We start from the raw sequence: 72,089 nt of genomic DNA, 5'->3' as shown, positions 1-72,089 counted from the left end.
ATGTTTTTCTCTTCTGTTCACCCCTCCCTACTTTGGTTCTAGCCCTGGTGCAATTGTTTAAAAAAAAAAAAAAAAAGGAAAAGAAATGCCATAGGCATCTCTTCTCCTCTTGAGTGCCCTCTTCCTGTTCCTTTTCTGGACTTGCTCTCCTTCAATGCCCTGCTTATATTTCTTGCTCTTTCTTCCCGTCATCCAAACTACCTAAGTCTTGCCTCTTATGTCCACAGAGGTGACTCTAAGATGAGAATCTCAGTAACCATAAATGCTGTAAGGAGAGAGGCTATTGAGCAGAGTTGGGGACTGAGAGCATCTCTGGAATCCCTCACAGCAAACCGCATAGGACTGATTTGGGTGACTACTACTGAGCTAGGTTTCTAGGAAAGTTTTTTTTTTTTTTTTGAGGAAGATTAGCCCTGAGCTAACTACTGCCAATCCTCCTCCTTTTATGCTGAGGAAGACTGGCCACAAGCCAACATCCACACCTGTCCTCCTCCACTCCATACATGGGACGCCTACCACACCATGGCTTTTGCCAAGCGGTGCCATGTACACACTTGGGATCTGAACCAGCGAACCCCGGACGCTGAGAAGTAGAAGTTGTGAACTCAACTGCTCAAGATATTTTACATTGGGTTAAGCGCTATGGGGCTGGCCCCCCAAGAAATTCTTTTTAACTAACCTTTTATGGTCAGACACACAAATACCGGACTTCTTGAAAAAAAAATAGGGTTTCAAAGAAACCAGCAGACCCCATCATGTTATTTAATATTTGCTGATCACTAGAAAGGTTTGGAAGGAAATAGAAAATTGATCCTGATCTGTGCATTCACTCTGAACTTATACTGTCTTTTATTTAGCAAGCTCAAAGCAGTGTCAATGTTAATGTATATTACCTTGCTAATCTTGGTATCACAGCTGTGAGGCCACGTCAGTAGTCAAATTTCTCATTTTCCAGATCAATCAATCAACACAAATATTTTTAAAAGCGCGGATTAGTTTGAGCAGCCATGGTCTAAGTCTTGGCCTAAAATACAGATGTGTGAGTGAGCCATGACTCCTGTATTGTGGATACAAGCTGCATGTATAAGAAACAATTCAAGACCACAGCAGCAATTTGTCATATACTAACCTGGATCATATAGATTCTAATGTTAGCATGAGTTCTGAGGTAGATGCATCAATTTTGATTTAATGTTGAACTTTAGACTGTTAGACCCGGGAAGGAATTTAGCATCTCATCTAGTCATTTCATAAGTGATCCAGGATCTGAGACCTAGACCGATGAAGTAAACTAACCACAGTCACAGAAAAATCAGTGGTAGAGTCAGGACAAAGACTCAGGTGGTCTCTGAATGCCAGCCCAGTGTTGTTTACATTCCCCAAAACTTCTCCACCAGTCATGTTCTTAGTGTGCTTCTCTGATGTTGCATTTTATTGGCCATTTGGATCTTATTCTATTAATACATAGGAAAAACCTGCAGTTTCTTTAGTCATTTATGCACCTTACCCAAGAATGATTTCATTATGGACATCCAAAATCTAGGGCCCAATGTTGCGTGACACAGGTCTCTAAGAAACATATTCAGCTGCTCTCAGAATTTATCAGTAATCTCCAGGCTCTGCTCTATGTTCACATAATTAATCAACAATGGATTGAGAGTCAGCAATATTTGTGGGTGAGACTGAGCTGGGTTGGAGGAGACTTGGTCCTTATTTTCCAGGAAAGCTCAATCTATTCGCAATGGGGGTCTTACTATAATAGAGATACAATCCATGATCTCAAATGGTTCCTAGCTTGATTTAGGAGAAAGGAAAAACAGAAAACATAAGCACACATATAAAAGACACACACACAAAACACACACACACATATATGTCATAGTCACACACACACACCATACGTATAACAAAGGCAGACATATACATATCTATAACAAAGAACTGCAATGAGTAAATCCATGAATTTGGTTTTTATATTGTTATTTTAAAAAGTATTATGTGTTTAAGTGAGCCCATATAACCTGGTTAAATGAGGAAGCTAGTTGAACTTGAGTTTCTCCTACATAATGCAAGGTGTGTTGAAATTCAAATATTATTCTCATTTGATGTAGACTCTGATAATTTTGATGAAGACACATCATTTCACTTAAAACAAATGTTCACCTGACAGTAGGGGTATATATTGAATCTGATTCTTGAATTTCCTCTGTATAGATATTATTTAGTGTTTAAGCCTGACCCAGGGATAAGAGTAGGTGTAAGTGCTAATGAAACTGGTCTTTATTGAGTACCTACTATATACCATACTCTTTATAGAAATTATCCTTACAACAACTCTGTGAGATATGTATTATTCCATTATTAACAATGATATAACTGAGACTGAAATGGGACAGGAAACAGACCTGTCTGACTCAACCTCATGCTCCTATCATACATAGTATGTAGGCACTTTGAAATACTTGGTTTAGGTTCTGATGATTGGGAGTAGAGTGGTGGAACTGGAGCTTTCCAAAAATCTTAGGCAAAAATTCCAAACAGTTCAATTATTTTTTAAACTATTTTGATAGATGACAAATATTGTAAATATTGAGTGAGTCTTGAAGGGAGTAACATTTAAGCAAATCCAGAAGCTGCTTTTTAATAAATGTGACCTAAGTCTTTAGTTGTTTCTGATCAAAGAGTGGAATTTTTACCTGATTCACATTCATCAGAAAGAAGTTATTTTGTGGATTTAATCCTCCTTTGGTTGAGTACATGTTAGTACTGGACCTTTATCTAAACCAAGATTTTGGATAAAGATGCGTAAAGAGGGGGCATAAAATAGATATGAACTAAGATTCAGAAATTTCTGATTAATTTCAGGCAATGAGAGTTCTAGTCAAACAATGAAAATTTAGATTTAAAGATGAGTGGGGAGGGGTGTATATTATAGTTTTTGTGAAAAGCACTATAGAGTGTTGACATATTCATCATGAATTCTCCTTTGGTAAATCACTTCCTTTCTTTCTTTTTTTTATTTTGCTTGAGGAAGATTGTCCCTGAGCTAACACCTATGCTTATCTTCCTCTATTTTGTATGTGGGACACCACCACAGCATGGCTTGATGAGTGGTCTGCAGGTCCACATCCCAGATCTGAACCCACAAACCCCAGGCTGCCAAAGCAGAGTGTGCAAACTTAACCACTATGCCACTGGGCTGGCCCTGGTAAAGCACTTTCTTGAGTGGTAATGTCAGAGATGTCAAACCTCCATGAAGAGTACTTGCATTATAACATTTTAAAGCTTTTCTGCATAGGTGATTTTTCAGTAAACCCTCCTTCACCTGTGTTATTCTAGTAAACATAAAGTACAAAGTTAACCTTTTAGAAAGTTCTGATGTTAAGAGAGTGAGGAGACTAGATCAAACAGCAAAGTTACCCCCACTCCTCTCCTCGCAAGGGTATGGTGGGACAACAGTTTTTGATGGAACTTTTTTAACGCAATATTTTTTTTCTTAGTGAGTAGATAATATTATCAGTTGAAATTTGAATGTTACATAGTTCATTAGTAACTTAGGTAAATTACATTCCAATAAAATCTCCATCAAATTCAAGCCAATTAACTTAGACCCTTAATTATACAGAATTGTGGTTGATTATCATTACCTGTTCCTTCCCGAAAAAAGAAGAAAAATAAGTATAATGATGTCATATCAGGTATTTACTGAAACAAAAATATCTCTGTAGGATGTCCTGGGCTCAATACAATTGAAATGCAGTGTCCTACATCTCCTGTGTCTTCTCTGTTCCTAAGGTCCCAGGCAGTAAATACTGAAGCTGAAGTATGATGATGCTTTAAGAGCCTGAAGCAAAAAGGAATGATTCAATTTTATCCTTTAGATTCTAGGTTCTAAAGCAGAGAAGCGTACTGAGATATTATGGAAGGATTTTCCAACAAAAACAAAGGGTGAAATTACAAAGCACTTTTACACGGTATAACAGAATCTTGGCAGGTTAGAACAGTGGACTGAAACCAACAAGATGAAGTATAATAAAGACTAATGAAAAGTTCTATACTCAACTTCCTTCCCCACCTCCACCCTACCTCCTCCCCAAAAGACTCAAGTGAGGAAGCCAAGATTGAAGTGACTGCTTATGAAAAAGCCTAAGAGTTTTAATCGACTGTAGGGGCAAAACCAGTCATTGCTACTGTTGTAACCAAAAAGCTAATGTAATCTGAGACTACATTGTATCTTTTCTGGAATTTTACAGTCCCACTTTATCCGTGCTCAGATCACATATATAACATGGTGTTTTTGGGGGGACATTTTAGGGAGAGTGTTTACAAATGGAGTGTGATAAGCAAAGGTGACCAAGATGGTTAATAGTTTCTATAAGCAATGGCTGAAGGAACTGAGAGTGTCGAACTTGAGTTGAGAGTAGAGGGCATAATAACCCTATTGTAACTTATGAAGTGCTGACATATAGAAGGCAATAGATTTATTTTGTGTGGCTCCAGAGGCTCTCACTATGACCAATGGACTTTAAAAGATAAAAACATTTATGGGTTCTATGAGTCGATTCCTGCACTCTGCAGGGAGTTGTATTAGATGACCTTGCAGATCCTTTCAAGTTACAACATTCAAGCTTCTGAAATGTATCCAGCTGATTATTAATCCTCTCCTCATCTTAAACCTCATTATACAAAATTCATTTGACTAGAAGAGAACAAAATCACACCAAGTCAATTTGGACTGGATTCCCTCACACCAAAAGTAGGCATTTCTACACTTTTCAGGTAACTGTGTTGCTTTATCTTCATCGATTTGATTTTTCTCTATGTCTTTGTCACTCTTTCTTTCTCCCCTAATTTTGAATTAGCTTTTGGGGATGCTATTATTAAAACTCAGTGAGACATAAATTACAATACAGTTATACGATCATCTCCAGTGTTGCGGGCTAACTATGGGGACATAAATCTATGAACTACAGATCACAAAAGTTGACTCCCTCTTTTTCCTGTCTGAAAACTAATGTTTAAGTCCTGGAAGGAGAAACAATAACCTTTGGGTTAATTTGTAAGATATCTTGAGCAATTGAACTGTAATTCTGAGTCCTGAGAAAGTAATTGCTCAAGAAAAAGGACCATTATTTTGCAGTTTTTTGTTTTTTTTGAGGAAGATTAGCCCTGAGCTAACATCTGCTGCCAATCCTCCTATTTTTGCTGAGGAAGAGTGGCCCTGAGCTAACATCCGTGCCCATCTTCCTCTACTTTATATGTAGGATGTCTACCACAGCATGGCTTGCCAAGGGGTGCCATGTCTGCACCCAGGATCGGGGCTGGCGAACCCCAGGCCGCTGAAGTGGAACATGCACACTTAACCACTGCACCACCAGGCTGGCCCCTATGTTGCAGTTTTAAAGGCAGCAGTGGCAGCAGCAGCAGTAGCAGCAGCGTCCTTGACTGAGGTAGACACGGTGACCAGACAAGAGGTTGCTTGACAAAGGGGCATTAGGCCATCCCATGATCTCCATTAGCCCTGCCCTGCCCTGTACAAAAGCACTTCAGGTTAATAGTGTCCCAGCTTAATTGATGGAAGATATGTGTAGTCTACCACTATAAAAATAGTCCAACCTTACTAAGCACATAAAAAGATGTTAAATTTCACTAGTCATCAGGGAAATGAAAATTAAAACCATAGTGAGATACCACTACACAACCACCAGAGTGGCTAAAATTAAATAGATTGACAATACCAAAGCTTTGTGTGTGAAGCAACCAAGACTACCTGTACTTTGCTGGTAAGAGTGTAAAATGTTACAATCACTTTGGAAAACTATTTCTCAGTTCCTTGTTATTAAACATATGCCTACTCTGTGACCTAGCATTTTGACTACGAGGCACTTTCCCCAGGAGAAATTAAAATATATGTCCACAAAAAAGACTTGTTTCGAATATTTAAAACAGCTTTATTTATAATATCCCCAAGATGGAAAAAGCCCAAATGTCCCTCAACAAGAGAGTGGAGGAACAAATTGTGCTATATCTATTCATTGAAATACTACTAAGCAAAAAGCATGAATTACTGACACATGCTAAAGCACAGATCAATATTTTTCAAACCACTGTGTCAGGGTATTATTGACATACAAAATGCTGTACATATTTAATGAATACAATTTGAAGAGTTTAGAGATAAGTAGACATCCATGAAACCATCACCACAATAAGTGCCATAAATTATATCCATTGCCTCTAATAGCTTCCTCCCACCCTCTTTATTTATTTATTTATTGTGATAGGAACACTTAACATAAGATCTACTCTATTATTATATTATTAAATATACAATTCAGTATTGTTAACTACAGGCACTATCATGTACAGTAGATTTCTAGGATTTCTACATCCTGCATAACTGAAACTTTGTACCCTTTGACCAACACCTCCCTGTTTCCCCCTCCCCTGGCTCCTGGTAACCACCATTCTGCTCTCTGCTTCTATGAGTTTGACTTTTTCGTATTCTTCATACAGGTGGGATCATATAATATTTACTCTTTGTATCTGGTTTCTTTCACTTAGCATAATGTCCTATAGGTTCATCCATGTTGTTGCAAATTACAGAATTCTTATTTTAAGGCTGACCAAGAATACACAGTGGAGAAAGGATGTTCTTTTCAATTAATAGATCAATCTTACATATACAAGATTAAGTGAAAGAAACCAGACACAAAAGAGTATATACAGTATAATATCACTTAAATGAATTTCAAAAAGGGACAAAACAATCAAAACAGTGGTTGCCTGGGCTAGGGGTTGTAGGGAGGGATTGACTGGGAAAGGGTAACATAGGAACTTTCTGCTGGGATGATAGAAATATTCCATATCTTGATTTGGGTGTTGTTTACAGGGCTGTATACACTTGTCAAAACTCATTGAATGAGTACCCTTAAGACGTGCATTTCCTATGCATAAATTTTACTTCAATAGAAACAAAGTTAAAAAAATAGGGCAATAATTAGGAAGTAGAAACTTTCACGTAAATCAAAGCAAGAATCATGTGCTTTGCAGCTTGATATGGGGATGCAACTTCATGGCAAATTTCTAGATAGGCCCCAAACCAGATGATCATACCTAAATTTCCTCACCACACAGCAACTCTGGGGTTGCCTCTGAGTTGGCTCCTATGGAAATTAATAGCTGAGAAGAGGACATGTTCTTTAGAGACCTAGAGATCCCTGTATGGTCTGAACATTTGGCTATTGAAACATGCACCCAATCTAAAAGAGGATGTAAAGAATGAAAGAAAGTCTCAGAAGCCAACATTTGAAGGGTAGGGAGAGATCAAAGCCTTCCATGTGGCTTTTCATGGAAGCCATATGTTACAAAGGAAAAAGTATGTCTTTAGAACCAGACAGGCCTTGGTTATAATCCATGCCTTTTCATGTACTCAAGCCTTCATCTGTGAAATGGAGCTCATGCAATTTCCCATAAACAATTTAAGTGAAAATTATAGAAAATAGCTATGAATCATCTAGTTATGTTGGAAACATTTAGTTCAGTGTCTTGTACATGGGTAAATGGGAGCTAACATTAGCATTGTCCCATCCTTTGCTATTGCCTCCAGAATAACCCCATACTTTTACATACCTCTATCCCTGCTCAAACTATCAGCCTCCTCTCAATGGAGATTCTCCTTTACTTTTTAATAGACCAATATATGCCCATAATTCAGGCTCTGACTCTTTTGAACACCTCTTTGAAGAGATCTCCTCTTTCCTTCTGGGCCTACAAATTCCCTCCCAGAACCTTTCCCTATGCCTAGGCCTAAAGATATCTACTTTATATCAATAGAGTGGTGCAAATTAGATGGACTTTGGACACACTTTGGTTCAAATCCTGGCTCTACCGCTTAATAGCTGCATGATTTTTGGAAGATAACCTCACTGAGGATCAGTTTTCTCGTCTATAAAATGAAGATAATGATTGTATTTACCTCACAAGATTAAATTATATTATGTATGTACAAAGCACCAAGAATGGTGTCTGGCTCATAGTAGGTTCCCACTAAGTGGTACCTGTTATTATTAGGATCAAATGTGCTAAGCTGGTCCATCTGTAGGATGGACCCACTTGCTTGCACTTGTCTTCCTTTTAAATATATTATCTGCCTTCCTGTTTCAATTTTATTCTTTGTTGCCTGGTGCCCAGTGTGAACTAATTACTGCATATACACTTAGTCTGTGCTATACTTGTGCCCTTTTGCCTAACTGAGACTTCTGACTTGCCTCAGCTTGAATATCACAGCTGATCTTCTTCTTGTTTAAGTTAACATCCAAAACTATGATAAAGGCTTTTCCTCTTGGTCAATCTGTTCCTTCTGGACTTTGCTCCCTGGCGCTCTGGCTGTAAACTTGTATCTGTGTGTCATGAACCTAACATGACCTTTTTGTGACTTGGCTTAGTTCCCTGAATTCTCTTGGCCTACCTTGTCCTAGCATCACTCTCAATTCAACACCAACATGGACTATTACTTTTCCCTGTGTCTTAGATTCCCAGTTATGTCCTATTCTATTGGGAAAAAAAAGGCTGTGCTCTTATGCACTTGTTCTTTTTAGTGACAGGTATGTTTGATCAATATTCATTTTCTGGTTGCTAAAGAAAAGCCAAAGCTACTGCACTGTCCAAGATAGTAATCACTGCCACATGTAGCTATTTTAATTAAAATTAAAATTAATTACAATTAAATAAAATTAAAAATTCAATTACTCAATTGCACTAGGCATGTTTTAAGAGCTCGATAGCCACATGTGACTAGTGGTTACTACCTTGAAGCTCAGATATGGGTTCTAGACTAGGACATTATAAGATTTGTCTTTAATAATACTATCTTGAAGGTCTGCTGGGGAGAGAATGTGGAATGTCAGATGAATTTTACCTCTGGCCTGATAGTCAAAAGGGGACAAGTATAACATAGTAGTTAAGGGCATGGACTTGAGAGCCAGATGATGTAGGTTAAAAGCATGCCTCTGACATTTACCAGCTATGTGACCTAGGGTGAGTCTCTTAGTTTCTCTGTGCCTATTTCTCTATCAGTAAAGTTTGAGTGGTAGTAGTGCCTGAGTCATAGGCAATCTTATCTGAGGAGTATTATATACATACACGCACGCACAGAATTTAGAATAAAGCCCAGTGCATAGTAAGTCCTATATACATGTTTGTTGTTGCTGTTCTTGTTCTTCTTTTGGAAACTGGATTTTAGGACAATTGTTTACAAGAAATGCGGTTTTTATAAATTATTAGCATCAGAAGCAGAGGTTTAAAAAGCAAAGATTTGAATATCTCTGATATGTTAGAGGAAAGAGCCCAAAATCAGTTTGCATGTCTCATACTTGTGACTCTGTCTGGCTTTCCTGGGGGAGGAGGAAATGGATATATTTTGTTTCCATGCTGAGTTTCAAATCCTGGGGAGAGCTCCCAAGTGAGAGTGGAACAAAACAGCAAGAGAGTCAGAAACGGTCAGAGGGGAGCATCAGGCTAGAAAACTATATTGAAAAATAATCTGTTTAAAGATAGCAGTTGCAGCAGGTTGGGAACACCTACTGAAGGATATATTGAGAAAACAAGCTGAGTTTTAGCAAAGGGGATGAGCTAGGGGTAGTGATGGACAATGAGAAGCTTAAAGAAACATAAAAAAGTACAAAGACATGTTAGAATCCCTTCCTGTTCTCTCTTTCAGTGCTAGCAAGAATGCTTAAAGACAAGAGGCCCATTCCCATGTGGTGATGGTCAAAAATATTTGAGCATCAAAATCTTTCTCTTGCTAGTCTACCTCAGAATTTGGATTAAAGTATTGAGTAATTGTACTCCAAAAGCATTTGGGTAACTCAAGCCCAATCTAGTCCAACTTCTGTTGGCTAGGCTGGAAGACATCCTGGGCAGACATGTTACCCTTGGTTCCCTTTCTAACCTAAAGCCCATCTAATCTAACATTCCCTACCCTCAACAAAAACACCTCAGGCTCAGTCAGTTATTTCCTTGTAGTAGCAATGGTTCTGACCCATAAAAATGCAGATGGACTGTTCTCAGGAAGAAAATCAAATAACACCTGTGTATCCTTGTGTGGCTGCAAACAGTATAGAGTCACTTGGTATATAACTATTTCCACTTAACACTTAAACTGAATCTTAAAAAAACCTCAGTTACAGCAAACAGTCTCTGAAAAATTAGAAAAGCAAGAGAGGAGTATGTATTTAGTGAAACATAAATAACTTGTTATGATGCAAGCATGGAAAGTGGCAGAGAGATTGGGTTGATTCAAAAAAGATGACCCTACAGTATTAGCCAGGGACTTAAACACGAAAAGCATTCTGCACCATGCTTAGAACAGAGTTGGCAACACAATAAATATTGGTTAAATAAATGAGCATTGGATGGTTGTGATAAGAATTTTGGATTTCATGCTGGTGGTGGCAAAGTATTAGTAGGGAGGTAGAGAGGAAGATAAGAGTTTAAGAGATAATTAGGAGGGAGTCTTGAGATGACTGTGTTTGGAGGGATGAGAAGGATGGAGGAATCAAGATTGACTCTTACCTTTCTAATATGAACAACTACATGAGTAGTGGTGTGATTCACCGAGAACACTGGAAGAGGAATAAATTTGAAGTAGGGTAGTTGATAAGTCTAGTTTGGGAAATGAGTATGAGTTACCTGTGGGTCATCCAAGTGGAGATTTTTAGTAGGAAGCCAGATAATGAACCTGGGGCTCAGGAAATATAATGGGGTAAAAGACACCAATTTGGAAAATTACAATCAGTAGGTAGAAGAGTATATGCTCTTTCCTAGGATGAATTTAGGAAAGAAAGGCAAAGAAGAACCCTGGAGTTTATCAATATTTAACTGATGGATGAAGTAAAATGAGCCAGTGAAGGAGAATGGAGAGAAACAGTATAAGAAATTCGATGAGAGCCAAGAAAAAAATGGTGCTACAAATATCACCAGAATAATTACTAAAAAAAACTGGTGGTCAGTAGAATCATATGGCATATAGAAATCAAAGATTTTGCATTTTGACATAATTGCTGAGCTTAGTAATTTCAATAGCAAGAATATCTCAATAACCAGATTATACTGGGTTAAGGTAGAAGTAGGACTAGCGGATGTAGATTACTCATGGAAAATGCTTGGCTATGAAGAGGTGAAGGGAGGAGGTAATAGCTAGAGGGAGATAGATAGTTGAGGGATTATGGTACCTTTTCATTGCATTTGGACTTTTAAAATATATATATGGGGAACACTTGAACATGCTTGCTGATGGAAAGAGTCTGTTGCTTGGGAGAAGTTGAGAAAGTGAAATTGTGACATCCTTCCCTTTACAGAAAGGACGTAGAAATGAAATTTTGACTGAGGTCAGAAAAGCTACAGCAATATTGGAGTGAACCGTGCCTGAAAATCTCATCTGGTGCATGAGTGATCATTAATTGCCTCCTGTATTTAGCATTAATGAGAAGGCGGTGGTGACCATTAATTAGAAGATGTTTGCAAGATGAGAAAAAAAAATGTTCACTCTTGGGAAATTCAATGGATGACATTAAAGGACACTGACTTCTAACAGGATTAAAGAGGGGGAATTAATGACATGAAAACTTGAATAAAAAGGTGTTATGAAATGGCATCCAGGCAGGTGGAAGAAACCAGAAAATTCCCATCTTGAAATAGCCACTAAATCTGTGTCTAAACAAGCAAAGGGAAATGGAGAGTTGAAGTAATTGTTTTAAAATCTCAAGGTCTCCAGCCCCATTATGGAGAAAGGATAAATTTATAAGATCAGTCAGGACTTCTTAGGGGTGTACATGGCTCAGGGTCCATCCCCAGGGTTTGTGGAGCCCAGAAACAATCACACTACTATCTACCTATCATATTCTACTGATCTCCCTCCTCTAGTTTATCCAGAAGGAATCAGATTATAAAGAACATAAAATAAAAACCTAAAAGGAAAACAAAACAAAGTCTTTATGAAAGGCCTTCCTGGGGGTATAGCTCTGGAGAGTTGCAGCAGTCCTTTCACTTGACTTGGCTGATGTGCTTTAAAGGCCTGTTTTATGCATGTGAGCTTCTGACTGAGTTTCCTTTATTTTAGTATCAGGTAGGTCCATTTTCTCCCCTCAGCTGCAGTCTTAAGGTATAGCTCCCGTTAGGTATGTCTTTCTTTTGTTAAATGTTGCCCTTGCCTGATAATTTGGATATTGAGGGAGCAGAATTGAAGACCATGGAGTATCCATTTAGAGTCAGACAGGTGGATCTGCAAGGCTTATTGCTTTAAATAGCTTTTTGGAGAAGTTCCTTCAAGACACGGAGAAGCTCAATTCCCATTTTTCATTTATTCCTTCTGTTAGTAAGCATTTATTAAGCAGCAGCTATATTTCAGGCCTTGTGCTTGGCGCTAGGAATATAGCAGTGAACAAGACGGGCACTGCCTACATGGACTTCATATACTATTAGAAATTTTTGCTACGGACATTTCTTGCACCTTTACCCCTTGGCTCAGCATCTGATATTGCCAAATACTATGTTGGAAAGACTTCACCACTTTGTCCTTCTCTGTGAATTGACTTTATGCTGACCCACTCAGCCTGCCTGCTCACTGGCTTGCCTCATTCTCGCATTTAGCCTCTTGGGTACCAGACATGGGCCTTGAGACATGGGCCACTTTGCTACTACTGCTTTGCAGACCTGAGGGAAGCATCAGTACAAGAAAGCTATTTTGCATCAATCTTGTTTGCACAGGTTGAATTGCCAGATTTAGGGAGGAGAAACAACAGAGAATTAGAAGTCAGGAAAAGACTGAGGCCCAGGTGCTGGCTGTTGGCCCCATTGCCCTTGGTAAAGTTTGAGACATTGGGCAAATTAATACAATCTCTCCTCTGTACCTTCATTTGTACACTAAAAGAGTTAAACTAGATAAGTGGTCCTCAATATTTTCAATTATGAAGGATCCTTTTTATTATCAAAGTATTTCAGAGACTTTCATGGTAGTAATGTGTATTTAAGGCATCTGTGAGTTGAACACTTAATAACATTAAGACTATAAAAAGAATATGTTCTTTAGCAATTACAGCATCATATGCACAGTTTGAAAAACATGGGACATTGTTCATTCATTCAGTTACTTATTCACCCACAGTTTACTAGCATCTAAGATGTAGCAAGAGCCTTGCTAAGTGGTAGAGGAACAAAGATGAATGAGCCAAGGTCTCTATTTTCAAAGACTCATGGTCCCTGGGGAGACAGGTAAGTTGACAGACAGTTGTAGGATGATAGGTAGTGTGGTATGGGTACAGAGCTTCTCTGGCAGCTCCCAGAAGAAGCATCTAATACAGCCTGAGGTCATCAGAGAAGGATTTCCTGTGGAGGTCATATCTAAGCTAAGGGCCAAAGCATTAGTAGGAGTTATCCAGGCGAGGAGAGGGGTAAAAAGCATTTCAGCTGAGGGGACAGTGAGGCACTTTATTTATCCTGACTATGAATGATCCTGGTGTGTGTAGATTCCTGTGATAGTGATGCGGGGTCGGTGAGCCGAGGAGTCGAAAGAAAGATTTCTTGGACTCTCAAGATGTGGCAGTAGTGCTCTTTTTATTTAGAGAATAGTGTGGAATAGCATGGGGACAGGACCCATGGGCAGTCAGAGCTTCTGCTGCCCTGAGTTGAGGGTTAGGGCTAATTTTATAAGGCATGGGTACGTGACTTATTTTTACTGGAAAAAGAAAAGATGATGTAAAAAGTCATTAAATGATTTCAGTGCAGATGGGGTCTGGTTATTGTGAGGTCATATAACTTTTAGATACGAATCTTGCCATATAGATCGGCATGTAGGTGAGGATGCCCTGGGCTTCTCTCCCTGGAGCAGCCCTAATTCATACCATAAAAAAATCCACTGGGTCATATAGTTTGCATGTAGGCCAGGTCACCTTGGGCTTCTCTAGCTGGGGCAGCCTTAATCCACATCAATAGCACCTTATCTCACGGGTCTTTAACACACAGGGTGGGAACCGCTGAAGTCAATATACCTCAAGATTCCTCCTAACTCCTACAATTGATGGTTCTGCATCTCTAACTTTTTACAAGTTAATATATGCCCATTAAGAAAAGTAAAAAATGCAAACAAACCAAAGGGACACAATGAATAATTCCAGACAGTGGACTTCCAGGTAACTCAAATTTTCTTTGTTTAATTAAATTACAGAGACTGAGATCTCCATCTGCCTAGGACCTCTCAAAAGTGTCCCTACTTTATGAGAATCTTCAAGAATGCTCTAGAGTTGTCTTTGACAAGGTGCTTTGTCCCTGCTGCCAATGGTCCTCAGGATCGGTGGTTTTGCTATATACAGGTGTTTTCTGTTCATCTTCACTGTTGCTACCACTACTCCAACCATGGATTGAAGACCCTGTGAATGTCCCATGTTTCTCACAGCTGATAAGACTGAAACTTTTTCTTTTTGCTGAGGAAGACTTGCCCTCAGCTAACAGCCATTGCTAATCTTCCTCTTTTTTGCTTGAGGATTATTCGCCCTGAGCAAACATCTGTGGCAACCATAGAGCATTAAAACAATTGCAGTACTCTTCTAAATGTGTAGCCATGTGTAACTGCACATGTTGCACACCCAGGAAGTTAGCCCTTCTTTTCATAACACTTTACTAAAAGTTTGGGGATCATGGAAAGAAAATACAACACAGAGGACACTTCACCACCACCACTAGTAGTATATGTGGCTGCTCTCATAGTGCACAGGGCCAAATCCATAATCAGGATTTCATAAAAGGTATCTCTCTGCCTAAGCTCTTGGCTTGCTTCCATGTAGCCAGGAGCTAGCTGCCACTCCTTGCCCCAAACAACAAATAGTGTCAGCATGTTTACACAGTAGGTTCCAGGTTAAGTTACAACTCTTTCCAACAGAGAGAGGAAAAGTTTCCTCTTATTGCTAAAAGAGGACCAATTCCCTTGTTCTTATTTCCTCCCCCAATCCCTGTCCTTTTTAAGGATGACTGCTAATGGGAATGTCAACACTTTTGAAAGGGCAACTCCCACTCTCTCTTGCTTGAGGCCTTGTAGAATTGTATCCTTATTCTTTAGCTCTAAAGACAGTGATTTATTCAGCATCAGTGCATTTCCCAAAGTTTGGATCCTTTGGTTTCAAATTAAAATGTATGATGCATAGAATACTACCAATCCAGTCCAATTTAAGCCACATACACCTATTGTCATTCTTCTTTTATGAGAATTAGAGTTATGCAGCAGATAAAGATCACACCTATGCATCTTTCCTGAGTTCTCGAGATCTCAACTAAAGCTATCCTGTGAGAAATTGCTAAACATTTCCACTTCCCCAAGCGAACAAGCAACAATATAAGCACAGTGTAGGATAAATTCGTGGAGAGCCACACCTTACTACCCCGAAAGCAATAAAATACAGCCCTAACTCAATCATATATAACAATTTACATTACGAAAGAGAACAGTTACTTCTGAGTCTAAAACACCTACATCCAGACTACTTTATAGTTTTCCCCAAGAAAAATAGATGTTTTTTATTTGTGTAACAAGGGGCTGTTCAGGGGACTTTCCCCAAAAGAAAAGAGCAATCTGCCCCAAAGGTGATTTGAGTTCTTATCATTTGAGAGAAAGAAAATGACTTGCAGTGTTTATATGACAGTTTTCCCCTCTTGTGTCCATCACATTTTCTGAAATCATAGAGCCAATTTTCAGCCAGGGTAAGGGCACCCTGTTTCAAGAGAAAAGAGAAATAATTTACTTATAATCCTGTCATCACTAATGACTTTTGGAATGTCTTTTTCTAGCCTATTGTCTTTATTTTTAAAAATATTAATTTAAATCACACAAGAAAATCACAAATATATCCTAGCCATAAACCTTTAATAAAAACTGAAAGCCCCTATTGACCCCTTGTGCCCCATTCTCACTCTCTTTCCTAGAGGTAACAACTGAAAAGAAGATGGTTTGCACACTTTCTGATCTTATTTTATCTATTTACATATATAAGTGAGTGTATGTGCACATGTAAATAGGATAATACCTAGAATATGAATGCTCACTCAGAGGACACATATCTTTTTTTTTCTTGTTTCTGACTTTAATGGAAGTTTTTTTATTGAGGTCATATTGGTTTATAACTGTAAATTTCAGGTGTACGTTATTCTATTTCGGTTTCTGTATAGACTGCATTGTGATCACCACCAGTAGTGTACTTTTTGTCCGTCACCATACATATGTGCCCCTTTACCCCTTTTCCCCTACCCCCACCCCATTCCCCTCTGGTAACCACTAATCTGTTCTCCTTATCCACATGTTTGGTTATCTTCCACATGAGTGAAATCATATGGTGCAACAGGGATTGACCTTGAGGGTATTATGCTAAGCGAAACAAGTCATGGGACAAATATTTTTAAGTGGTCATAAACAAGGCCAAATCTCCCTCCAAAACAGCATGACCAGTTCACACTACTGTGCATGAAAGTGCCTGTTGCTCTCCATCCTTGCCAACATTGAATGTTACCAATATTTAATTTTTTTTTAAGTTTTTCTAATCTGTTTTTATACTTTCTGTACTAATGCTATAATGGTTTTTATATAAGACAACTGGTTTTGAAATCTAGTAGGGCATGTCCTCCTTTTCTAGGTCTTGTTTTTCTCACCTGTGGAATGGGACTAATAATGGTGTCCTCTTCATAGGCCTATTGTACAAATTAGAGGGGTAGCAAGAGTCAGAGCAGTAAGCCTTTACAGGGTTTGGTGAGGAGTTTGGATTTTATTCGGAATATGACAGGAATTAAAGAGCAGGTTTTCAGCATGAGAACGACGTGATTTGATATATGTTTTAAAAGATCACTCTGACTAGGAATATTGGTGCTGATAAAATTAAAAAGAGGCCCACATACTGGTTTGCTGCCCTCCTCCCAGAGAAATCTTTGCTGGGATTGTCAAAAAAAAAAATACGGAATGCCCAGTTAAATTCAAATTTCAGATAAACAATGAATAATCTTTAGTATAAGTTTCCCCAGATAATACATGTGCTATGCTTCTACTAAAGAAAAGAAATATTTGTTTCTTATCTTAAATTCAAATTTGACTGGGCACCCCATGTTTTACCTGGCCACATTAGTGGGGTAGAGGTTACTATGGAAGCTATCATGGCTCCTTTTACTCTTTCCTTTTTTAAACACAGGTCCCCTCATCTCTTTCTTTTCTGAATTTTCACAGCATTTTATCTGTCCCTTTCTTAGGAAACTCCTTAATGGCAGGAATCATGTCTTTCTTAGTAAACTCTTTGGGAAAGGGCTCATTCATCCTGTGCTGAATACAATGCCTGCATGTAGTAGTTACTCAGTAAATATTTACTGAATGAAAAATAAAGAGATCTACAGAAACGAGAGGCAGAGATGACTTGAACAGCCACAATCTCATTATTTTTTGTTTCCCTTCTGACTCAAAGTAATCCACAGAGTCCGCTGAGAGATGATTCTAATTAGGACATTTGGTGATTTACAGAACTTGGGACGTTAGGACGAACTGGTCCCCATTGATTTAACATTCAGCCCAAGGATGACACGTATTAGCTTAAGAGCTCTATTAGTGAGGCCTCTTAGGCTGTGTGGGCTGTTCCCTTCTCTGCAGCAGCACCGTTTACTCCCTGGCTGCCTCATTCTGCTGTTTTTCCAAAGGGACACAAGATCAAGTCTTTTGAATATTGGACAGTCTAGCCTCTTAGTTCTTCATAGTTATTTGTCAAAGCTTTTTTTTTTTTTTTTTTTGAGAAGGGTGAAAGGAAACTTGCTGCCATTTCATGTATTTTGTGAAGTACTAAACGGTCCATTAGTGGGTTCTTTTTATCAGATGGAGTTATAAAGCCAATTCTAATAACAGTGGCTGAACTATGTTGGGAGGGGGCAGAATGAAGATCATTTTTTTCCCCCAGGAAAAGTAGCTAATGCTAAATTTCTTGCCTTTAAACTTGGTGTCAGAGAGGAATGAGACTGGGACATATGGCTTTCTCTGCCACTCCCATACACCACAACATTTATGCACATTTATATATGTATATTACCTGTTATGTATTATGCATTATATATATATATATATATATATATATAAATCCAAGTTAAATCTACTGGAAATGATAAACACTAAAAGCTGTCTTGTAGGAGAAAAAAATGACGCATGGAGCCTGAGAGATGTATATATGGGGAAGGAAAGTCAAGGTTGAGAAAGGAAGAATGAGGATATATAGGTCAATTGAATATATATCAGCATCAACACCAGCCAGAGTTCCATTTCCATCTTTTTAGTTCCTCTATGAATTTTAGAACTTGTGCTTTAAAATTGAATGTCTCTCTTTGGGACGAGCAGCTTGTAATTAATTTGAGACTGCCAGTAGCTAAATGTATCTTCAAAACTGGAGTGCCTGATGTTTGAGATGATGCCTTGACATACATGTGCATAAGGCATTCTATCTTTACTTTATGGAAATCACCAATCACTCTGGTTATTTTGGTCTTGATGTATTTTTAGATTTCTACATTGGTGTCACCTTGGTTTTCCTGGTTTAGTTTTTTTCTATTTTTATCTCTTGGATTGCTTCCAGCATCTGAAAAAGAGAGGAACTTCCTTATTTGAAGCAATGCTGACTAAATATTGTGGAGTTTACTTTGAGTTTGGGTCCTGAATTGGATCATAGCCAGGGATGTAGGTGAACAGGTAGTTCTTTCTATGGTTTGTGAAGAACTGGTAAAATATCTTGATGCTCACTTTTACCACCCCTTCCAATATGGGCTTTGACATTCCACCTCATATCTAAATTTCAAAAAGGCACTGTTACTAGGCGAAAAGCCATTCCAAATGTGGATCCCAGGTGTGATTGTCCTGGATTGTGTGCTTTAGAGGTCCCCTTCTGGATCACCCGAGTGGACAGCAGCTCAGGAGGGAGCTGATAGGGGAAGAGAAAGTAAATCTTATAGAATCAGGAGAAATTGACCACTCCACCATGATAGTAAGAGAATTTTATATACCTCTCCAAGTAATTGATAGATCAAGCAGATAAACTCAGTAAGGATACAGAAAACTTGAATAACAAAATTAACAAGCTTGACCTAGTGGACATATATAATTAGAACACTGTGCCCGACTATTAGAGAACAGAGATTCTTTTCAAGCACACAACAAACTAATCATGTACTATGCCATAAAATAAGTTTTTAAAAATTTATAAGACTCAGTATCAGACAAAATATGCTCTCTAACCAAAATGCATTTAAGTAAGAAATAAGTAACAAAAGTGTAACCAGCCCCATATATTTGGAAATTTAAAAGCATGTTACTATTTAACTCATGGGTCAAAGAAGACATCATAGAATTAGAATCCACCTAGAACCTAATAATAAAGAAAATAGTGTATATCAATGAACAGTGGGGGATTATAGACAAAGGATAGTTAAAATATATAGTCTGAAAAGTTTATATTAGAAATTTAAAAAGACTAAAAATTAAATAAACATCCAACTTATAAATTTCAGAAAACAATAGAATAACAGCAAAGATAGTATATGAGGGAAATAAATGTAAGAGAAAACTGTAGAAGTTAAGGTGCTACATAAAGCAATAGTTTTCAACATTTATTGATTGTTAGAGTCACTTTGGGAGCTTTAAAAAATACAGATATTCAGGCCTCATCTCAGACCAATTAGATGAGAGCCACTGGGCATGTGCCCTCAGACATCACTATTTTTTTTTTTTTGATGAGGAAGATTTTCCCTGAGCTAACATCTGTGCCAATCCTCCTCTATTTTGTATATGGGTTGCCACAGCAGCATTGTTTGATGAGTGATACACGTCTGCATCTGGGATCCGAATCTGCGAATCTGGGCTGCCGAAGTGGAATGCGCTGAACTTAACCACTACACCACCAAGCTGGCTCCTCGATATTTTCTTAAGAGATTCTTCAGTTGATTCTAATATGTAGAAAGGATTCAGAACCGCTGATAAAGAGGATAAACAGGGACGAGTGGTATTCTAAAAAGGACTAAAAATATTGGCAAAGTTTAGGCAATACTAATCGCGAACAAAGATAGAAGACACAAAATGTAATAAGAATAAAGAAAAATGGAACATAACTACAGATTTAGTAGATATTAAAATGCAATTAAATAATATTGTGAGTGACTTCATGACAATAAATTTGAAATTCAGATGAAAGGTAAAATTTTCTTTAAAAATCAAACCAAAGCAAACTCACATAGAAATAGAAATTGTGAATTATTAGTTTAAAATCTTCCCGAAAGGAAAACACCATACATATATGGTTTATAGTTGAGATCTATAAAATATGTAAACACCATATAATTCCAACCTCACACAGAAAATAGAAAAATATTGAACACCCCAAAACATTTAATGAGGCTATTAATAACCTTGTCAAAAAACAGATAAGGATAATATAAGGAAGAAGAATTACAGGTGTCTCACTCATTAACATCAATATGAAAACCAAAAACAAAATATCAAAAAATATCAGCAAACTGAGTCAAGCTATGCATAAAAAGGATAATATATCATAACTACATTAAGGTTTTTTTTAGGAATTCAATGTTAGTTCAACATTACTCTTTTTATGCAAGTCAACACTATCAGTTTAAAGAATTAAAGCCATATGATTGATCACCTAAATACAAGCAGAAAAATTAAACTTAACATTCACTCATAATTTTTAAAAAACTCTTACCAAACTAGAAATATAAGAATACTTCCTTCACCTGATAACAAATATCTGAAAAACACCATTAGCAGCACTCATAATTAATCATGAACCATTAGAAGCATTATAATGTAAATTACTCTGAATTAAAAAGGAAAAGACACACATCTCAATAGAAATATGGGTTTGGAGAGTCATTTCACAGAAGAGAAAATATATATTCAATAAAAATATGAATAGACCACAATGAAATACCACTTCACAATGAGATACCGCCTCCTAAAATGACTAGAATGAAAAAGACTGATGCCGTAAAATATTGGCAAGGTTTTGGAGCAACTGGAGCTCATACATTGCTAGTAGGAATGTAATATGATAAAAACACTTCAGAAAATTGTTTGGCGTAATCTACTCTATAACTCAGCAATTACATTCCTAGATATTTATCCAAGATACATGAAAGCATTGTCCACAACAAACATTATTCAAGAATATTCATAGCGGAGTAATTAATAAAAACATCAAACTAGAAATAATCTAGATACCCATCAATAGGAGAATGGACAAACTACGTATTCATACAATGGAATGCTACTCAGCATTAAAAAAAGAAAGGACTACTGATATATGCTACGAAGTGAATGAATCTCAAAAACATGATGGATAAAAAGATCTGACACAAGAGCACATATACTGTACAATTTTATTTATATTAAGTTCTACAATAGGCAAAACTAATCTACTGTGACAGAACTCAGATCAATGGTTGTTTCTGGTCTGGGATGAGGGGATATATGGGGAGTAAGAAGGGACGAAAGGAAAGTTTTGGAGGCAATGGGATGTTTTATATCTTGATAAGGAGCTGGGTTATACAGCTGTATGCATTTGCCAAAAATGACTTGAGGTCTGTGCATTTCACTGCATGTAAATTATTCCTCAATTTTAAAAAGTCTCATAAGTGCTGAAAGTTATTATTTTGTAGAAATAAAAAAATCAAAAAAGTTACTTTGGATTTAAGATAAAATTTCCAGTGAAAGCATGATGCTCAGATTAAAACAAAACTATATCTTAAACAACTTAAATAGAAGAAAATATAATATGATTCAAAAAGTGACTCTGGTTTTAGTAAAAAAGCACTTAAATGTTGACTATGGTTGAGAAGAGGTAGAATAAAACTATACATGGAAAAATAAATAAAAGTTAAATCTCATTATTCTTCATGGAAATAAAAATTATAACCTCAATGAGATATCATTTTAAATCTATGAGATTGGCAAAAATTTTTAAAGCCTGATATCAAATGTTGATGAAGTGGGGAACTGTGGGGATCCTTCATATACTGCTAGTGGGAGTGCATTGATATGGTTGTATTTGAAAATACTTTGCCATTTATTAGTAAGTCGAAGATATGCCTACCCTATGACCCAGAAATTCTACCACTGTATACTCTAGAGATACATGTTCAGTAGTCTTTCACCTCTCTTAGAATAAAAGCTCAAATTCTAACAATTGCCTAAAAGGTCCTATAGAATTTGTGCTGCCACACATTCTCATTACCTATCTGACATGTCCTTTTACCATCTTCCTTGCTGACTTAGCTCCAACCTCATAAAGTTCCTTGCTGTTTGCTTAACGCTCCAAAAATGCCCCTATCTTAGGACTTTTGCATTTATCTCTGTTTGAAACACTCTTCACCCAGAAGAGAATAACTTTCTCCCTCCTTACTTCAGAGCTTTACTCAAATATCACCTTCTTAGTGAGCCTTACTCTGATCACTCTATTTTTAAATTATACTCTGCCAAAACTCCCTAACCCCCATGCCTGCTCTATTTTTTATCTATAGCACTTAACATCACCTAATATGCTAAATATTTTGCTTATTTTTTTAATTGTCTTTCTCTCTGCACTGCAGTATAAACTCCATGAAGCCAGACATTTTTGAGTGCTGTTTTACTACTGAAATCCATGGACCTAGATTAGTTCCTGGTCCATGGTAAGTACTCAGCAATTCTTTGTTGAATGAACACATGGACATTCATAACAGCATTACTTTTTAAATAGACTTTATATTTCAGAATGGTTTTATACTCACAGAAAAATTGAACAGAAAGTACAAAGGGTTCCCATATACCCCCGTCCCCCTCCCCTAGCCTCCTCCGCTATTGACATCCCCCACCAGAGTGGTTAGGTTTATTACAGTTGATGACCCTACATTGACACATCATTATCACCTAAAGTCCATAGTTTACATTAGGGTTCACTCTTGATATGGTATGTTCTATGTGTTTTGATAAATGTATCATGACATGTATCCATCATTATAGTAATATACAGAATAGTTTCACTGCCTTAAAAATCTTCTGTGCAACAGCATTTTTAAAACATTTTATTGAGGTCATATTGACTTATAACATTGTGTAACAGCACTGTTTTTAATAGGAAAGATCTGGAAACAACCCAAATGTCTATTGACAGGAGAATGGTAAATAAAACATGTTGTATTCATACAAGGAAAGACTATACAGTTGCAAAAAGACAGCTAACCATTACTCCACATATCAGCATAAATGAATCTCACAAATATGATGTATAGTAAAAAAAAGTCATAAGAATACATATAGTATAATTCTGTTTATATAAATTAAAACATGTAAAAGTAGAAATGTATGTTTTAGAACTCCATATGAATTTAGCAAAACTATAAAGGAAAGTAAAAAGATCTAATAAACATGTTTTAGGATAGTGGTGACCTCAATGTGAGAGGGAGTGCGATCAGAGAGAACTTCAAAATTATTGGTAATATTCTTTCTCTTAAAGTAACTGATGGTGACATGCATTTTTGTTTTATTTTGTGTCTTTACATCTTTAAATATAGGTTGTATGTATTGTATGCATAAATATATCAAAACTTTTTAAAAATCACAAAATGTAACTCAGAGGGCACTACTTTAGATAAAGTGGATAGAGACAGTCTCTATGAGAAGATGACATTTGAGCTGAAAGCTGAACAAAGCGAAGGAGTAAGCCATACAAAGATCTAGGAAAGCACGCATTATAGGCAAAGGGAAGAGCAATTCTAAAGACTCTGAGCATGATGTAATGTATACAGAATTAGAAATATGATGTACATCCCAAAAAAATAAAAATTGAAAAAAAACAAAATAAATACATAAAAAAAATAAAGACTCTGAGCAATGACTGAAGGAAGCCCAGAGAAGGAAGGGGTTGGAGAAAAGGAAAAGGAAAACCGACTTAAATATCTGAAGGACTGAGGTGAAAGAGGAAGATTTACTCTGGATAACCACAAGAGGGTAGAAATATGGCCAATGGGCGAAAACAATAAGGAGACAACTCAGTACAAAATAAGGAAGAATTTGTAAGAATCTGAGCTTTACAGGAGACTGCTTCAAGCAACAGCAAGCTTCTTGCCACAGAAATGATTCTTAGTAACTTGGAGGGTTTTTCATGTATCTTTTTATGTGCATATTTTATTTTACTGCCCCTCTGTATTCATTTCCTCCTCTTTGGAGAATAGTTCTCAATTTCCTTTAAGTGAACGGCTTTTCCTCCTCCATGTGTAATGCTGGTGTAACTATTTGTTAAAAGGCCCTGGCTTACTCTAGCCAAGTGGTGAGCTTGAAACGCAAGCTAAACTTCTTTCTCTCTCTTTGTCCTGGGACTTTCTTGTCCTCAGAGGCAGAATATCCATTCCAGGGGGCTTTCCAGTGACTAATATCTGTTCTGGAAGGGTTTAAAAGTGGTCATTAGGTTTGATGGCAAGGACTTGAAACTGTTAGTATAGCATTTCATTTTACATATGATCAACATGACATAAGTTGTCCATGTAAAAGTAGAGGGCAGCGTAATCACCGCTCTGATGGCATCCATAGGCCCACTCTGAAAAGACTGTTGGTTAGTTTCTGTTATCTCGATCCCTGGAACTAACTTGGTTCCTGCCCCTTTTGGTCCAAGTTTTTTGACTGTTCCTTCCATTTTATGATATACTGTTCCCAATAAATTCCTTTCATTTATTGATTTCAATTCAGTCCTCAAACTCAACATATGTATTCTGCTTTCTTTAGGTTCATTACACAGCCAGTATGCTGCAGTATTTTCTGCTTCTGATTGTAAGATCTGAGAAGGGATGGAAATACTCACTTGGCCTTTAGTGACCATTATGAATGGTAAAATTAATTGAAGTGAGATGGTTTGATCATATTCTTTCTTTATTTTGGTCATTGAAACCATCCTACACCACTGCTTGAGTCCCTGTGGGCAGTGCTAATAATTTGAGATAGTCTTTTAGTTAATTTAGTCTCATTTTGCAGGTGCTGTTAGGAAAAACCAGCTGGCTTGAATAAAATTGCCCTCTAGATGCCAGCTAGTCATGATATTATCGGCTTTCTGAGGGTTTTCAGAATAACAGATGAGATAATAGTAGGTTTTTAAAATCCCAGTTTAGATCCAATTTTGCTGCATTTGTCTCCAATGATTTTGCAGAAGCAGTTATGATTCAGTTCTATCCTGAATGCATTTCCTTCTCTTCTCCTCTTCCTCCATTTCCTCAGCAAATGAAATCTCTCCTTCCCCCTCTCTCTTTTCTTCCCTCTCTCCGTTCCTCCCTTCCCTCCTCCAGCTCTCCCTCCCTTTTTTTGTCTCTCTTACATACACAAAGAGACAAACTAAAACAGAGTCATATAGGTCATGGACAAACTTCAAGTCGTGCTTGGTGCAACAGTAAAATTCAACTTCCAACCTATTGATTGCAGGTTGTAGAAATGCACTATGGGCATCGGTGTTAAACGTTATTGGGGCAAGCCAACACAGTGATGACTTCGTCATGTAAGTGTTAACATTCACTCAAAATTCTGACCAATGTTGCCAAACTAGCTCAAAAATTTGAGAGAATGTTACCAGTGTTTTCTTACTTCTATGGTATTTAGAAAAAATAAGCCAAAGTGTATCCATGCATCCTTGTTGAAATAAACTCTTTTTATTGCCATGTTTCCTGGTTAGGGGAAAATATACAGGAAAGAGATTCATAACCTGTAAAGAATTAGGAGATGGGATATTTTTATAACAAAGCTATTATCCTTCATTAAACTCCTTACTGTGATAGAGGATTCTTAAAACTATGTATGAGAATCAAGTTTGGGAACAGTCAGTAATTTGAATTGCCAATAGGAAAGGCTAAACCTTCAGGTTTCATTCCACAGCTTCAAGTAAACTAACTTCGTTTTCATCTATTATACATTTAGGGCTTCTATATAAGACTGTTAAACAAAAGATTCAACTGAGGGCTGAAGAAAAGTTTACAATTACTGCTGTAACAGGAAAGTCATATAATTTTGGCAATGGAAAGGATCATAGAGATCTTTTCTTCCAACCATCTCATTTCACAGATAAGGAAACTGAGGCATAAGCAGATTATGCAGTTTACCCAAGGTCATACAGCTAGCCACTGGCCACAACCTCATGATCTTGGCTCTGCACATGTTGTTCCCTTTTCCCAGAAATAATCTTCCTGTGCTTCTTTTCTTGACACACTTAGATAAACTCTTCTAGAGCAGAGGTAGTCAAACTATGATCCATGGGCCAAATCTAGCCTGCAGGCAGTTTTTATAAGTAAAGTTTTATTGGAACACAGTCACATCCATTCATTTCCTATTGTCTATAGCTCTTTTTGTGCTACAATAACAAAGTTGAGTAGTGGTGACAGAGACCATATGGTCTGCAAAGTATAAAATATTTCTAATCTGGCCCATTACAGATAAAGTTTGCCAACCCCTGACCTGAAGCCTAAAGTTTGTTCTAACCTCTGAATGGAATCACAAGAAACAAAAAAAAATGAGGTTGGTGACATGTTTTGTGGCTTCATGCCAGCAGAGTGAATTCTTGAAGTGGCCCTTTTCCAATTAGCCTTTTTCTTGCTTGCCAGCTTCCAAGTCACTCCAGGCTGCTAACGCCTCCCTCCACCAACCATTTGCCAGGCCATCTGCATACAATTGGTCTCCCTAGTAATAATTTAGCACTATTCCTACTCACTTTCGGCCTAGCTTCTGATTTTTTAAAGGCCCTGCATCCATTTTATAATCAGAAGACATTTTGCAAAACAAAGATATTCAAAATATAGCAAGATGTTTTCTTAGTGAAGAAGAGAAGCTGCTTCTTCACAGGGAGGCAAGCTCCAGATAATGAACTGGCTCATTTACCTTGTGGTCTTTGGAATGTTTTGTACTAAATGCAGATATAGGCCTGGTGACACTGATCAGAGTGTCCCAAATCCTCGGAAAGCCTAAAGGAATATTCCTGTCCATTTGCAATCAGTTGTTTAGTCTTTGCCCCCAACTATGGAGGGACTTTGGGAGAGGTGTGGGTGGGGATTTAAAGAGCTACGTTTAAGCTATAACTGTGCTTCATTCAGAGCTTGTGGCATTTTTTTCTGGGATATATACTAAACCTTGATAATACTTTTCAATATTATTAGCTAATGCTAATTGAGCACTTACTGTCAAGTTCTTTGCTATATGTTTAAAGTGGGAAATCAGTATTATTTTTCTCTACATTTTATAGAGGATGAAATTGAGACTCAGAGAGATCAAATGACTCGCCCAAGGTCACACAAGTAGTAAGTAACAGTCAGATCTTAGACCCAGATTTGTCTGCTCCCAGGGCCTTTTCTTTTAACTACTTTACTAGCTTGATTTTTTAATGGACAATAATACAAAACTGTTTAATGCTAAGATGCAGAAACAGAAAATAATCTTTCTTCAAGACTAGATGGGGGCAGGCCCCGTGGATGAGTGGTGAAGTTCGCACTCTCCGCTTCGGTGGCCCAGGGTTTCACTGGTTCGAATCCTGGGCACGGACATGGCACCACTCATCAAGCCACGATGAGGCAGCGTCCCATATAGCACAACCAGAGGCACTCACAACTAGAATATACAACTATGTACTGGGGGGCTTTGGGGGGAAGAGGAAAAAGAATTACAAAAAATAAAAAGATTGGCAACAGATGTTAGCTCAGATGTCAATCTTTAAAAAAAAACAAAAAGAAAAGAAAAGACCAGATGAAAACTCAAGGAAGAGAAATGTGTTTGCCTAAGTCTATTCCAAAACCTTTCTACTTGCTGGTCTTTCTCGCATAAGACATTCAGGTTATCGTCAGAGTTTGGCAGTGTTTTACAATTGCTGTATTATATCAATTCAACCAACATATTCTGAGCACCTAGTAGGTGCCAGGGACTCTGCTGGATTCTAGTCCTCTAGAGGTGTGAATAACACAGTCATTGTTCTCTAGGAGTTCACAAATTGGCTGACAAGATAAACATAGATAATTAACAATTATCATCAAATGAACGAATCTAGTGTTAAGGAAGACATAGGGCTATATTCCCAAATCCCCCAGTTCAGTTGGTGAGGCAAACAGACAGATGATGAATGTGTTGGATGATAAATAAAATAATAGAAGTGCGCATAAAGTGAGGACTTAGGAATTTGGCAGATAGACAAAGTGGCGAAGACCTTTCTGGCAGGAAAACTTAGAATGTGCAAAATCACTGAGATTTGAAATATCATGAAGTGTTAACTGATTTATAGGTAGTTCAGTACTCTTGGGGGATGAAAGGGGTAAAAAGACATGTAACTGGTCACATAGACTGTGGAACCAAAGAGTGATTTTTTTTTTCATTTAACCAGCATTTACCAAGCATTGTTTGCGCAGGGCACAGGAATATGATCTGTAGGAGCCATGAGAAATAGAAGAAATTTCTATAGAACCCTTTTCTCGAGATGATAATCTGCTTCTGAAGATAAAAACACCTAGGGCACATAAGCAAATACGTGTGCGTGTGGTCCACACTGAATTTTGGAGGGGCTTTCCTGACTTGGAAGAAAATTTACCCTCACCTTATTTTTTCCTTCTTGTCCTACTCTCCTACTTATCTTTATACCGTTCCTCTTCTTTTTTCTGTTTATCGTTACCATTTCTCTTCTTTTTGTTTCTACTTCACCTTCCTCTCCCCTTTATCCACTTTTTTTCTTGGAGTGTTAAGGAAGCCCCCAGAGTCAGTCTCTCTGTCTGTGTCTCTCTTTCTGTAAGGGCTGAGGACTTGGAAGGAGAATTAGTGGGAAGAGAGTAATCTTTTCAGTTATTTTTCATTCCAACCTCAGACACAGAGAAATGTCACAGTCCCCTTGTATGCCAAATAGGAGGTTTTTGGACCTGAATCTAAGTTGTGCTCTTTGAAATTTAAATAAAATTACGTCAGGGTGCTATCTCACATTCTGTTGGAAGTTCACTGCCCTCCCAATTTTTTTTCTGTGAATTAAAAAGGACTCACATTTTATTATTACTTATGCTTCTAACTTTTGCTTCCACTGAGTTCTCATTCTTACTGGGCTCTTTCTACCTCTGCTTTCCTTCTCTTTCCTTTGTCCCATGCCAATCCAGAATTAGGAGCTCAGTCACATTTTTTTATTTCCTCAACAAATACCCACCTATATAAGTTTTTGTCTTTGAGGGAATTTCACAGCATCACAAAAATCACAGTATCATAAATGTCCTTTCTCTGCTCTCCCCCACCACAAACTCTTATTCAATTGGTATGCAGGGAAATTATCTTGACCTATTTTTAAACTTTTTCTTTCCAAACCAGGCCCTCCTGGTCTCATCAGTCCTTTGATGAGGCATTCTGTCCAGTGATTAAAATATCATTTTCACCCTGATATAAAAATAGTTAAAAGCATACCTCTTCCCTGGGGGTTCTGCAAAGCCCCCTCTGGAGCCACTAAGGGATTGGCCAGAAGATGGAGGCTCGAGCAGCAGGCCTCTGCACACCCACAGCCCTGCTTCAACCAATACCAGCTTCACTTTGATCTCTTTTACGTATTTGATTTCTTGACCATTTGGGGTGAAAAAAAGTTTCCACTCCTAAAATAAAATTTGAAAAACCACTGCTTTGACAGTTGACACTTATCAACCCCAAAAGATAGTATGAATTGGAGATTGTCGACAAAACTAATCCATAACCAATCTATAAATGAAAATGTGAGTGAGTTTATTCTGAACCAGAATGTGAGGACCATGGCCCGGGGCCTTCTTCCCAAAGGAAGGAAGGGCACCAAAGAAGTGGGGTGTACAGAGTGGTTATACACCCTCAAAGGGGATGTTTCATATATGATGAAATGTCCCTTTAACAATAGTCACAAGATTGCTCTGTCAGCACAGTAATTGATGGACACAGCAAGTAGTAGATCTGCTGTCTTGGTGGACACAGCAGCAGAGTGGCAGTTCCGTTGTCTGGAGCTGGGTGGTCAGGTGAACACAGCAATCAGTTTCTAGCCTGGGGAAAAATGCTTATCCTTAAGGAAATGCCAATGTGGGGGGAACTTGCACCTTTATATTAAGGCCATTTGTTCTTGTCTTTGGGACATAGCAAATGTTTCAGCAGATATACAATCCATGCTCAATGGCCATGTCAGGCCCTTTTGGAAAAACAAAGTCAAACGGAATTACATTTACACCAAATGTGTTCCTCGTATACTCCAATATATCCTATTGCTTGCCATTTCTATTTGTCAAGATATATGAATTTGTTCCAAAAGAAGGCAGAGAACATCATGGATGCTGGATCTATACTGTTACTTGAAAAATGATTTAAGGCAAATGAGGATGTTTGGAGGTCATGGAAAATCCCCAAGGTTGACAAAAAGGAGGACAACAAGATCCTTTGGAGAATTCCTCAGAGGCTAAATTCTTGTTAAAATGGGCTCTGGGACATGATGGCATTTCTGGGAAGAGGAGTCCTTTCTGTTTCCAGCAGACTTTGGAGTCCTGCTATATTGTATATTTGAATGGAACAGGAAGAGGTGCCAGAGAGGCAATTAAAGATAGAGCTGTATTTGAGAAGCCCAGATCTTAGTTTCCTAAATTTATTTTCCCCCAGATGTGAGAGATGAACAGCTTGGCATTTGAGTTTAGGATGATTTTACTATTTGATGCCATTCTAAATCTTCTTTCCTTGCTTTGTGCACTCCCCTGATCTTGAGTGTGCTTGACAATGTGAGACAGAACTGCAGCTGTCTCTCAGATGGATTGGTTTGATATGCTGCTATCATGTAAGGAAAATAAAATTCTATTAATTATTCATTTTTTTGATTAACTCTTGAGTAATTAAAAATAACTAGTGTGTTTCCTGGGATTTAATAGTAAACTATGTCATTTTGGCTTGTTCTTTGAATTGAGGTCATTTGTACACCTATTGTTTCATTTATGGATTACTATCTGCTTGAAGGTAGGAGTTGTGTTTGATTTATCTTTGTGTCCTTCATAGTACTAGGTAGGTATTAGGTGTACGGAAATAATTTGTTGAATTGAGTTTGTGCCAACGTGGAGCATGACCCACCATAGCATTCTATGTTAAAAAAGGGGGGAGGTCCTATGGAAAATAAGTTGAGATTGGTAGGGAATTAAGAGGAAGGGAACTGACAATCTCGTAAATTTACTATGTGCTACACATTATCCCTGGAATCTTGTCTATGTCATCTCATTTATTGTGCTTATATACCAATACCACAGGTTTCATGATAAAAGTCCCATCTTGCCTTTGCTGCTATGACTTAATCAGCAGGACTTCCCTTTGGGCTGTGATCTGAAAGATACAACATCCATTCAGTCCCCAGTGGTTATTTTTAAAACCATCCTTTTTGGCTAGTTTCATTGAGTTTAACAAATATACTTTTCTGTATGTCTGAGGGTATCACAGGGTACAAAGTATTAAAAAGGAAGCAATTAGACATACAAACAACCTTGGTAATATGGACTTGAGGTAACCTCCAAATATAGTCCCTTTCTGACCTACAGCCTTCCCTTCTTGGTTCTCTAACTAGTCTTCGCTTCCTAGTTCTTCTATGATCACACCCCGGATCGGGTTAGAGATGCCCCTAAACTTACCTTACAGCTGAAGAAACTGGTCAGACTCTGTCGTGGCCCCTAATTCCTTTTCCAGTTTGCAAAAAAGAACATCTCAAGTCTAGGGCCCTTGAGTCTCATTGCTACATCTCTTCACAGTTACAGAATCCTTCTCTTTGTTTTAACCTCCTTCCTTTTACTTTATTTTTCTTCCATACAGTGATCCGAACTCCTTTTATGTTTTGTCCTGCTGGCTTCTGGCAGTCATTCAATCCAATCACTCTAGTTAACATGCAACTCTACTTGTTTGTTTCTCTAAATAGTCCCATGTAAATCACAGAATGGTGAGAAGGTCATATAGTGAACAGAAGGCTAGCCAAGAGGACCTAGACAATGGGGAGAACATTTCTTCCCAGCAGGTAAACTTAGATATAAAAATCTGGATTTATACAACAAATAAATCAAGGGATAATTTTTCACTTTACAGAAGGATTCACCATGGGGTTCCTTTAAATAGCTGGTTCCCTTAGTGTGTGTTACAATGGAATTCTATTGCAAAAAAAAAAAAAATCAAGTCCAAGTGCAAATTTTCAGGAAACAGGCAATGATACTTGATACTTAATGATACATGATAAATTTTATACACTTTTTTACCTTGAAAATAAAATTTTAAATTTATTTAAAATGTATTATATATGTATGGCATGTTAATATACATATATGGCATGGTAACACGATAATTCTAAGGGGAGTTAGGACGTTGAGCACGATCAGTGTTTCTCCCCATAAACCATCTGCAGCAGAATCTCCCATGGTACTTTTATTTTTTTTAATCTCTTTTAATTTATTTTTTTTTTAGGAAAATTAGCTCTGAGCTAACATCTTTGTCTGTCTTCTCCATTTTATATGTGGGATGCCTTCCACAGCATGGCTTGATAAGCAGTGCACAGGTCCATGCCCGGGATCAAATTGGTGAATCCCATGCCGCTGAAGAGGAGCGTGCAAAGTTAACCAATGTGCCACTGGCCCAGCTCCAGCCCTATGGTACTTTTGAAATGTAAACTCTCTAGGGGAAAGGCCTGAGAATCTGTATTTTAACAAAGTCCTCCAGGTGATTATAATTTACACTGATGTTTTTGAGAATGATTTAACTAAATTATTTCCTGCCTGAATCTTTCCTGCGTGTCTTTCCTTGGCTTTAAGGAGAAGGTCATGACTTAACTATTTTAATTGCTTTATCACTGAAAAAACAGAGTTACTAACATTGGGATAGTAAAGAAGGGGATAGTAGGAGCAGGAATGGTGAGGGTGGTGAACATACGTTAGTGTGTGTATAAGGAAACAAAAGTCTTAAAATATATAAACAAAAATCTGGAAAATGTTCTTATATATACCCTTCTCAGTTCTTTTGTATCTAACCTTATGTGATAGGTAAGCCAACATTTTACAATGGGTCCAGCTGTTCCAAGTTTTGGCTTCCTATGCTTTTTGACAATGGTTCCCAAATAGTTTTGTATTGAGGGATGCATTCTGTCCTTCATAGATCTCTACTTTTTTTCTTGTTTGCTCTATTACTCTCTTTTTCTCACTCATGTCAGTATAAAGTCAGTCACCCTTCGAATGCTAAGTTTGGTGCTAGTCATCATGACAAGCTTGTAATAGAGATTTGGCCACGGTAGTGAGGGGACTGAGTCAACCAAGCAGATATTAAAAAGTCCAGTGTCACATGAAGTGACTCTGAGTCAGACAGAAAAATGACAGTGAATGAGCACAAAGTGAAAACATCTGTTATAACCATTATACAGGCCAATAAAGATAGCATTACGAGCCCCCAGGAACTCCCTTTACTCCTTATGTTTATTATCCCCACTCCCCTCTTCAAAGGTAACTACTATGCCAATTTCTAACTCCATAGATTAGATCTGCCTATTTTGAATTTTATAAAATTTGAATCACATAGTTTGTACACTTTGGAATATGAGTAATTTCATTCAACATAGTGTTGATAATATTTTTTTAATTCTGGATATACACCCTTTGTCAGTTATATGTTACAAAAGCCATTTGGTGGCTTGCATATTCACTTTCTTTTGTTTTTTTATACAGTACATCATACTCACCACCAATAGTCTAGTTTTTATCTGTCATCATACATATATACTCCTTTACCCAATTCCCCCATCCCCTACTCCCTTCTCCTCTGGTAAACACTAATCTGTTCTTATCCATGTGTTTATTTGTCTTCCACATGTGAGTGAAATCATATGGTGTTTGTCATTCTCTGTCTGGCATATTTCATGTAACATAATACCCTAAAGGTCTATCCATGTTGTTGCAAATGGCACGATTTTATCTTTTTTATGGCTGAGTACTATTCTATTGTAGATATATACCACATCTTCTTTATCCAATCATTACTAGATGGGCACTTGAGTTGCTTCCACCTCTTGGCTATTGTGAATAATGTTGCCATGAACATAGGGGTCGATAAATCTCTTTGTATTGTTGGTTTCAAGTTCTTTGGATAAATACCCAGTAGTGGGATAGCTGGATTGTATGGTATTTCTATTTTTAAGTTTTTGAGAAATCTCCAACTGTTTTCCCTGGTGGCTGCATCAGTTTGTGTTCCCGTCAGTGGTGTATGAGGATTCCCTTTTCTCTGCATCCTTTCCAATATTTGTTATTTTTTGTCTTGTTAATTATAGCCATTCTGACTGGTGTAAGGTGATACCTCGTTGTAGTTTTGATTTGCATTTCCCTAACGATTAGTGATGTTTAACTTTTTTTCACATACCTATTGGCTGTCTCTACATCTTCTTTGAAAAAATATCTGTTCATATCCACTACCCACTTTTTGATCAAGTTGTTTGTTTTTTTTTGTTTTGAGTTATATGAGTTCTTTATGCACTTTGGAAATTAACCCCTCTTCAGATAAGTGATTTGCAAATATTTTCAACCAGTTGGTGGGTTGTCTTTTCATTTGATTCATGGTTTCCTTTGCCTTGCACAAGCATTTTAGTCTGCTGTAGATCCATTTGTTTATTTTTAGTTCTGTTTCCCTTGCCCGAGTAGACACGGTATTCAAAAAGATGCTGCTGAGACCAGTGTAAAAGACTGTATTGCCTATATTTTCCGCTAGGAGTTTTATGGTTTCAGGTCTTACCTTCAAATATTTAATCCATTTTGAGTTAATTTTTGTGTATGGTGTAAGATAATGCTCTACTTTCAGTCTTTTGCACGTAGCTGTCCAGTTTTCCCAACATCATCCATTGAAGAGACTTTATTTTCTCCATTGTATGTTTTGGGTTCCTTTATTGAAATAAACTGTCCATAGATGTGTGGGTTTATTTCCGGGTGCTCAATTCTGATTCATTGATTTGTATGTCTGTTTTTGTGCCAGTACCATGCTGTTTTAACTACTACAACTTTATAATAGATTCTGAAGTCAGGGATTGTGATGCCTCCATCTTTGTTCTTTTTTCTCAGAATTCCTTAGGCTATTTGGAGTCTTTTGTTGTTCCATGTAAATTTTAGGATTCTTTGTTCTATTTCCATGAAGAATGTCATCGGGATTCTGATTGGGATTGCATTCAATCTATAGATTGCTTTAGGTAATATGGACATTTTAACTATGTTTTTTCTTTCAATCCATGAACATGGAATATCTTTCCATTTCTTTGTCTTCTTTCATATCTTGCAATAATGTCTTGTAGTTTTCAGTGTATACATATTTCACCTCCTTGGTTAAATTTATTTCTATGTATTTTATTCTTTTTGTTATGATTGTAAATGGGATTGTATTCTTGACTTCTCATTCTGCTAGATTGTTATTAAGTGTATAGAAATGCAACTGATTTTTCTAAGTTGATTTTGTACCCTGCCTCTTTGCTGTAGTTATTGATTATTTCTAATAGTTTTCTGGTGGATTCTTTAGGGCTTTCTATATATAGAATAATTTCACTCACAAACAGAAAGAGTTTTGCTTCTTCCTTGACAATTTGGATACCTTTTATATCTTTTTCTTGCCTAATTGCTCTGGTCAAACCCTCCAGTACTATGTTGAATAGGAGTGGTGAGAGTGGGCAACCTTGGCTTGCTCCTGTTCTCAGAAGGATGTCTTTCATACCATTAAGTATGATGTTGACTGTGGGTTTGTCATATATGGCCTTTATGATGTTTAGGTACTTTCTTTCTATACGAATTTTATTGAGAGTTTATATCATAAATAGATGTTGGATCTTGTCAAATAATTTCTCTGCATCAATTGAGATGATCATGTGATTTTTATTCCTCATTTTCTTAATGTGGTGTATCACATTGATTTGCGTATGTTGACCATCCATGTATCCCTGGTATAAATCCCACTTGATCTTGTTGTTTGGTCCTTTAAATGTGTTGCTGTACTCTATTTGCTGGCAATTTGGTGAGGATTTTTGCATCTATGTTCATCATTGATATTGGCCTGTGATTTTCCTTCTTTGTGTTGTCCTTGCCTGGTTTTGGTAACAGGGTAATGTTGGCCTCATTTAATGAGCTAGGAAGCATCTCATCATCTTCAATATTTTAGAATAGTTTGAGAAGGATAGGTATTATGTCTTCTTTGATTGGTAGAATTCTGCAGAGAAGCCATCTTATCCTGGACTTTTGTTTCAGACGTGGTTTTTGATTACTGTATTAATCTCTTTACTTGTAGTTGATCTGTTCATAATCTCTATTTTTTCTTGATTGAGTTTTAGGAGTTTCTATGAGTCCAAGTATTTATCCATGTCTTCTAGGTTATCCAATTTGTCAGCATATAGTTTTTCATAGTATTCTCTTATCATCTTTGTATTTCTATCGTATCTATTGTAATTTCTCCTCTTTCATTTCTAATTTTGTTTATTTGAGCCTTCTCTCTTTTTTTCTTAGTGAGTCTGGCTAAGGGTTTGTCGATTTTGTTTATCTTCTCAAAGAACCAGCTCTTAGTTTCATTGATCTTTTCTATTGTTTTTTTAAGTCTGTATTCATTTATTTCTGCTCTAATTTTTATTATTTCACTCCTTCTATTGACTTTAGGCTTTGTTTCTTCTTCTTTTTCTAGATGTGGTAAGTGTAGTTTAAGATTGCTTATTTGAGGTTTTTCTTGTTTATTGAGGTAGGCCTGTGTTGCTATAAATTTCCCTCTTAGTACCACTTTTGCTACATCCCGTGAGAGCTGGTATGTTGTGTTTTCATTTTCATTTGTCTCAAGGTACTTTTTGGTTTCTCCTTTGATTTCTCCATTGCCAGTTGTTGTTCTGTAGCTTATTGCTTAGTCCCCACATATTTGTGACTTTTCTTGCTTTTTTCTTATAGTTGATTTCTAGTTTCATAGCGTTGTGGTTGGAAAGGATGCTTGATATGAATTTGGTCTTCTTAAACTTTTTGAGGGGCCAGCCCAGTGGCACAGTGGTTAAGTTTGCACGTTCTGCTTCTCAGCGGCCTGGGGTTCGCTGGTTTGAATCCCAGGTGCGGACATGGCACCGCTTGGCAATCCATGCTGTGGTAGGCATCCCATGTATAAAGTAGAGGAAGATTGGCACGTATGTTAGCTCAGGGCCAGTCTTCCTCAGCAAAAAGAGGAGGATTGGCAGCAGTTAGCTCAGGGCTAATCTTCCTCAAAAAAACACATTTGTTTTTGAGACTTGCCTTATTTCCCAACATGTGGTCTATCTTTGAGAATGTTCTATGTGCACTTGAGAAGAATGTGTATTCTCCCGTTTTTAAATGGAATATTCCATATATATATCTATTAAGTCCATCTGTTCTAGTGTTTCATTTATGGTCATTGTTTCCTTGTTGACTTTCTGTTTGGATGATCTATCCCTTGTTATAAGTGGGGTGTTGAGGTCCCCTATTATTATTGTGTTGCTCTCAATTTCTCCCTTTAGGTCTGTTAACAGTTGCTTTATACACTTTGGTGCTCCTGTGTTAGATGCATATATATTCATAAGTGTTATGTCCTCTTTGTGGAATGCCCCTTTTATCATTTTATACTGACCCTCTGTCTCTCATTGTCTTTTTTATCTTGAAGTCTGCTTTGTCTGGTATAAATATGGCAACACCTGCTTTCTTTTGCTTGCCATTTGCTTGGAGTATCATCTTCCATCCCTTCACCCTGAGCCTATGTTTGTTTTTGGACCTAAGATGTGTTACCTGGACGCAGTATATTGTTGAGTCGTGTTTTTTAATCCATCCAGCCACTCTGTGTTTATTGATTGGAAAATTCAATCCACGTACATTTAGAGTGATTATTGATATATGAGGGCTTAATACTGCCATTTTATCTCTCTTTTTCAGGTTGTTCTATATTTCCATTGTATTTCTGACTGCTATTTCAGTTTGGTGGTTTCTAAGTGTTCTCTTTATTTATGATTTGTGGCTCTGCTCTGACTTTTTGTTTACTGGTTACCAGGAATTTTATATAAAAGATGTCATATACGAGATAATCCATTTTCTGATAGCGTCTTATCTCCATTAGCTTAAACCAATTCCATCACTGTCCTCTTCCCCTTCTGAGTTATTGTTGCCACAAATTATTCTTTTTTTGTGTTATTAGTTTGTGACTAAATTGAAGTGTTTATAGTATTTTTGATGTTTTCTTTCCTTTTATCTTTTACATTATAATTTAGTGTTTGCTAACCTGTTCTGATAGACAAATGCAATTTTCCGATTTTGTATTTCTATTTATCTCCTTGCTCAGAACTTTGTCAACCTTTGCCTTTGTGTTTCAGGTAGGCGGGCTCTCTTCATCATTTCTTCTAGGGGAGATCTAGTGGCAATGAAATCCTACAGCTTTTGTTTATCTGGGAAATCTTTTATTTCTCTATTGTATCTGAAGTATAGTTTTGCTGGATACAGTATTCTTGGCTGAAAGTTGTTGTCTTTCAGTATTTTGAATTTATCATTCCATTCTCTCATAGTCTGTAAGGTTTCTGCTCAGAAATCCACTGAAAGCCTGATAGGAGTTCATTAGTAGGTTTTTGTCTTCTGCCTTGCTGACCTTAATATTTTTTTTGTCATAGACTTTTGCCAGTTTTAATATTATATGCCTTGGAGAAGATCTTTTTGCATTGATGTAAGTGTAGTTCTATTGGCTTCATGTACTTGTAAGTCCATTTTCTTCACAAGGTTTGGGAATTTCTCAGCTATTATTTCTTTGAACAAGCTCTTTGCTCCTATCCCCCTCTCTTCTCCCTCTGGATTACCTATAATACTTATATTGATTTCCCCAATTGAGTTGGATATTTCTCAAGGAATTGCTCCATTTTCTAAAAAAATGTTAGTTCTCTCTCCTACTCCATATGAAGCATTGCTATCTTCTATCTTCTAATTCACTAATTCTGTCCTCCATAAGGTCAGCTCTATTTTTTATGGTTTCTAGATTATTTTTTATCTAATTGTGTTCTTCATTTCCAGAATTTCTGCATAGTTATTTTTTGATGGGCTTCAATCTCTTTGGTGTTGTATTCCTTCTACTCATTAATTTTATTCCTGAGCTCATTGAACTGTCTTTCTGAGTGTTCTTGTAACTTATTGAATTTCTTTATGACAATGATTTTGAATTCCCTGTCATTTAGATTGTAAGCTTCTGTGACTTCAGGATTGGTTTCTGGAGACTTGTTATTTTCCTTCTGCTCTGAAGTGTTACTGTAGGTCACTTAGAGTCACACCGGCTGCCATGCGTGGATCTCTGACCTGGATCACTGCTACCAGGGAAGGGGAGGGGCAGGGGCCTGCTCACCTAGTTCCACTGCCTCCCAGGGATCCAGTCCACCCACCTTCAGATGTATGTCTGCGTGGATCTCTCAGGCATCTTGTTGTGCTGTGTAGGGAATCCTGTGTTGGTTAATGCATGTCTGTTTAGTTGTAACTTAGAGCAGAGAGACAACGGGAAGGACTCACTCTGCCATCATGCTAACATCTGCATATTTGCTTTCTTAATCATATCTACTTTTGAACAAAATTTACTAATTTTGATAAACTCACATCCATTGTATTTCCTTTCATGTTAGAAATCTTTTCCTACCCCAAGGTCTTGAAGATATTGCCCTGTGTTATCTTTTGGAAGATTTGTTGTTTCATCTTTCTCATGTTGATATATAATACATCTTAAAATGATTTTTCTGCATGGTGTGTGGAAGGGTCAAGTTTTAATTTTTCCCTATGGATATCTAAATGACCCAACACTTCATTTTTTCACTTCTTTTCAGTGCCAGATTTGTCATTAATCCAGTATTCACATGTGTTTTGGTCTATATGTGAACTTCATATCATGTTTTATTAATCTCTTTGTATCAATACCACACTGTCTTAAATATTGTGACTTCATAATAAGTACTGATTATCTAGTAGGATAAGTGCTCCAACACTATTTTTCATTTTCAAGATTGCCTTGGCCATTCTTGGCTTTTTGTATTTCCATTTAAATGTTAGAATTAAGTTGCTAATTTCCACTAAAACTGTAAGATTTTAAGTGGAATTGTAATAAATCTACAGGTAGATCAATTTGGGAGAATCAACATCTCCCAATCCAAGAACTTGGTGTATTTCTCCATTAATTTCAGTCTTCTTTAATTTCTACCAATAATGCCATATAGTTTTTCTGTATAATAGGTATTTTGCATTAGATTTATTCCTAGGTATTTGATTTTTCATTTCTTTTTTTGTTGCTAGTGTACATAGTACCTTTAGAAAATCTGTATTATTATTATTTGTTGATATTTATATAGAAATACAATTGATCTGTGTATATGGACTTTGTATCTAGTCATGGTGCTAGTTTTAATTATGATAGTGTGCTTTTAGATTCCTTTATATTTTCTGTATATACAATTCTGTCATCTGAAAATACTGAGAGATTTATTTCTTCCTTTCCAGTCCTTAAAATTTTAGTTTGTTTTTGTCCTTGACTTCTTGCTCCAGTGATTATCTTAAGTAAAATGATGAATACAAGCTGTGATGGGGGGCATTTTTGTCTTATTCTTTTTGGGGGGGTGGAGGTGAGGAAGATTGGCTTTGAATCAACATCTGTTGCAGGCTTCCTTTTTTTTCCTGAGAAAGATAGTCCCTGAGCTTACATGTGTGACAATCTTCCTCTATTTTGTATGTGGGACACTGCCACAGCATGGCTTTCATGAGAGGTGTGTAGGTCCACACCCAGGATATGAACCTGCAAACCCTAGGCCACTTGTAGTGGAGCATGCAAACTTAACAACTATGCCACTGGGCCAGTCCCAATTTTTTTTTTTTGTCTGATTCTTGATGTCAGGGAAAAAAAGCTTTCAGCATTTCACCTTAAAGTGTTATGTTTGCTGTAAATTCTATGTAAGTCTTTTGTTACACTGAAGATGCTCCTTTTTATTACGAGTTTGCTGAGCCATTTTAAAAAATCATGAATGGACTCTGAATTCTATCAAAAGCTTTATTTACTTTATTTGAGATGATTTTATATGTTTTTAAATTTTACACATGTATTGAATTGCAATGATTTGTTTTTGAAAGTTAAACCAGTGTTGAATTCCTGCAAAAAAATCTAAATTGGTTTATATTTCTTCTTTTAATTCTGTCAATTTTTGTTTCACATATTTGGTGCTATATTCTTACGTGCATACCAATTCAAAATTATTATGTGTTCTTGATGGAATGTGTCATCAGAATATAATGTCTCTCTTTACCCTTAGTCATGTATCTTATATTAAAGTCTACTTTTTTTGTTTTAGTAGAAGTACACCAGCTTTCTTTGTCTAATGGAAACATATTTTTCTATCCTTTTACTTTCAATTATACTGATGTTAACAGTTTTGAAGAGTACCAGTGAGCTACTTTGTAGACTGTCCCTCATTTGGGATTTGTCTAATATTATTTTCATGATTAGACTAAGGTGATGGATTTGGGGAAAAAGATGACGGAGATAAAATGAGTTATTACTGTTGATATTACCTTTGATCACCTAGCTGAAGTAGTGTTTACCAAGTTTTTCCACTATGAAGTTACTCTTTTGTCCCCTTTCTATATTCTCTTCTGTCATCATTTTTAAATGATATTTTCAATGAGTATAGAATTTTAGATTTGCAGTTATTTTATCCCTCCCTTTGAAAATATCTTCTATATATCCATTTTAGTGTTGTCTTTGGACTCCTTTTATGACTTTCTCTTTGTTGATAATTTTTAGCATTTTCACTATGATATATTTCCAAGTGTGGTTTTCTTTGTGTTTATTCTGCTTGAGTAACTTGAATCTGTGGGCTCTTAAATCTGTGCCTTGATATAGCTCGTCAGTTTTGAAAATATAAGCTATTTCTTCAGATATCACTTCTACCTCATTCTTCCTCCTTTCTCCTTCTGGGACTATTGTCTTCCATTTGTTAGACAATTTCACTATGTACGATATATCTCTTGAAATCCATTCTGTACTGTCCAACCTTTTGTCTATTCATGCTTTGGACAGGTATATATATTACCCATTTTTATAGTTTCCAGTTTACTAATCATTTCTTCTGTGTTGCCTAATTTACTTTTAAATCCATGAATTGAATTCTTAATTTGACTAAATGTGTTTTTCAGTTCTGGAATTTTTTCCTTATTTTATAATTTCCAGTTCCCTACCACAATTTCCCATCTTATTGTTTAAATCCATAAACCTATTAATCATAGTTTTTATTTTCTATGTATCTTTAATATCTGTGTCTGCTATGAGTCTGTTTCAATTTTATTTTCTTAGCTTTTGCAAAGTTTGTGTCATTTAGTATGATTGATTATTTATTTATTTTTTTTTTTTGATGAAGAAGTTTGGCCCTGAGCTAACATTTGTTGCCAATCTTCCTCTTTTTTTCCTGAGGAATATTGGCCATGTGCTAACATCTGTGCCAATCTTTGTCTATTTTTTGCACGTGAGTCACTGCCACAGCATGGCTTGATGAGTGGTGTAGGTCCACACCCAGGATCCAAACCTGCAAACCTGGGCCACCAAAGCAGAGTGTGCTGAACTTAACCACTACGCCACTGGGCCAGCCCCATGACTGGCTATTTTTGATGGAATATCACACTTCATGTATAAATAATTTTATACACGAATAATTAATGAATATAATTCATAATTAATATGAATAATATAATGAATAATTATTATAAAATAATTTTAAAGCTATTCAAAACTCTGAATGGTGTTACCTTTCTCTAGAGAGGATTTATTTTTTGTTTCTGACATGCAGTTAGGCTGGCAGCTTTAAAGTGATTCAAAGATGGTCTTCAGCCATTTGAGGCTTCATCTATTTCTGTCTCACCTTTATTGTTAGGGCATAGCCATTTGAAGATATGAATTGAAAACCTGTAATATTTAACAGGAGCTCTTGGCAGGAGCTAAATTCCAATTTTTGTCCTCTCAGCCCTGTGAGATTACAAAACACTCTTAGCTTCTCAGCCTTCATATGCTGCTTTTTCTTTCATAATTGGAAGTTGCCTTGAGAGGAAGAACAGTCCCAAAGTCCAGGCTCATCTCTCTTGACCCTCCCTTCTTTCAGATTTTAGTCCTACATATTCTCTCTTGATATATCTTTAGTATTTTCAAATAAATTTCATTTTGTTTCATTTTTGTCCCCCTTTCCTAATTGTTCTCCATGAACAACATAGTTGATCATTAATGAAAATGGACCAAATTCTTGGGTCACACTATCTGATAATCTAATTCAGTAGGTTTGGCATTGGGCCTAACAATCTACATTTAAAGGAGAGCCACAAGGTGAGTGTGACCTAGGTGATTCACAGATTGTCCATGCAGAAAACTTTTGAGAAACACTGTCTTAGACAGGTATGTAACATGTGCTGTTGAGGAAAACAGACTATGTCCTTTAAGGTTCTCTTTACCCCAGACTCTTTGGGAATTATAAGCAATCTTCAAAAGTCTGAAATTCCATAGTCCTCAAATAAAGAGTGCTCAGTAAGGTCAGACTTCAGATCAGCAATTTTTCTCTGGCTCAGTGGCAATTATCCTGTCACAGTGTGCCCAACAGTCCGCTGAACACTAGTATTGACATTTTCCCGTATCCTGCTCACTGCTCATAGCAGCTGGAGAAATCATGTTTGTCTGAGTAGGAGAAAGTAGAGAAGGAAAGTTTTTATAGAGGAGGATACATTTGAGCTGGGTCTTGAAGGATGTGTGGAATTTCTACAGAGATTTAGAGAAATAGCAATCCAGAAAGAAGCAACAATAGGAGCAAAGGCATGAATAGTGTAGGACAATGATTCTCAAACTTTATTGTGCATCAGAATCAGTTGGAGAACTTTTAGAACATGCAAGCAGCAAGATTCCATCTGCAGAGATTCTCACTTAGTAAGTTTGGGGTGAGGTCCAAGAGTTAGCTTTTTTCATAGGCTCATCCATTAATTCTGAAGCAGGTAGTCTATGGACCATACTGGGTGAAACACTAGTTGAAATGGAAAAGAAAAAGATAATTATCCTGTATGAAATAATTAGAAAAGGTTTCAAACGCTATTTGGTTCATTGTTACAAAAATTACAAGGATATCACATATTGAAAAAGAAAAAAATGATTTGTGGGAAGGAAGTTGTTAATGACATTTGAGAGAGTAATTGAAGTAGAAAGGTAAGAAGAGAAGTTTTATTTTAGGGGAACTAGGTGTTCTTTTCCCACAGAAAGATGAAGCTTTCAAAGCTGTGGTGTACAAATCCCAAGAGCTTTCCTCCACTCTCCTTTGGAAGAAAGTAAGATTCATGGACTAACGTATTGTGGTTCACCTTACTCTTGAAGCTTCTATATGACCTGTCCCCTGCCTGTGTCTCCTATTTCATATTATTACTGTTTTATTCTTCTAAAAATGTAAATCAGATCATGTCACCCTTTTGTTTAAAACCCTCCAAAGTCTTCCCATTACAATTAAGTCCAAATCCCTTACAGCTCTATCATATTCTCTGGCCCCAGGCTCTTCGCTAATCTTATCTCCTACCACTCCTCTCCCTATTTCCTACACTTCAGCCTACTGCTTTTCTTTCTGTTCCACTAAAATTTCAAATTAGTTCTCCTTACATGGCCTTTGAATGTGCTGTTTTCCCTGCCTGGAGTGGTTTTTACCATAATCCTGATCTCTACCTGGTATGTTCCTTCTCACCATTCAAATCTCAGGTCAAATGTCATTCCCTCAAAGAAATCATCCCTTACCATACTATATAAATTTTCAATCACCCTCATCCCTGTTACCCTTTACCTTATCACCCTGCTAAATAAATTCCCTTCATATTGTTCACATAATCTAAAATTATATTTTTCTCGATTATTTTCTTCCCTATTAGAACATAAACTCCATAAGTTCAGGGAGCTTATCTTTTTTTTGTTGATTGCTGAAGTTCTTGTGCCCAGAAAAGAATTAGCACATAGTGTCAATATATATTTGCTGGAAAAAAAAGAATGAATTTAATGGGTACTACCAAATGTCTCCCTTAGTCTAATTTCTTCACATATCTCCATCTGTTAAAAAAAAAAAAAACCCTGAATTTTTTCTCTCAGAGAGACATTTTCCTAGGCGAAAGCTCCTCAAGACTTTTAAAATGAAATACACCGCTCAGAAGAGTAATGCCTTAAGATCTGATCAGCCATGTATATCTCAGGTGAGATACTGAAGGAGTAGAATTTGGGATTGGGAGCAAAATAGGAGGGAGCTAGAGGAATCATTCTAGAGAGAGGGTCTCTACTAGGGAAGATAGACCTAACTTGGGTACCACAGTAGGCAATCCAGACATCGGGCACAATGAGAGAATAGAAGGAAGCCTCTAAATATCAATTGTGTGGACTTCCAACTTGGCCAAGGGCCAAATCTGGAATGAAGGAACTCTTTATCCATTTTTCAATTTGTAAGCAGTTTTCATTTCACATTCAATTTCAACACCTGCCCTCCCTTCAGAAAACTGTACTTTCAAATTTTGCAGACTTATTTGTCATTTCCTTAGATGCCACAACCAGTTGTGTCTGTTGCATTGTCCTATTGACATAACGTAATCTACCATGACAGATGCAACTATGGTATCTCAGTGACTGGTAAATGGGAGACGACAGAGGGTTAGACTCTGGAAAAGTATAATGGCACATGACTTTGCTGACAGAATCTTAATGACCAGATATGATTCTAAACCTTCATTTGTGGGCTGAAGCTTTACTGGATGGATTTAGGCTTTTAGTGGAGATAGTAGGTTTAGCAACACAGACTGAGAACCTGTTGTGAGCTGAAGTCACTCTGGAGACCTGTAAGCCAAGCCCTCAAGATGTTTACCAAAATACTAATAATAATAGCTAATATTTACATGGCACTTACTCTGTGCCAGGCACTATTTCTAAGTGTTTCACATATGCTGGCTTATTTAATCTTCACAATCCTGTGAGGCAGGCAATGCTATTATTATGGAGGCATAGAACAAACTGAGGTATAAAGCGGGTAAGTGAACTGTCCAAAGGTACACAGCCATGGAGTGGTGGAGCACACACTGAAACTCAAGTCTGGTTCCAGACCTGAGCTCTTAATAATGACTCTCCTATACTCTATTGGTAACCCTGGAGAGAACTGTGTTTGTTGTAGTGGTGGTAATAATAGCAATTACAATAACTGTCATTATTTTGTGCTCTGACCTGTGCTAAGTATTTAACCTACATTATCTCATTTAACCCTCACATTAGTTCTATAAAATAAGTCCCATTAGAATCCTTGTGTTGCAGATGGGGAATGCGAAGCTCAGAATGTAGACTGAGTTGCCCAAGATCTCGTACCTAGGAATTGAGACAGCCAGGAGTTGAACCCAGGTTTCTCCATATATGGTTCCTCAAAAAATTAAATCTTTATATCATAGGGCCATGCTTCAGTTAACTTATAGGCCAACAAGTAAAGATTTCCTCTGTCTTACAATGAGGCCCTCTGGCAAGGTAGGAGAAAACAATGACTCACTCTTCCTCTGCTGCATTGTAGAAGGGGAACCTCGAAGTACACACATTAGCATTATACTCCACACGTCTAGCCAGTCAGCCAAAAGCAGCAGTCCCCCTAACCCTAAGCCCTGTTGGAGGGACTTCTGACAGAAGAATTTCAAGACAAATCTTATTTCTCCCTTACACAACCCCAGTTTTCTCTTTGCTGTTTTTCATTTACAAAGATAATACACCCCATCTACTGTCTCTAAATGTTACTTTGAATTGGTTCTCTTGCTGTTAGGATGGAGAAAGCTGTTGCTTCCTGTTTTGCTGGGTCCTTGTGATTTTCATAACAGCTAGTTAAGATTAGGGACTTTGGCTTTGGTCAGAGTTTAGGATTCCAGTCTTGTCTAAGGTTAAGGTCTGAGGCAGTGATAAAGATAAGAGCCAACTCATTGTCTCACAGTGGGATTATACTCATACTTTTAATAGTACTGACCATTAGCCAGTTGCCAGAAAGGCAGCAGGGACTTCAGTTTTCTGGTCTTAGTGCCATTTGCAATGCAATTCAAATTGCTAAATGCAGGTTTTTCCTGCTCCCACCTGCTGCCGTATATTTGAGTTTCCTGCTACTTCTACCCCTCTGTGAAGTGTGCAGTGAAACGAGCGTGTTTTATTTCCCTCTCACACAGCAGTCAGCAACTCCCTGTTGGGGCAGTGAGACAAGGCAAGGGTAGGGCATCCCAGCCACCTGCCTGTTGGGATACAGCTTTTATAAATCCTTTTGACCCCGCACCCCAGGTCATTACTCAAGTGACCTGGTAACATCTGCAGAAGGCTTATCAAAGTTAGAGACCAACTCCCTTCCCCTCCCTCGACACAGAAACGTTGCCCCATCTCTCAGGAGGGAAACTGAGCTGAGCTCCGTTGGAAGCTGCTTTTTGCATGCCCCCTGCTTATATTTCTAATGACTTTCCTTTGGCATTAGCTGCACTTCACTGCCAGTGGACCCCTTCACTCACTGAGAGTGGACTGAGATGGGCATGCTGGCTTGGTGTTATGAAGTAGCAACAGTGTCTTCTTGCAGTCACTGCAATATTAAGGTCAGAGCTTTCACAGGGAAAACACAGTCTTTTAAGCCTTAAAAAAGCCATCCATTCTCCTTATGATAGCTTCTGCCTCAGCAGTGCATAAGACCTCAGACCTGGACTATTGATGCAGGAGGAAAGGCATTGTGAAGAAGGTGATCCAGGAAGATGGCTGGGAGAGAGGACATGTCTGCCCTTACAGGAAATGCACCATGTCCACTTTGATTATTTGCAAAGAAACAGCATTGTCCTCACTTGGAGTTTTTGTCCCACTCTACAGCCTGCACCCCATGTGGGGCTTTGTGTCTAGGCCAGTGAGTTTCAAGGGATGGGCACATTTGTCACTGTGTCTGTGTTTGGAAGATGGGAGGGAAGGGGAGCAGTGTGAGGACAAGAGTGTATCAAAATAGGGCAGGTGACATGTGTGTCTTAGAAAAACATATTCAACATTATAACGATTTTAATGGTATAATGTAATGTTTGATAAATGTTTCTTGCCTGATGGAAATCAGTAGCACACACACTAGCTTCCCTATGTCAATGATTCTCAAATGGTGGGGTAGCAAGCCCCCCAAAGAAGATTTATCACAACAAAGGGAAAAGTTATGGTTTATATTCATAAAAGGAGGTAAGAGTTAAAAACAAATGAAGAAAATCAGCTTTATCTTTCAGGCCTTCCTTGCTCATGCATTTTCCCTGACTGGTGGTCCTTTGAGTTCACTGGTGTCCTGCATGGGAGAACAAGGATGAATGCCTTCGATGACAGCACCTTGCACTCTTTAAGAGCCAAGTCGGGGTTAAGCCTTTGCTTCTTTTCCTCTTTGCATTTTCATTTTACCTGTCTTTTGCTTTGACTGATCCTGCCTCATTTTACTCTCCCGGTTGCTGTTGAATAGGCATCTTGCATTTGGTGACTTCAGGTTACCTCTCTTTCGGTGTCTGTAGCTCTGAGTATGCCTGCTTGTCTCTGTCTTTCTTTTTATTGTGATCTATCTCTTTGTCTTAGACTCTCAATCTGTGTCTTTTTTAGGCTTTATATCTTTTTTGGGTCTTTTCTCTGCAAAGTCTCTACCACATAGTTATCATGAGGACTATCTGTGTGAAAGTGTTTTGAAAACCACAGTCGTTATACAAATGTAAGGTGGTGGCATCCCTACCAGTTCTGAAAGTGTGTCAAAGCCCAGACAGTTATTAATGAAAACAAGAAAATACCAGAGTAACGCCCCTGACAGGCTTTAAAAATCATCTTTTGGTTTCATGGAAGCATAGAATGGAGACAACCAATACCAGCGAAATTAGTGAACCTATGTTTTAAAAAGTATGTATGATGAGAGAGTCAACTGTTTATAATCTTATCACTTGCTGCTTATTCCAATTTCTTCTTGGTATTAGCTAGATTTTGCCTGATATTAGCTTTTGCGTTTTAGGCAAAATTGGTCTGGATATGGGATACAGAGAAATTGAGGCCTAGTCATTCTTGAAGGCTGACTTGCTATGGGGGCTAGAAGACTGAAGAGGCAGCACGTGGACATAAGGGAAGGAAATAGTAATCAGAGCCTTTAGCAGGTAGCAATAATAATGAAAACAACTACCTGAGATATTTATTTGTAATTAGCATCAGTCCACAAATCTACAGCCACCATCCTCTATCACTGAGGAAGTATGGACAGGACAGAAGTAAGTCTGTTTCTCTATGTCCTTACAAATGCTATCTCCTGACATTGCTATGGCTTGTGGCATGTCAATATAGAGATGATTTCTCTCTCTTTTTTTTTTTTTTTTGGTGAAGAATATTGGCCCTGAGTTAACATCTGTTGCCAATCTTCCTCTTTTTATTTGTGGAAGATTGGTCCTGAGCTAACATCTCTGCCAATCTTCCTCTATTTTTGTATGTGGGATGCCACCACAGCATGATTTGATGAGCAGTGCTTAGGTCTGCACCCAGAAACCAACCCCATGAACCCGGGGCCACCAAAGTGGAGCACGTGAACTTAATCACTATGCCACCAGGCCAGGCCTTAGAGATGATTTCTTGTGTTGAGTATTTACTATGTGCCAGGCATTATGTTAAATTGTTTGTATTAATCTCATTTGACCAATCGTCAGAATAATCCTATGAAAGAGAGAAGTATTATTATTGTCATTTGAAACTTACAGATCTGAAAACAGACTCAGAGGAGTTGAATTCCCTTCCCAAAGTCTAGAAGTTTTCATGTGATGGTCCCTGGATTCAAATCCAGGTCTTTTTGACTTCAGATCGCATGCTTGTCTGTTTTGCCTTATTGACCCCTGCTTGCCCAGATTTATTGCCTTCACTTCATAATGTTTCAGAGTAATCTGGGGAGAGATTTGTTGCCTGCCTACACTACAACACAAAACAGATTGTTCCAGGAGCCCATGGAGGGGTATTATTTCCCCATGGTCCATCCTCAGTCAGAGCCTCTTTCTTTCCTGTGGAATGCACTGCAACTTGCTTCCTTTCTGAGTATCTGGTGTACCAGTGCAGCCCCATGTGTGAGGCAAAAACCTCAGTTTCATGAAATCCATCCTGCCCTGTGCACTGAATGAGTAATAAGTAGGTAAGGGACAGAAAGCAAAGGGTTTGAGGGAGGGACCAGAAAATGTAAAGTAATTGATGCAATTGCTAAAAATAACAGCCTTTGGGAGGGAGAATTGTGGAGACATGTGCCAGTAGGGCATTTACTTCTTGTTCTTTGACTGTGATACAGCCCGCCATCCAAAGATGGCAGGGAGCTTCATGGCCATAGTGTATGAATGATATCCTCTCCCCATCTCAAATGTCTCTTGAGATTCATCCATGTAAAAATTCCATGGTGCTTTCTATCTATCCATCAGTCTGTCCACTGTAGAATGTCTCCTATGTGCCAAGCACTGTGCACTGAGCATTGCCTTTGTAATTGCTGTATTTGCTATTGCAAGGCAGACAGTGAGCTTAGAATAGGGCACTAATCTCTACAGAAATAGGTCTTTATAGATATTTAATGTAGTGTATGCAGCTTTTGCCAACTTCCTTTGGTTAGTTGGTCTGCCAAGTTTGGACCACCATTGCTTAGGCTGCTTTTTCTCCAGCAGAACCAACGATGTCTGCCTCTCCAGATAGCTTAGTTTCCCTTTGTCCGAACTGATGTCACTTCTCCTTTTTATGAATTTTCTGAATTAAAACTCTTTCTCTAATTTAGTTTTTCTCAAAGAGTGGTCATGAGACCATTGCTTTGAAATTTCCTACAACAATTCTTGTTAAAGTGCAGATTCCTACATCCCATCTTAAAGTTCAGGAATTGGAATCTCTAAGAGGTCAGGCATTGGAATCTGCATTCTTACCACACTGATGTTAAAAGACCCTTCCTCTAATTGTTTTCCTTCCTGCATTCCACACAGACACCTGAGTCCTCTTTGATCTTATTGTTTCCTACTTCCACAGCAGTTTAGTGTCTCCAGGAAATGCTTGAGAGGATCTTTTATGTAACCAGGAATTAACTGCTAGTCATTTAAGAGAAAAACTCTGAAGCCATCAAGGTAATTAAAGCAAATGTATATCACCCATGCCCTGAGGAGTGCAAGGGCAGTTAAGAAGAAAATGTGTGGACAGTTCCTCCCACATGCACATGAGGGCCCTATAACGAGATCTGAATGCCAGCCTATAATCCATTCACTAACAGCATGTCTCTCATTTCAACCTCAAGTGCATGGGCTTGTCAGTGGGGCGGCTTTCTACATCCCAGTTCATCAGCTTCATTGAACTGTGGAGACAGTTTTACCTACAAAATAACCTTACAAACACCTGGCCCTAAAGGCAGAGTTGGGAAAGGGAAATTGATTTCAATTTCCAAGTGTAATGGCTAAAGGTTGCCAGTGTACAGTTAGGGTTCGGGATAATGTTATTTTGGAGCACATCCTGGCTGCCAAGGTCATGTGCAAAGCCTCCTTAATGAGATGCTGAAAAATAATAATCTCATAAGGAAGAGGTTCCAAGCTGTAGAGGTGCCCTGCAGACATTTAATGCAGTTTATATACTTAAAAATCATCACTCACTTTCACTTGAAGTTACTGGCCTTGAACATATCTAGTGGTGGATACACAGACAGAAGTCCAAATATTAATTAACGTAGAGAAAAACACAACTGACCCAAGGAATCACTTTGTTTATCTCAGGTAACTCTATTATTCATAGTTCAACTGAGAAAACTTTGGAAATGAATAGGGTCACTACTAATCAATCCAGGACAATAGACATAAGCTGTTATGTAAGCAAACCTTACTTGCATGTCATTTAGCCTTAGTAGGCAAGCTCTGACATATAGTCTCCTTTCCTATTGAGGAAACTATATCAGTCAGTGTTTTGGGGTACAGAAACTCAAATAGATTTGGGGAGAAGATAAATAGAAAATCAGCCTGGTTTCCGCTCCCCCCCTTTGTTCTGAATGATGAGATAGCTTTTTTTTTTAATCGAATGTGAACACAGGGCATATGATGAAAGGTGACCGGATGACCCATCCGCTGTGGCAACAGTGTTTTTTTTTTTTTTTAAAGATTTTATTTTTTTCCTTTTTCTCCCCAAAGCCCCCCAGTACATAGTTGTATATTCTTCGTTGTGGGTTCTTCTAGTTGTGGCATGTGGGACGCTGCCTCAGCGTGGTCTGATGAGCAGTGCCATGTCCGTGCCCAGGATTCGAACTAACGAAACACTGGGCCGCCTGCAGCGGAGCACGCGAACTTAACCACTCGGCCACGGGGCCAGCCCAGTGGCAACAGTGTTTTTTAGCTGATAATGGCCAGTGAAAAGTTATGTACATTATTCTGTTTGAGACCACCTGCTAAGCAGTTCCATTACAAAAAATAAGCTTAGAATGCATGTGGGCCATTTTAGGCTCAAGTTGGGCTTCAGGATTTGCAATTGGATTTGAAGCCCAATTAATCTCAGGGAGACCCTTCACCTTTCAGTTCTTTTCCCATATTATTTCAGACACATAATGACACTCTCACACACGTTCTTAAAATCACAAGAGCTCGTGAACATGTGCATGCACATACATGCACACTGTGTCCCACTTAGCAACCAAACTCAGCCTAATGGGGATATCAGGATCTAGTGGCAAAAGAGTGTGGCCTAATGTCAGATCTCCAGCATGGAGAGATATCATTTTGTTCCGCGTCTCCTGTAATGTACTAGCTGCTTAGGGGAAGAATCTATATCCCTAGGGGGAATTGAAGGAGGCAACTGCTACGAACCATTTCCTTTATTCAGACCTTTCCTTAGTCTCCATTGCATTTCCTACTTTCTTCACTGGAGACCAGATTTTTAACTTCAGCAGGCTGACTCACAAATATCCGGTGAATGAGGGAGTGCTGGCCTTTCTGGCACATAGAGGATATAGTTGAAGCGGTTATTGTATGCAAATGCAGGGTTGAATGATCCCTCATAGAGCACCAATGCTACACTGTAAAAAATGTCTATAGTTCTCCTTTGACTTCCATGGCTCTCTTGGGGACCTTTTAGCCTCTGTGTCACCAAGCCATGTGAAGGTTGCCCAAGATTTAGCTGACTTTTGTAGAGGATCATTTTCAGAAGTTGACAGTGAACTTTTAGGAGCTGATGTGCAGAGCATTTAATATTGATTTCATGTCTATATTATTGGTCCCCAGGGTTTAGACTGCTCTAAGGATATGAAATAAGATTTGCAGACATTCTGTAACTCCCAAATACCCCTTTCTTTCCCGTGGCCCTCTCCAGGGAGTAGCCTAAGGTTGCTAGGTGATTGGATATTGCTTTGTTTCTTCTTTACAATGCCAGGGCCAGTCAGCATTGTCCCTTACCCTCTGGTAGACCCCGAGAAATACAAAAGTTAAATCACAGGACCATAATATATTGGAGTTTGAACACACTAAAGAGGTCAGCTTGTCTAACTCCTCCTTCTGCAGATAAGATCTCCTTGGTTAGGCTCAAAGTTGGCCTTGGGATTGGAGGAGGTGGTTCAAGCTAAATGAACCTTAGGAATACCTTATCCTCTTTAATTATTTCCTTCTTTTGATCACTATAATGTTTCTTTATTTTTCTCTTGTCATCTCTCCCAAGACCAGCAACAGACCACATATTCCACACCTGCTTTCCTAACTGTTAGGATTTGATCAGGCAATGGCTTCCCCTTGCTTGCTTCTCTTTTCCAGAGCCACAAGTGGGAGTTTCATGGACTTTCTCTTTCCTCAAATTGGATTAAACAAAGAATCTTACTTGTATTTCTCTACACACTCATTCCAGTCTGTGGGGAAATAGCATAAGCTCTTTCTGAACCATGAGAGGCCTTAAAGTTTAGAATCTACCAAGGATAGATAACCACTAATTTCTATGCATCTCAGATCCACATCAACATGTAAAAACTGCCACTCCTCAATTCTTTCTTTCTCCTAAAGAGAATTTACTCTCCCTCAGCACTTGCTTTTATTTCTACTTATCAGAAATTTCACTGTGCCTGGTATTACAGTACCTATCTGTCTCCACCATGGGACAGTTAGTTCCTTGAAGGGGGGCTAATGTCTTAGTCATCTCTATGTCTCTAACCCCACCAATAGTGTCTGACACAGAGATATCCAAGAAAGCTTGAATTGAGATTTAAGACATTTTTTAAATCGTCTGTCTATTGCAAACCAACATAGTGCTAGATACCACAGTGATTTCAAAAACAGCATATACAGATCCCAAATTATAAATTAATTCTTTAAATTTTTAAAAAATAAATATCAAATGCCTACTATGTTCTAGGCATTAAGGAAATAGCAGAGATCTTAAATAATTTTGTTTTGGAGAGGTGTAACACATGTAACATAGATGTTACACCATATTCTGGGCCTGGATAGTTTTACTTTGTTGTTGATAGAATCTCTACTTTACAGTCACATAGCAACCTCAGCTGGAACAAAACTCTAAATGTAAATCTATGATCTTTCTCTCTAGATCTATCCCTTTCCAGAGCTCCCAACACTCCCTTAACCCCAGCTCTGATGCCTCCCCATATCTTCCACCACAGAGCAATAGAAGAGGACTCCTCTACCTACAATGGGTTAGGAACATGAAATCATGGAAGGCTTTCTGGAGGAGGCTGAATTTAAGCTGGGCCTTGAGGGATAGACAGAGGTGAAGGGAAAGGACAATCTAGAAGAGACATTGGTAAGAGCAATGATACAAATATCGTAGGGGAGTGGTCATCAACTTTACTTTGAATTGGGATTAACTGTTGTGCTTAGGGTCTTTATAAAAAGGCAAATTCCTGACACCCCTCTCCATCTCCAGAGAAGGAAGATCTTTTTAAAGAAGCTCAGTCCTTTTAATCATCATCAATCTCTCCTACACACTTGGCCAACTTTTAGTTTTCCCTTTCAGTGACATTCTCCATACTCTTTCCTGAAAACAGGCTATCCATTTCCTTCCTCTTCCACTAACCAAGCCTAACCCATTGATTGAGACACAGTGCAGTTCTTGGCTCTTCCCAAAAGCCCTTCTTGACTGCAGCTGCTAGCTCTGTGTCGTCCCTTGTTCTGAACTCTGATCTAAAGCACTGATTGGCCTTACCAAACATTTGGAGGCTGGTCTTAACAGCCTATTTTAGACAGTCAAAATTCTAGGTTGAGAAAAACTTATCTTCTTGGAATATCCCATATCACTTTGCACAGTGCTCTACACATAGTACACATTCAGTAAATGTTTATTAAATCGATTTAGCTTAACGTAGGAAACTGACCTTAATCAATGCTTGACTCTTGGTTGCAATGGAGTTTTGAGTCCTGAGTATATGTGCAATCATAAGAACTTCACTCACGGAAACTGAACATGATATAAAGGGACTGTATGAAAGCAGACTCTCTTACTGATTTTCTGGCTTGAGTCAGGGCCTGAATAGTTTATGATGGATTTAGAACCATTTTATGAAAGGCTTCCTGGCAAGGAGAAATCATCCATCTCTGTAGTAGTGATTTTCCCATTTTCTCTAGTAGAGTAGTTAAAGGCAGAAAGCTATGCCAAATAAGAGTGTGTGTGCAAGCGTGTGTGTGTGCATGCACATGCTTCTCTTTGCATATTGAAAGCATTACTAAAGAAAGTGCATTCCTAGTGTTATCTTGCACCAGGATTTCTAGCATTAATAAAATTCATACCTACAAGCTCATGTCTTCCATTTTATTATTTTTTTTTGATATCACCTTTCAGGGTAAGAGAAGTTCCTTTGTCCTTTCTAATTTGATATTTATTCTTTATTTTTGGGGGGAGGGCGTATGTTTATTGAAGGAAAATAAATAATTTTCCATCAGAATTCCCAACCACTGTGAGGAAAATACGTGGTGAGCCTTTTAATTTTTCACTTAGGGCCAAAAGCCTGAATACGTTTTATATTTTTTTTTTTTTAAGATTTTATTTATTTTTTCCTTTTTCTCTCCAAAGCCCCCCAGTACATAGTTGTATATTCTTCGTTGTGGGTCCTTCTAGTTGGGGCATATGGGACGCCGCCTCAGTGTGGTTTGATGAGCAGTGCCATGTCCGCGCCCAGGATTCGAACCACTGGGCCGCCTGCAGCGGAGCGCGTGAACTTAACCACTTGGCCACGGGGCCAGCCCAGCCTGAATACTTTTTATATCATTCTGTTCCTGAATTCCCATTTCCCTAGAAGGGTGAGCATTGTTAGGATTAAGGGCAGGTTTTATCCACCAATGTCAAAGTTTCTATGCATCATTTTTTGGTACAGGGAAGTCTCTGAGTATCTGGTTTCCCTCTCCTTTTGGACACATGGGAAGATTGTCTTTAGGCAATGATAGATTAGCAGGTGTGACATGAGTCACTTCAGCATGGTTGCTTTTAGTTCCTGGCACTCGACTCTCCAAGCATCTCTTCCATTAGTGACAAGATTGTGGAGACAGGTGTTGATATGGAGGTCTAATAATAATCCATCACATGGAAAACAGCTACCCTGGAGAGTCACCTGGATCTATAGCACATTTTGCATGAGTGAAATATAAGTAAACCTTTTTTTTTAGGGAGATTAGCCCTGAGCTAACATCTGCCACAAAAATCTTCCCCTTTTTGCTGAGGAAGACTGGCCCTGAGCTAACATCTGTGCTCATCTTCCTCTACTTTATATGTGGGACGCCCGCCACAACATGGCTTGATAAGCGGTGCATAGGTCTGCACCCGGGATCCGAACCAGCAAGCCCCAGGTCACTGAAGCAGAGTGTGCGAACTTAACCACTACACCACTGGGCCGGGCCCTAAGTAAGCCTTTGTTGTTGGAAGCAAGTGAGACTTGAGGATTATTTGTTACTGCAGCATAGACTATCCTATCCTACCACAAGCACCAAAGAAATGTTTTTGCCCTGATGGGAATCACTTTCAGCCAAAAAAACAAAAGTTATTTTTCTCTTTTGTCTGCACTAGTTCACTCATTTAATCCCTAAATGGCATGAATTGTGAATACCCAACACAATGTCATGTTCTTAATACATTAATTACATCCTGCATTTAAATACAAACTTTTCCCTGCTGAGCTGTGCTTCTCATTCTTGAATGTGCTAGAAGGATAAATTTCTTTGAACTCATTCCTACCATGTCTGGCATATAGTAGGCGTTCAAGACATATTTGCTCAACTTGATGCACTATGAGAAAATCCTATTTTAAGGAATCTGGCTATATTGGAACAGGTTGATCTTTGGAAGAATTGTGGTATCAGTGAAATTTGTATCACTGCAGCCTCTCCTCTCCCTTGTCTCTGTTCCCTAAATGATCTTCTCCCTCCATTCTTTACCAGTCACCAAATATTCATGTGATGTCTTAAGTTCCTCTGGTCAGAAAGATCTGTTGATAAATTCAGTATCAATAAGGGAGAAATGAGGTCACGTGTTACCTTTCCTAGAGAGGATTGTGTTCTGTTAAGGGAGAGCAGTGGTTCTCAAAGTATGGTGCCAGGCTGGTATGGGCAGCATCAGTATGATCTGAAAACTGGCTAAAAATCCAAGTTTAGGGGTCTCACCACAGACAAACTGAATCAGAAGTTCTAGAAGTAGATCCAAGCTATCTTTTAAGAAAAGTTTTTAGTAAAGCCATCTGTGTTTTAGTAAGCTCTCCAGTTGATGCTGTGATACTGATACACTAAAGTTTGAGAACTTTATTTAACTTACTTTGGAGATAGGAACTTGCCTATGTGACCTACATGCTTAGTCAGCTTCTGAATGCAAGTCAAGGCATGGCACTGCATACACCTAACCCTATGAGTAGGGCGAATAGGTTGCAGCTTAGTGGACATGATTTCAGGACTGCTAGAGAAGGATGAAGACTTAGATTTACTGCTCGTCACATTCCCTGACATTTCACCATTAGAGATTCATTTTATAGTTTCCTATGAAAATGTTAATAGTGTTTAGGGGAGTATACTTTAAACCAGTATCAACCAATACCCTGCTGAAAATAAGAGCCTGTAGAACTACCCACAGTGGAGAATCTGGAAATAAGAAAGAGGGTAAGAGATAAATATTACTAACTGCAGAATGCTGATCCCATCTCTGTGTGCCATACCTACAGATGTTATGGTTTCTCACTCACTGTGAGCTTACGAGCCCAAAGCAAAGTCCTAACCTGGGCATTCTTCCTATACCTCTCATGTGCCAGTATTTTTGAAATAAACTTTCTAGTCCCTTTGTAACCCTGTAGTAGATACAAAGTGCAAAGTTACAAAGGAATGTTCATATCGCAATAATAAAAAAATCACATTAATTCTAGAGAATAGGGAGACAGTATAGTATAGGTTTTCTAGGAATGGGCAAAAAGTCATTTGAAATTGGATTACCACATCCTGTGCTGAGCAATTCCCAACCCACAGGCTTCACTCAGCCCCGAGATCAATAGAAGGTAAATTAAAGTTAAAAAGAAACTTCTTAAAGTTCCAGGGACTAAATGCAGCTGACATGTCCCTTAGCCTACAGTTAAATGTTTCCAGTGGACAAGCACTATCATTTTGACAGTACACGTGCACACATGTAATTGAACAGAACAACACAGTATATATTTACCTCTCTCTCAAATGCTTCAACATTTACCATTTATAATTTCAAATGACTTTAATCTATACATCTCTAAATATATGTAAAACATTTATTTTGGCCATGTGGGGCAGTTCATTGGAGAAAGGTCCAATGAAATATTTGATTTGAATCTTCTATAGGGTTATGATGATAAAAAGCCTTTGTAATTCTTAGCATAGCACAGCAGCTACATCCAAGCAGAGAAATATGCACACGGTAGCCATTTGATTCCAAGTTTACTTTGATAAGTGTGGAAAAATGTGAGACCCTTCTAGGAATTTTTCTTTTTTAGTCTAGCATGAGAGAACGCTAAAACAATCAACATTTGGTATCAGAAAGCAAAACTAATGAAAAAAGCTCTTTTCCAAAAAGCAGACTTAATAAGAAATGTCATTAGCTCAAATGTTCAGTATTTAGCTTTTAAAAAATAAACTACCTGATTCTGGCTAAGAGCCTTGCCTTCCTTGGCCCGCTACTTCTGGGAGGGTTTAAGTGAAGTTAAGGACATAGAAGATGGGCCATTTGTCTCCTGGCCAGCAGCGGGCCAAATATTGGAATAAATCAACCCAGCAATAGCAGTTTTATCACAAACCCAGCCTTGGGTATAGTCATTTTCAGAGCTGTGTCACCTCGAAGCGTGCAAAGTCACTTTTCCTTTGATGAAGATGGGGCAGGGCAGATGTTTTAGAGAGGCTTGCTTCAAATTTTTCTCCACAAATATTTCCTGCAATGCCCATGGGTGGGACTAAATTCCTCTAAGAGACATGAATTTTATTCTCAGCAATCAGTGTTGTTGCGTAAGTCCAGAGTCCAGCTCTGGAGTCCAGTGAAGCCTAGATTCTATGCTCTCAATCACACTTAAGTTCCTGACCTCTGTTGCCCATTGATTGCAGGCATTTTTTTTTCTCACTGACTTCTGTACATTTGAAAAGTCCTCGGTGGGTGAGTAGAGGAAGCCACATAACAGCATCAGCTTCTTTTAGTCTAGATGTAAAATATCTCTAGAATAAGATTTTAGACTCCCATTTCTTATGCTCATGTGACAGTGTCCTTAGGGGTCTCCTGGCTTTACTGCTAAATGTGTGGGTTAACATACAATCCACCTGTGGTGGCATCCACATGTGGTTCTTAGGGTAAAAAACTTGTTTACTCACCCACATTGACACATACAATCTCTGGAAATATTTTCTGATACTTGTGAGGCCATCTCCCAACCTTTATCACTATCTTGGGAACAACAACTATAGATTCTCTCTGTGACTTCTCATGGTTCACCTTTGACTTGAGTTTGCAAGTCAAAGCTTGCAACTCAGAGTCGATAGCAGTGCATACACTGACAAAAAAATATATGGCATAAAATAGCCAAATCCCTAACATTGAGTATGCCATATAATTGTTGCCTAGCTCCTGCCATGCTGAATGTCCTTTGTACCCTGCTTTAGCAAAACTCATGTGTCACCTATTTTAAAGAACTTCTAGTGCTAACAACCCCACCTGAACTCCTAATTCTCCTGAACACCTTTCAGAAGAAAAAGCCATATTCAGGGACGGTATTGATACACGTTAAAGGAAGAAAACAACCTGCCATTTTGCTTCTGGAGCATACCCTCTTCTTCAAAAAAAAATCTAATATTTCTGATGTGAGGAAGCTGTTCATGGTGCCCTGTTAAACCAAAGCAATGGTACATGAGGTTCCTGCCATGCATTGAACATTTTGTAGGTTTCCATATTTCTTAGCAGATGAGGTAGACCTGGCATAGGATGAGGGTTCATGATGGCTGGTGGCCTCCCATTCTGCTTGGCATGCCTACCTCAGCCAGAAACTCATCTGGAAAGCTGCTTGAGATTGGCACTGGAGACAGGGCTAATTATAATTAAATGTTATCCAGTTCCCACTTATATCCCCTGAATATACTACCTGGCAAGCTCTCCTTTATTTCTAGAAAAAAGTAAAATATAAGAGAGAAACTTTCTTTATCTTTTTGAAAAAACTCATTCATTTCAGCTTGACCTATTATTTCTAATGCCCCATGAGCAAACAACTTTGATGGTAAAAGCCATCTGATAATTGAACCTATAACAATATTCCACTCACATGGGCTCAGAACCACTTGGAGAAGTGAGATAGATAGGGAGGAGAGAAGTTCTCCACTGTCTGAGTTTGAGAAATGGCACTAGCTCCTTCTCAGCCATCCTGGGAACTATAGAAGCTAACAGGCAGGTTACTAGCTCCACATGCCAAGCCCTTTTTGAATTGGGGGTCATAGAGAGTGATGTGATCAACTTGTGTCACTCTATCTGCTTTTCACATGTTTCCTTCCACCCCAAGAATGAAGCAAATATTTTTTTTATTTTTTGAGGGAGATTAGCCCTGAGCTAATTACTGCCAATCTTCCTCTTTTTGCTGAGGAAGCCTGGCTCTGAGATAACATCCATGCCCACCTTCCTCCACTTTATATGTGGGATGCCTGCCACAGCATGGCTTGCCAAGTGGCGCCATGTCCGCACCCAGGATCCGAACCAGTGAACCCTGGGCCGCCGAAGTGGAACGTGCACACTTAACCTCTGCGCCACCAGGCCGGCCCCTGAAGTAATTTTTGATACCCTCTCATTCATTTCCTCCACACCCTCCTTGGCTACTATGGTAAACGCATTTGGCTGAAGGTTTTAAAGGCAGATAATGATAGTTCATTCCTATTCCTAGGCATTTTTCTATCTTTTTGATGGGCCTTCCATGCCTTAATACAGGGAAGTAAGAAATTTGGAGATTCTGAGTCAGTGCAGTAAGGACTTAGATTAGCAGTATTCTGGGATAGAGGGCTTTTCACTATTTTCTGCAGCTACTCAAGAGTCAATTATTTAGGAGCTTTCCTAGCTACCACTCCTCATGTGTCACCCCACACTCCTGCAGCACCTAAGTCCCATCAAGCAAAAAAATGAATGAAAATCAACTCAGAGTTTAACTCTGCAGATGTCACTGCCCAAAACCTTGAAATTCAGAGTAAAGGAAGAGTTAATTTAAAAATTTTTTATAGCCTAGTAGTCCCCACTCCTAGTTCCTTCCTTGCTGTTTAAACAGAGACTTGACATTTCTAATTAGGAAGTTTTACATCCAGGCAAGCGGAATTTACCCCCCAGCTGGGAAAACATGGCTTAGTAAGAGTTTGACATCAGCCCTCATTGATCTGAAGATTATCTCCCGTTTGAGACTGAAGAGCCTCTGGGAGACTGGGGAGGGGAAACAAATGTGGGAAAGTGTGTGGAAATGATTTCTTTGACTTCAGGCTTAGGTAGATAAAGTCCAGCACACAGAGACTTGGGAGCAGAAATCATTTTGTTTCTTCCCTCTACTGCAGCCTTTCTCCCCCAGCTCTCCTTGTCAATATTTCACATCTGAACTTGCTAAAAGAAGGCAAAGAACTTGTTGATCACAGCCATTGGAAGGATTTTCACATTGTTTTAACTTCCCTGACAAAATGGCTTATTGCTTTGTGGTTTTCAGAGATTTGATGAGGATGTTACGGGATGTTTGAGTTACATGGGGAGAGCACTCAGGAAAGCAATTTACCTTGATTTTTCTCCCAGGAACAAGTGTATTTAGTGGTCCTACCAAAATGATAGTCATCAGGAAGCCTACCTCCAAATTGGGAACTACATGCGGGTTCTCTTCCTCGTATTTTACTTGGTTACTCCCTTTGGTACCTTTGACATATCAGGATTGCCCATTACCCTATGTCTTCCCTCTATGGCTTAGGAACTTCTTGTCATCATGCCCTTTATGTCCATACTCTGTGCCTGAGACTTGGCTCACCTCCGCTACAGGATGCCTAATGGCAGGACGTAGCTTCCTTGTAGTGGAATGTCCTCTTTACTAGGAAAAAACTCTGGTCCCTAAATTCCCTAGCCCAAGTGTACAGAGTCATCTCTGGGAAGTGCACTCCATACTTCTCATTGCATACCTGTCTACAGGCCACTCTAGTCTCTCTTGGGACCACTTTGCTCCATTCCTGACCTTGTTATCACTGTGGATGGTGGTGTGACATAAATAGTTAACTTTGTGTTGAGCTCCACTGCATGGCTGTTCTTCAGTGGGCTATATGTCTTTAACGCCTAGAACTTGTAAGGCTGCCCAGCTCCCATACCTTAATGTTGTCCTGAGAAGTCTTGTCAGAGACTTCTTGAATCCAAAGAGAACTTGACAGTGCCTTGAAAAGACTTTCGAGGGCTGGATCTCCCTTTTCTTAGAATGAGGGCTTATAGCCTTAGGAGTTGTAGTATTCCTTTGGTTACCTCCTTCTAGAGAATTATCTTAACTATTATATAGGGGATGTGACAAGGTTGCCATCCACAAATCTCTAATAAATCCTAGGATCCTTGTATAAATTGACCTAGTGTCCTACAGTTCTATAAAAATATATGAATTTGACCATAACAAGGATCTAGGCTTAAACTGAAAAACATATTAATGGAAGAGGGCCTTGTTACTGCAGAGTGCATTATAAGTAAACTGCTTAAAAATGGCTAAGGAAGTGGGGAGTTTTATACAGATGAGAATAGCAAGGACTTAGAAGTCCCTTGAACCACTTTAAGTAGGGAGCCACCTGCATTTCCTATACATAAGAGCACCTTGGACCTAGAGCAAAAAGGCCTGAGGATGAAACAAGTGAGAGGAGTGGTAGCAGCAGATAAGGTACCCCAAGAAAGGAGCTAGGGTCTTCTCTTGGGGGGCTCAGGCTTAGGTGGGTATCAGAGTTCAAGGCAGCTCTTTAAGAGTACTATACCATGTTCCTGACTTTTTCTCTTCTGATGTTCTGATGATGTGATAGAGAGCAGGGAAGAAACACACAGTGCTCTCTAACTTGTAAGTTGGAAGGTAGGAATGGCATGTATTTTATCTGGGCAGAGTAAAGAGCCTTCTCTCTTAGGCAGAGTACAGAGTTGTACTGTCTCTAAGTCCTATAGCATAGAGTAGCTTTTGAAGATGGTGGAGAGGGTGCTGTGGCAGTGCCAAGTAGAGTTGAAGTATGGTTCAATTTATGTAAGTTTGATTTGCAAAGGGCGGTTCAGGAGTATGGCTATATTGTAAAATGTTGCACACACATGCTAACAGCATTATGGATCATGTTTCAAAGAATTGAAGCCACTTTATAATGATAACTATCTTCACAATTCACCTTGGTGGTAAGCAGAATAAGTTACAATTTGGAAGAACCAAAGAATATGGATTCAGGTTGGGTCTAAATTATCAGTCTAAGATATGCATGTGCTTTCCTGTTCAGGATAGCAGGCAAACTTAGTACACTGATTCTTTTTTTCACTGTTGAAGTGAATGTCAGGAGAGCTGGGTCAGGGGGCAAAATTGTACAGTCAGCCAAGTTTTTCTTGGAAGCTTCAGCCTTTCATTTCTGCTCCCTTTGTCCCCTGAAGTACTCTTCTCTTTCAAGTTCTCAGTACCCTGCTGCTTTCTACCTTCCTCCCTTAATTAACCAGGAAATAATTTGATCACTTTACTCTCACTGTATTCCTGTGAGGATGATTTTTCTGCCAGGTGTTGTTTGTACTTTACTTCAATTCAAATCAATGGCTATTGAGCATCACTGCATACAGGTACTGACTGGGCTAGATGTGGCGGATATAAAGGCTAATGAGTCATGGCCCCATCCTCAAGAAATTAACAAGTTAATGTTTAAATGGAAGAGATGAAATACAAACTCTAGGATAACTCAGAGACAAGATTGTAAAACATGCTATAAACAAAATTCGAACGAAATATAACAGAAGTATATGATAAGTGGATTATTCTTAGAAGATTTTAAATTGAGACTTGAACTTTTTTACAAGCAAATAGAGATGTTGGAGAAGGGTATTATGAGCAGAAGGAAGAGCAAGGGAAAGGTACACTAAAAGAAAAGTGTAGGACATGTTCCAAGAATAGCGAGGAGTTTCATGTGGCTAGAATGTAGAGTACATGAAGAGCATGTTATGGGAGATGACACCAAGAAGCTTTGGTTATTAAGAAGAATAGTTTAATAGATTTTATTCTTTATGGAACAGCAATCCAACAATTACATTCGAAGAGAGGAGCTCTAATTTAGGGAGGTAAGTCTGACGGGACTATGAATTTTGGGTCGAATTGGAAGAGGCAGAAGGATAGGAAACAATTAAGAAGCTACTGTAATTGTTTAGGTGTTATGTGATGATGGCCTGAACAAGTCTACTGGCAGAGAAGATGGAAAGGTGGTACAGATAAAAAGACAGGGAGAAGAGGATCTATAGAATTTTAGTGACTAACTAGAACTGATAGATGAAAGGGGGAAAGGCTTTAAAGATAATATTGTTATGTCAGTGCTGATCAGCTGAGAGAAGGGTAATTCATAAATCAAACTTGGAATCACTGGAGCAGTTTGTTACAGGAGATATGTGATGAGATCAGATTGCAACATGTTGAGCTTAGTCGTTACTTGTATAATCAGTTGGAGGTATTTAGGAGGCAGCTGGAAATGCATGTCGTGTGATTCTCAGGAGAAAATTCAGAGTGAAAAATATGGATTTGGGAGATATCATCATAGATGTGACCTATTACTCTATAGGACTGGTGGCATCACTAAAAGTGAGGGTCCAGTGTGAGAAGAGAAGACTGAGGACATTTCCTTGTGGAACTCCTGTACTTAGGGAATAGGAGGAGAGAAAGAGCTCATGAAGGATAGCTGAGAAAGAATAATCAGAGATGTGATAGTGAGATAAGTACATACTCACCAGCCCATCTGTTCCTTGAGGGCAGGTGCTTTGTTGTATTTGTTATTCTATCTCAATGTAACAATCGCTCAAAAACTACCTGCCAAATGAATGAATGAATATCCCAGAAGCCAGTGGGGAAGACTACTTTTCACAGGGGATAAACACTGACAAATATGGTCTGAAGTTGAATAGAATTACACCTGGGAATGGCACTGGACATGGTGATAAAGAAGTCATTCATTGGTAATTTGCTCAGAGCAGTATCTGTAGAGAGGTGAGGGCGCCAATCATATTAGAGAAATTTGAGTGGTGAATTGGAAATGGATATGAAGAAGCAGAACTAAGTATAAGCTACTCCTTTGAAAAAGATTTGGAGTGAAGAGAATGAGAGCTATGGGATAGTTTTCTCATGGAAAGAGTTTTTCACAAGAGGTTTCATGCGTTTAATAAATATCCATTGATTGCCTCCTATTTCCTAGATACTTTTCTAGATGCTGGAATGTTTTAATTAAAGGAATATTTGAACAGGTTTGCAGGCTAAAGAGAAGGAATCAATGCAAAGAAAAAAGACAGAAAATGTAAGAGGCGGAAGGGCTGAACTCAGAGTAGGGTATTGGAGGAGGCCAGAAGAGCTGAAAGGGCCAGCAGAGATTCAGAGATCAGTCTTCAAAGAGGTGGATACTTCTTCTTTGGAAACAAGAAGTAAGAATGAAAGAAAAGAAAGGTAAAAATACAGGAAACTTTTGAAGTTTTATCACTGAGAGCTGAAAGAATTCATATTAAATGTATTTTTTTCCTTCAGAAAAGTGGATAGAAGAGGTCATCTGTTGAAGTTTAAGGCTTGGAGGCCTTGAGAAAAGTGGAATATCTCTGGTGTAGGTACCGGGAAAAATTCCCTAAATGAGCCAGACTAGTGACAAATAAAAGCGTTGTCAATCAGCTCTGAAAGTCTAATTGAGTTTGGACAGCAAAAGTTTGTGTGAAAGAGCCCCATCATGATTTTCACGTACTTCCCCCAGGAATGCTTAGCCCCCCCCAAGAGTAGGAGAAGAGTAAATGGGCATTTGAATAATTTTAATAAACAATTTAATTTGGGAGTTTGGTAGAGACACATATATGAAAGACAAAGGAGTGAGAGTTTTGAGAGTACTGGTGAGAAAGAACAGGATTAAATATATTTTTCCAATTTGTTGAGCATCTTCTAGGCCAAATTCATGATAGATGCTTTTCCTACATGTTCTAACATAAATCTCAGGATATTTGTGAAAAATGAGGTTATTATTATAGCATCCAGTTTACAGATGATGAAACCTTGGCTCAGAAAGATTGCCTAGAATTTTCACAGCTAGTTTGAATGGGAACTGGAATTCAAACTCCTGTCTGACTGTCTCTGAATACCATAAATTTTAAGTCTTCAGCAGTAGAGTTGATTTATTGTCTTCCTTACTGTTAAAGGGATATTAGGTGGGAATGGGGTAAGGGATTAAAGATATTTGGGAGCTAGAGAGGCTTTTCCTGTGTCCCTGAAAGAGTTAAACACGCCCTCCCTTGCTATCCCTCAAGGTAGCTCCTTTATTCTTAGGGGCCTGGGTCAAAGAATGAGTCACTTCCTACAGTTGTCCTTCTCCTCCCACTTGCTAGGGTGTTATGTTTTAGAATGCTTCAGTTTTGAAGTTAGAATTACTTGGATTTGAATCTTGCTACGTACTAATTGTGAAACCTTGAGTAACTTATAAAACCTCTCAGAGCCTTAGTTTCCTCTTCTGTATGATGGAGACAATAACTACCTCATAGGATTAAGCAAGATGATATGCATATTGGGGCCGACCCTGTGGCCAAGCAGTTAAGTCCGTGCGCTCCGCTGCAGTGGCCCAGGTTTTCGCTGGTTTCAATCTTGGATGCGGACATGGCACTGCTCATCAGGGCACGTTGAGGCAGCGTCCCACATGACACAACTAGAAGGACCTGCAACTAAGATATACAACTGTGTACCAGGGTGATTTGGGGAGATAAAGCAGAAAAAAAAAAGAAAAAGATTGGCAATAGCTGTTAGTTCAGGTGCCAATCTTTAAGAAAAAAAAAAAAAAGATGATATATATATTAATCCCCTAGCAGAGTGTCACATGAGCTCAGTAAATGCCATAATCATACAAAACTGTCATCATTACTATTATTTTTTCCTACTTCATTAACATTGACTTTATTCTCTCCCGTTGCTCTGCCCCAGGATTCTTAGATGTTGGGGAATATTCCTCCCAGAACTGTGATCATATTCATTTCCAATCCATAAGGCCTAGACAGCAATTCAAAATCTTATAGTCCAGTGTATCAGGTGCCTTAGAACATCCTGCATCCAGGTTATTTGACTGGTGCCCTTGAGGTTTGGGGCTTGGGCATGAGAGAAGCCAGGCAGTTTGGCTGCTAGTGGGTGAAGCACAGGGAGACAGTTCTGGAACAAGGCAGGGAAAAACAGTTGGTTTCAGGGTAAGCTCAGACTTTAGAGGCTAAAATCTGAGACCTGTGTTTCCTTTAGTTTGTGTAGTGAGGATGATGATTACATGGAGTCAGTATAAAATGCCCACAATGATGCTATATAACTAAAGTTATAAAGATCAATTAATGCATGCATTGTTGTCATCACTCTCTGCTATTTAGTTTTCTTGATCTGGCTCTTCCCTCATTTTCCAACCTTACTCCTACTTCACACTTTATACTCCAGCAGTGATGAAGTGCTTGCCTTTTCCTCACACATGCTCCACAATATTTTTGCTGCCAGTATGCCTTTGTTTCTGTAATCTGTTTGTACCGACTGCACTCCCGTCCCTTTCCTAGTGTACTCCTACATACTTCTCCATTAAGAATCAAGTCCTGTATCACCTCCTCCAGAGATTTACCTGCCTTCTACTCCCCATGCCACAGATTAGATTGTGCTCTCAAAACATGTTGTGTATATTTGCACCACAGTACTTCTAAATCATTTTATCAGTTTGTCTTCTCCCTCTGGACTTTGAGCACCTGGAGGACCAGGATGGTGTCTTATTTATCTTTGTACTCATAACATTTAGAATGGCATTTAGCACAAAATTAATATTCAGTGAATATATATGTTTTAAAAACATGAATTTCCATATAGCATAGTAATAATTGTGTAGGTCATTTAATGTGCAGTGGATGACAACTTTGTTGAAAGTTTCATTGGATTACGGCAGTGATCTCTCTATACGTTTGCTCAGTCTTCATAGTTTGTTGCTGATATAGCATGGCTGTCTGCTCAGAACTTAAACAAATTACTGGGAACACTGCTTACAAGGCACACGTTTTTCTTTATAGTCCTGTGGTCTTTAACCTCTGGGGATTTCTGAATTGCTGTATACTATTTAGTTTGGAACAAAATCCCAAAGAATGCAGCCTCCTGTAAAACACGTTGAAAATATATATATATATATTTCAGTAGCCATATTTCATTGTATAAGTAAAAGCCGATTTACCTAGCCTCCTATCACCAATAACTCTCCATTAACTGGTCCCTTCCCACAGTTGCTATTCAAAGAGAACTGATGTTCATAACATGAGTCCTGAGACCCAGTGAGTTCATGAAGTGCCTTCTGAATTATCAAAAGAAAGTCCAAGCTCTACTCAGCCTTGTTTTAGTATGGAATATATTTTCTCTTCTCATTCCTTGAAAGTTGTCTGCTGCAGAATGGTGATTATCAAGTAGAATACATCCCTTGACCATGCCAGAAAACAGATTTCTTTAAACAGGTCTGGTGACAGTAATTGGATTATTGTGTAGAATTTAAATAGCATGCCAAGTATGATTTCTGTCTTTAATGTTAGGAACCTAGATGCTGTTTCTTTTCTTTCAGAGAGCTATTTTAAGGATTAATTAAATGATGCTTGAATCATGCCTCTGGCCTTTTAGAGAAAGGTGCTAGTTAAGTGTAATACCTCTAAGTGAGGCAGGCGTCACTTCTTCTAGTCAATATTGAAAAAATCTTGTAGTCTTCATCTAAGTGATAAAGATATTTTTCCTCTTATAGTTAAGGTTGACCATTTCTTCCTTCAATTGGATACAGAACTTTGAATTAGTGTCCTGCAAGGTATGCCTTTCCTCAGCTCTGTGAATGGCGTTATGTTATGTTGTATCTTGGAGTAAAATGAATAATTCTAATTAGCATGACTCTAGATAACAGGTTAATGTTATTTTATGGGAGACTGATTATTTCCTTCGAGGCAGTATGCTTGTACATGGTAACTATGACATTAAATGTTGCAGTGTGTCCTTTGGCTCAGGTGTCCAGTTCTTTCCCTGCCAGCTGAGTCCAAGGGATAATATATACCAACCTGTAGGTGCGCACCTCTTGGAGAACAGTTTTGAAAGAATGGTTTATGGCCTGGCTGACACCCCACATGGTATCTACTAAAGTGTCCATAGTACAGGCAGATTAATTTAAACAAATTTTCTTTCCTGGGAAATTGGAATCAGGACCAGAGTTTCCAACTAGTCTCTTTTGGACATTCAAAAGGAGACATCATATGAGGCTGAGGCTGGAGTGGCCTTGTTTTGGCTATGTGCACATGGAACAGAGAAAGACAGGAGGAACGGAATGAGAGAGAGAGAGAAGGAGAGAGAGTTTTTGTTATGGACTGAATGTTTGTGTTTTCCCCAAAATGTTTGGATGTTTGTGTTGTCATATGTTGAAGTCCTAATCCCCAATGTGAAGGAATTTGGAAGTAGAACCTTTGGCAGATAATTAGGTTTAGGTGATGTCATAAGGGTGGACCCCCATGATGGGATTAGTGTCCATACAAGAACAGGAAGAGACCAGAGCTCATTCACTCTCTCTCTTTACCATGTAAGGACACAATGAGAAGCCAGGCATCTACAAGAGAGGAAGAGGGCCCTCACCAGGAACCAAATCTGCCAGTACCTTCATCTTGGATTTCCCAGCCTCCAGAAGTGTGAGAAATAAATGTTGTTTAAGCCACCCAGTCTATGGTGTTTGGTTTTAGCAGCCCAAGCTGACTAATAGGGAGAGAGAGAGAAGCAGAGACACAGAGAAATTAAGAGACAAGGGACAATTTGGCCCCAAAGAAAAAGAGATATGAGGAGTCTTTGTTCTGATCAGCTTTGCAGTTTCTGGTTCCTGGTCTTCATGGAATCTGCGTACACTTCCTAACCTACTTTCTGTGACATACGCCTACATTATTCTAATAAATTCCACCACCCTTTTTTGTTTTGGCAAGTTTAATTGACTTTTTGCTTCTTGCTCCCATATGAACTCTAAATCAGGTAGCCACTTGATCTTTATCCTGATTTACATGGAAAAAAACAAAAGCAAAAACAAAAACAAAATGATATTTTTAAATATATATTTTTAGTACTGAATGGATATTTTATGTTGGAAATTTGCCTAGTGTTTACAAGGATGATATAAATAACTGACCTTTATGCATGGACCATTTTGTAGAAAATATTAAAACAAAATAGATGTTCAATTTCCCATTTTTCCTTAACATTGTTGAGAACTATGTGGATTTTTCCACATTATTTGGGATCAGTGCATCTTCAGTCTAAATGCTGTGGGACAGTACATTATATGAATATATATATACATACGTATATATATATATATATGTTACCCCATTTACATCTTCAGTGAAGATATTTAAAGGTCATGTTGCCTTTATGATTTTAGCATACTGTTGCTAGAGACTGCTGATCTTTAATTAAAAGGTCAGATCTCTCAGCTTCCTCTGGTGATTTATGATTATTTTCATTACCAATGAGCTGAATTTGTATTATTTAAATAATTATTTAATCTCTAGAGCTTGGAACAATTTATTAATTCCAAAGGCTAAATTGAACTTAAAATACTCCATTTCATTCAAATACTACCTTCATTAAATAGCATTGCTAGAAATCTCTAAGGATATTTTGTTCACCTTTTCTCTCTCTCCTTTGGCCTATTAAAAACCATACCATCTTGAATTTCTTGGTTCTTAGAACCAAGGTAGAAGCCACATTTGACTTTGGTGTCCAAATCACTCCCTTGAAGCAGCATTTGACTTCATAGGCCCATCCCAAGAATCTCATGGCTTTAGACTCCTCCTGGTAACTGGAGGTGCTGTCTTTTCTAAGCTCTGCCCTCCTCCCAGATTTCAATATTTGCCACTTGCATCCCTATATCCTGATGTGAAATTGTAGTGGCTGAAGTCTTATCCTGTAGGAGCTCTGTTTTATCTGCTATGATAAATCAATTCTCATGACAGTGTCCACAACTATAGATAATTGACAGATTCTCTACCCTGGTGCAAGTGAAATTAAAATTTGAATTGGAACTCCTGTCTCATCAACATGTAGTGACTTAACCCATAGAAATAAACGATAATGAAAACTTGGGGATTTGGGGTATGAGGTGTGCCAATGTGGGTTCTTATATGATTTCCCACTTCACCTGGTAGAAGGCTCTCTCCCCTTTTGAATCCTAGCGTGGACTCTGGGAGACAACTATAGAAGTGACCTCATAGTGGTAAAGAAAGAAGAATAGAGGATGGGCAGTTGTAAATACTCTCTTGTTCTGCTCTAACACTATAGTGA

This window comes from Equus przewalskii, chromosome X, assembly GCF_037783145.1.
Source record: "Equus przewalskii isolate Varuska chromosome X, EquPr2, whole genome shotgun sequence".
Classification (NCBI taxonomy): domain Eukaryota; kingdom Metazoa; phylum Chordata; class Mammalia; order Perissodactyla; family Equidae; genus Equus; species Equus przewalskii.
Note: the sequence above shows the minus strand (reverse complement) of the source record.